Here is a 72089-nt window from a genome sequence, read left to right as displayed (position 1 = left end):
TCGGACACACACAGTAAGTATTACATTTAACTCTGCTGGGAAGTTGAGTTTAATAAGTGTCAAAAGTTGAAAAGCCAACCTAAGCTGGGAGTCCGGGTCATCAAGGAGGGAAACTCTGAGTCTGCTCAGTGAGCAAGTGAGCATCACTATGACGTCATTGCGCTCATGCTGCAGTTTCCTGTCGATTCGGAATCGGGAGGTAGATAAAGTGAACATTCCGGTGGTCGGGTAAGGTTCGGGTTAGTTTGGGCGTGGGAATAAATGGAGATACTCGGGCCGGGTCGGGCTCGGGTCCAATGTGGTTCTGTCGGGTTTGGGTCGGGTATTTTTTCCTGACCTGAGCAGGCCTTTCCCGCTCTGTCAGTTCAGTGCCGTATTTAAACTATTACTTGGAGTTCTGTTTTACAGGGTCTCGGCTGTTTAAGTGTTTCCCAGACCCACTACTCTGATTAATCAGACATTTTGCTGCTAACTGCTGCTGCTACAATTGAAATGTAAAAAAGAGTTTCCAGTGACCTGCAACCAATGGACAAATACATTTCAGAAAGTTAAAGCTCATTCGCCAATCCACAAATGTGTCTTTCTGCTTATATTTATAAACAACTCCTTCTCTCCACTATGAGAACTATACAATCACTCCAGTTATTTGAAAGTTAGTATAAGATGTTCCAGTTCATCAATTTTAAAACTGCAGCAGGTATTTTCCAGAAAACTTCTCTGTTGGAACCTCAGTCCCATTTAGATTGAAAGTGGACAATTAATGTATTCACTTGTTCATTGTGGACAGGTGTCTGACTTAGAATAACTCTCATTAACTTTCAATGAGGTGGCAGTATTTCTGTGCTCCCATTTTACACAGTCTGTCCTGTTCATGCACCATGTTTTTATTCTCCTCTCCCATTCTCCACAGGATACAGATTACAAGCATCATCACTCTAGCTGTTGAAAAGCCTTGGAAGAATCTGGTCACACAGGTATTGAAACATTCATTTTCTGCCATTTGACAAGTTGGTTGCTTTAAACACAGTACAATGTGCAATCATCTTGAAAAGAGATTCTCTTTAATATCCAATACAAACTGAATTACAAACCTGACAGACAAACACAGGAGAACAAGTGACTAGTGAACACAAACCTCATGGTGCTCATTTTCAGATTTATTGCAGTCATCTTACAAAACAAGTGAAAGAATATTCCAGTGAAATGATTTGGAAAGTAGGTGTGACTTTTGTTGGTGCCTTTCTTTGTTCTGTTGGTGAAACTTTCTTGCACCTGACTCCTGTTCATGTCTCTGTTTCCTCTATTGAATGAGGAAGGAGGTATTTGATCAGAAATCAACTGGATTGTGTACCTTTGAGAGGGGATTTCTGCACCATCAGGGCTGGAAACAGGAGTGAGTGAAAGACAATGTGTGGAGTTTGATTTTGTACAGAGGGAGAGCAAATCTAACAGGACTGTGAGATATTGGCCTGGATTCTACAGCCCCAATAGTGGTGAACTCTGAGACTTTCACTGCTATTGAGGGTCTGAACAGCACTGCAACTGCCGGTACATGCACACACTAACACCAGCATCTGGAAGTTGTGGTGGTGAGAAATGTGCTTAGAAGGAGCCTCTGATCATAATCGCACCAGCCCACTCTTTAAAGTGACAGGGACCTGTAGTTCAGCAATTTGGGCTCATTGCCCACAATGTACCCTGATTTTTACCTGGGTTGGATTAGAGCCGGTACCAACAGGCTCAGGGCTGCTCGGGAAGGACTTTTCTGTTGACACAACAGCTCCACTATTCCAGGAAGACACCGGCAGCAGCAGGGTTCAACTCTCAGAAAGGAGTTCAGACATTTTAAATGTTGTATTTTATTTCATAATTGTATGTAAGTTTTTAGCATGGCCTGATCAGAGTTCTTAAATTTACATCTGACTTTTTATTAACAAATTGAAGTGTTTTTAAAAGATCTCGAAATGTATATGACTTTTTATCAAGATTTACTTGGCTTCTTTGTAAAGACTCGAGGAAGATTGAAGTGACTTTTAAAAACTACATCGTATCCTTTAAAATCCTGCTTCCATGCAGATGACATTGGAAGATGACTTCAGAATAACTAAGACTATCTTTCTAACAGGTACTGCAACAGCTTAAGTCCTACTTTCTGCAAAAGCTGGTGAATTACCTTCCGGGAGCGGAGAGGAGCGGAGCGGAGCAGACCTATATGGACCGATATGAGGAGAACGCCGAGAGCGGAGCCTATAAATCCAATCCGAGGATCGAGGCCCAGTCTCTTCCCTTCCAGGAGTGGAGTGGAGCTCTTCCAGTGTGCTGGAGTTTTGAAAGAAAAGAAGCCAACTGTGATGTCAGAGGAGAACTGCAAGGTGATTGGTTGGTGAGTCACTGCTGTTAGTGTATTTAAATATCTTAAAGAAAAGGGCAAAGTTTTTTAGTTGAAAAAAAACCTCTACTGATAAGGTGAGTACTACTAAAGTGTTTTTTTTTATTCAGTGTAGCTTATGAAGGACTTTAGATTGTCGTGGGTAGAACAAGGCCCCTAGTGTCATTAGTATTTTTTAATTAAGGGAGTAACTAATTAATCTAAGGGTAAGTCATGGCAGGAGAGCTCAGCCCCGTGATATGCTCCTCCTGCGCTATGTGGGGATTCAGGAACCCTCCCAGTCTCCATGACGACCATGTGTGCAGGAAGTGTATCCAGCTGCAGCTACTGGCTACTCGCATTATGGAGCAGGAACTGCGGGTGGTTTCACTGTGGAGCGTCCGCGAAGCTGAGGGCGTCATGGATAGCATGTTTAGTGAGGTGGTCGCACCGCAGGTAATGGATGCACAGGCAGAAAAGGGATGGGTGACCACCAGATGGAATAGTAGGAGCAGGCAGGTAGTGCAGGAGTCCCCTGTGGCCATCCCCCTCTCAAACAGATACACCGCTTTGGTTACTGTTGGGGGGAAGTCCTCCCAGGGGAAAAGAGCAACAGCGCGGTCCGTGGCACCACGGAGGGCTCTGCTGCACAGCAGGGGAGGAAAAGGGGTGGAAGAGCTATTGTGATAGGGGATTCTATCATAAGGGGTGCTGATAGGCGTCTCTGTGGCCGCAAACGAGACTCCAGGATGGTATGTTGCCTCCCTAATACAAGGATCAAGGATGTTTCCGAGCAGCTGCCGGAAATTCTGAAAGGGGAGGGTGTGCAGCCAGAGATCGTGGTCCATATTGGTACGAACGACATAGGCAGGAAGAGAGATGAGGTTCTGCAAAGTGAATATAGGGAGTTAGGCAGAAGGTTAAAGAGCAGGAACTCGAGGGTTGTAATCTCAGGATTACTCCCTGTGACACGTGCTAGTGCGGGTAGGAATAGGAGGATTAGGCAAATGAATGCGTTGCTGAAGACTGGCGAAGGCGCGAGGGCTTCAGGTACTTGGATCATTGGGATCTCTTCTGGTGCAGAGGTGACCTGTACAAGAGGGACGGGTTGCATCTGAACTGGAAGGGGACCAATAATCTTGTAGGGAGATTTTATAGTAATACACGGGAGGGTTTAAACTAGTCTTGCAGCGGGGGTGGAACCCAAAGTAGTAGTCTCTCCGATGAGATAGTTGAGGCAAATGGAGAGGTTAAAGCAAGCAAGTCCAGTAGGCAGGCCAGGCAGGGGCAGGACAGGGAACGTGGAAGGTCTGGTAGGCTAAACTGCATTTACTTTAATGCAAGTATCCTTACAGGTAAGGCAGATTTACTCAGAGCATGGATCAGTACATGGGATTGTGATATTGTAGCTATTGCGGAAACGTGGTTGAGGGATGGGCAGGACTGGCCACTCAATGTTCCGGGGTACCGATCCTTCCGGCGTGACAGAGGTGGAGGTAAGAGAGGAGGGGGAGTTGCACTATTGATTAGGGAGGACATCAGTACTTAGAGAGGATATCCCGGGGTGAATGTCCAGTGAGGCCATACTGGTAGAACTTAGAAATAATAAAAGGGTGATCCCTTTGATGGGATTATACTATAGGCCCCCCAATAGTCAGAGGGAAGTGGAGGAGCATATATGTAGGGAAATCACAGATAGGTATAGGAATTATAGGGTTGTAATAGTGGGTGATTTTAACTTCCCTAAGATTGACTGGGACTGCCTTCGTGCAAAGGGATCAGATGGGGAAGAATTTGTTAAGTGAATCCAGGATAGTTTTCTGAAGCAGTACGTGGATGGCCCGACTAGAGAAGGGGCTACACTCGACCTCCTCTTAGGAAATTAGGATGGGCAGGTGGTTGATGTGTCATTGGGGGAGCACTTTGGGACCAGTGACCATAACTCTATTAGCTTCAAGATAGTTATGAAAAAGAATAGGACTGGTCCTCAGGTTGAAGTCCTAAATTGGGGGAAGGCTAATTTCCATGGCATCAGACAGGAACTCTCAAAAGTTGAATGGGAGAGGCTGTTTACAGGTAAAGGGACGTCTGGCAAGTGGGAGGCTTTTAAAATTGAGATAGGAAGAGTTCAGGGCCAGCATGTTCCTGTTAGATGGAAGGGCAAGGCTGGCAAGTTTAGGGAACCTTGGTTGACGAGGGATATTGAGGGTCTGGTCAGGACAAAGAAGGAGGCATACGTCAAGTATAGGCAGCTGGGATCGAGCGAGTCCCTCGAGACCTATAGGGGAAGTAGGAGAACACTTAAGAAGGAAATTAGGAGGGCGAAAAGGGGCCATGAGATTTCCCTGGCAGATAAGATAAAGGAGAATCCTAAAAGATTCTATAAGTATATTAAGAGTAAAAGGGTAGCTAGGGAGAGAGTAGGTCCCCTTAAGGATCAGTGTGGCAATCTATGTGTGAAGCCACGCGAAATGGGCGAGGTCTTAAATGAATATTGCTCGTCTGTATTTACCGTGGAGAAGGTCATGGAAGCTAGTGAGTTCAAAGGAGGGAACAGCGATATCCTGCAGCATATCAACATTACAAAGGAGGAGGTGTTGGAGGTTTTGAAGCGCATTAAGGTGGATAAATCCCCAGGGCCTGATGAGATGTATCCGAGGATGCTATGGGAAGCAAGGGAGGAGATTGCTGGGGCGCTGGCAGAGATTTTTGTATCATCGTTAGCCACGGGTGGGGTACCGGAAGACTGGAGGATAGCTAATTTGTTAATTAATAAATTAAATAACAAATCATGTCGCCTCTTTCTCTTCTAAACTCTGGCGGAGACAAGCCTAGCTTGTCCAATCTTTCCTCGTAAGACAGCCCACCCATTCCATGTATTAGTCTAGTAAACTTTCTCTGTGCTACCTCCAATGCATTTACATCCTTCCGCAAATAAGGAGACCAGTACTGTACTCAGTACTGCAGAAGAGGTCTCACCAATGTCCTGTATAGCTGAAGCATAACCTCCCTACTATTGTATTCAATTCCCATGGTGATAAATGATAACATTCTATTAGCTTTCCTAATTAAGTGCTGGACCTGCACACTAACCTTTTGCAATTCATGCCCTCGGACACCCAGATCCCTCTGCATCTCAGAGCTCTGCAATCTCTCACTATTTAGAAAAGATGCTTTTTTATTCTTCCTGCCATAGTGGACAATTTCCGACTTTCCCACATTATACTCCATTTGCCAGGTCTTTGCCCAATCACTTAACCTATCTATATCCCTTTGTAGCCCCCTTATGTCCTCTTCACAACCTACTTTCCTACCGATCTTTGTGATCAGCAAATTTAGCAACAATACCTTCGGTCCCTTCATCTAAGTCATTTATATAAATTGTAAAAAGTTGAGGCCCCAGCACAGATCCCTGTGGCACACCACTCGTTACTTCTTGCCAACCAGAAAATGACCCATTTATGCTGACTCTCTGTTTCCTGTCAGCTAGCCAATCTTCTATCCATGCCAATATGTTACCCCCGACACCATGAGCTTTTATTTTCTGCAATAACCTTTGATATGGCACCTTATGCTTCTGGAAATCGAAATACAATACATCCACTGGTTCCCCTTTATCCACAGCACATGTAACTCCCTCAAAGAACTCCAATAAATTGGTTAAACATGATTTCCCTTTCAAAAGACCATGTTGACTCTGCCTGATTACCTTAATTTTTTCTAAATGCCCTGCTATAACATCCTCTGTAATAGCTCCAAACATTTTCCCTAAGACAAATGTTAAGCGAACTGGCCTGTCGTTTCCTGCTTTCTGTCTCCCTCCCTTTTTGAATAAATGAGTTTCATTCACTCCTTTCCATTCTAACGGAACCTTCCCGAATCTAGGGAATTTTGGAATATTAAAACCAGCGCATCAACTATGTCACTAGCCAATTCTGGACCTGGCGACTTGTCAACCCGCAGCTCCAACAATTTGTTTAGTACCACTTCCCTGGTGATTGTAATTTTCTTGAGTTCCTCCATCCCTTCAATTTCCTGATATACGGCTAATACTGGGATGTTATTTGTATCCTCAATAGTGAAGACCGATGCAAAGTATCTGTTCAATTCATCTGCCATCTCTTAATTATCCATTATTAATTCCCCAGACACACTTTCTATTGGACCAACAGTCGCTTTGTTAACTCTTTTCTTTTTAAAATATCTATCGAAACTCTTACTAGTTGTCTTGAAATTTCTTGCGAGCTTTCTATCATACTCTAATTTTACCTTCCTTATCAATCTTTTAGTCATTCTTTGCTGTTTTTTTAATATTCTGTCCAATCTTCTGACCTGCCTCCCACCTTTGCACAATTATAGGCTTTTTCTTTAAGTTTGATAGTATCTTTAACTGTTTTCGTGAACCATGGATGGTGAGTCCCACCTTTGGAACTTTTCTTTCTCGTTGAAATGTATCTGTTCTGTGTATTCTGAAATATCCCCGTAAATGTCTGCCACTGCATCTCTATTGACTTATCCCTTAACCTAATTTGCCAGTTCACTTTAGCTAGCTCTGCTTTCATGACCTTATAATTGCCCTTATTAAAATTTAAAATACTAGTCTGGGACCCACTCTCCTCTCCCTCAAACTGAATGTAAAATTCAATCATATTATAATCGCTACTACTTAGGGGCACCTGAACTATGAGGTCATTAATTAATCCTATCTCGTTGCACAATGCCAGGTCTAGTATAGCCTGCTCTCTGGTTGGCTCCAGAATGTATTGTTCCAAGAAAGTATCCCCAAAACATTCTATGTACTCCTCATCTAGGCTACCTCTGCCCATCTGAATTTTCCACTCTGTATGTAGATTAAAATCCCCCATAATTATCACAGTACCTTTCTGACAAGCTGCCATTATTTCTTCCTTCATATCCCATCCGACAGTGTGGTTAATGTTAGGTGGCCTGTACACCACCCCCACAAGTGACTTCTTGCCTTTATGATTTCTCATTTGTACCCAAACTGCTTCTACATCGTGATCTCCTGAACTTAGGTCATCCCTCTCTATTATGCTAATACCATTATTAATTAACAGAGCTACCCCACCACCTTTTCCTCGCTTCCTGTCCTTCCAAAATGCCATGTCACCTCCAATATTCACATCCCAATCTATGTCGCCCTGCAGCCATGTCTCTGGAATGACTATCAGATCGTACTTATTTATTCTATTTGTGCTCTCAGTTCATCTGTTTTGTTTCGAATGCTCCATGCATTCAGATACAGAGCATTTAGTTTTGTCCTTTTATTATTTTTGTCACCTCTAGCCTTATCTGTCGATTTACTTTTAGATTTGTACATTCTGTCCCTTCCTGTCACAGTCTGTTTATCATTTCCCATATTTATACCTTTCTCTCTTGCCTTGTCTCTCCTCCTTGATTCACCATATCTTCCCAAATTTGATCCCTTGCCCCCACTATTCAGTTTACAACCGTCTCTACTTCTCTAGTTATTTGGCTCGCTAGAACACCAGCACCAGCACGGTTCAGGTGTAGACCGTCCCAACGGTACAGCCACCACTTTCCCCAGTACTGGTGCCAATGCCCCACGAACCAGAACCCACAACTGCCACACCAGTCTTTCAGCCGCACATTACTTTCTCTAATCTTATTTGTCCGATGCCAATTTGCACATGGCTCAGGTAATAATCCAGAGATGATTAACTTTGAGGTTCTGCTTCTTAATTTGCTGCCTAGTTCCTCATACTGACTTTGCAGAACCTCTATCCTTGTCCTGCCTATGTCGTTGGTACCGACATGGACCACGACGACTGGATCCTCCCCCTCCCATTGTATGTTTCACTCCAGCCCTGAGCAGATGTCCTGAATCCTGGCACCGGCAGGCAACACAGCCGTCTGGATTCTTGCTCTTTGCTGCAGAGAACAGAGTCAATCCACCTTACTATACTGTCCCCTACTACCACTACATTCCTTTTTTCTCCCTCTTTGAGCCGCAAACACTTACTGCAGACGTGTTTGCCCTGGATCACACTGGCATCCAGGAACTCCCACATGCTGCAGCTGTGACACATCACCTGTCCTGTCATCCTTAACGTGTTTCAATTAACTACTTAAATATTTTATTCAATTATTCATTTTACTGTATATTTTATTAAACTTACCACTAGTTTGTTTACTATTTGAAACGTTAGGACTAAAATGGACCTTAATCACTGAACGGATGTGCATCAAGCAGGTCGGTTCTTCCTAACCAATCAACTACCTGCTTGCCTGTGATGTCACAGCTTACCAGATCCTCACCAAACAGCTCCCTCCACTGCACCGAAGAAAGAACCAAATCCTGTCTGCTCACCCCAGCAGCTCTCTGTTTCCCTGCTCTCACTCTCCATTGTGACGTCACTCCTCGATTTTTTTTTTCCCCTGCTCTGCTCCTCTCTCTCTCCGAGTCTGTGCTTTTGACGCATTTCTTCATTTGTTGTTCCGTTGTGCTCCTCTGTTTCTGGTCCAAAATCTGACTTTGGTGGGACTTGAACCCACAACCTTTGAATATCTTCTTAATCAGTATTTAGAAGTCCAACACACTATTCATTGCGCCACAGAGCCTCACATATTTTTATCTACATCACTAAGGCATTTGATCTTGTCAGCAGAGACGGCCTCTTCAAACTGCGATGGAACATCGGCTGCCCTCCTGACCTCTTCGGCATCATCTCTTCTTTCCACGAGAACATGCACAGTTCCATCAGTTGCAATGGAGCAACATCAGATGCTTTAAAGATCAGCAGTGGGGTAAAGCAGGGTTGCACGCTGGCGCCAACTCTCTTAGGAACAGAGGAACATAGGAGTAAGCCATTCAGCCCGTCGATCCTGCTCTGCCATTCATTTCGATCATGGCTGATCACCTACCTCAAAGCCCCTTTCCCGTGCTATCCCCATATCCCTTGATGTCATGAGTATCAAGATTTCTATCAATTTCTGTCTTGAACATGCTCAATGATTGAGCTGCCACAGCCCTCTGGGGCACAGTATTCCAATGATTCACCACCATCTGAGTGAAGAAATTCCACCCATCTCAGTTTTAAATGGCCTACTCCTTATTCTGAGACGATGTCCTTTGGTTTTAGACTCACCAACCAGGGCAAACATCCTGTCTACATCCACACTGTCACGCCCTGTAAGAATTTTGTCAGTTTCAATCAGATCACCTCTCATTCTTCGAAACTTTAAGGAATACAGGCCCAGTTTCCTCATCAGACAATCCCACCATCCCAGGGATTAGTCTGGTGACATAAAAACAAGAAATGCTGGAACCACTCAGCAGGTCTGGCAGCATCTGTGAAAAGAGAAGCAGAGTTAACGTTTCAGGTCAGTGACCCTTCTTCGGAACTGACATATATTAGAAAAGTCACAGGTTATAAGCAAGTGAGGTGGGGGTGGGGCAAGAGATAACAAAGGAGAAGGTGTAGTTTGGACAAGGCCACATAGCTGACCAAAAGGTCATGCAGCAAAGGCAAACAATATGTTAATGGTGTGTTGAAAGACAAAGCATTAGTACAGATTAGGTGTTAACGGACTGAATATTGAACAGCAGCAAGTACAAACCTGAAAAAAAAACAGTAGGTAAGCAAACTGAACAAACTGAGATGAAATGAAATAAGTGCAAAAAAAAAGATTAGTCTGTTGACCCTCTGTTTCACTCCCTCTTTGGCAAGTATATCCTTCATATGATGAGGAGACTAAACTGTACACAATACTCCAGTGCGGATTCACCAAGGCTCCATACAATTGCAGCAAGACATCTTTACTCCTGTACTCATGACCCCTCGTGTGGGTACAACATACCATTTGCCTTCCTAATTGATTGCTGCACCTGCACAAGAGCTTTTAGTGTCTCAGTAACAAGGACACCCAGGTCCCTTTGGACATCAATACTTCCCAACCTCTCACCATTTAAGAAATACTCTGTCTTTCTGTTTATTCTACCAAAGTGGATAACTTCACACTTATTCACATTATATTCCATGTTCTTGCCCATTCACTGCGCCGCTCCAGGTCCCCTAGAAGCCTCTCTGCATCCTCCTCACAACTCACACTTCACCTAGCTTTGTGTCATCTGCAAACTTGGAAATATTACATTTAATCCCCACATCCAAATCATTTATATAGGTTGTTAACAGCTGTGGCTCCAACACTGATCCTTGCAGTACCCTAATAGTAACAGCCTGCCATCCTGAGGAGGACCCGTTAATCCTGCTCTCTGTTTTCGGTCTGTTAACCAATTCTCAATCCATATCAGTATATTATCCCCAAGCCTATGTGCTCTAATTTTGTTTACTCACCTCCTGTGTGGGACCTTACCAAAGGAAAATACAAATACCACACATCCACTGGTTCTCCTTTATCTGTTCTATAGGTAACATCCTCAAAATACTCAACAGGTTTTTCAAACCTGTTTTCCTTTTCATAAATCTATGTTGACTCTGCCCAATCATATCATCATTTTCGAACTGTCTAGTTATCACATCCTTTATAATTGGCATATTCTTCTCCATGCTGCTATTGTACACTTTCAATGACTCAGATGGGGGTGTTCACCTGCACATCAGAGCTGACGACAAGCTGTTCAACTTGGCAAGACTGTGCGCCAAGACCAAAGTGGGTAAATTCCTAGTCTGTGAGTTGCTATTTGCTAATGATGCTGTGCTGACATCCCATAATGAAGTTCAGTCACAGCAGCTTGTAGATCGGTTCTCCCTGGCCTGCAAAGAGTTTGGACTGACGATCAGCATCAGGAAGATGAAAGTTATGGGCCAGGACGTAGAGACTCCACTTTACATCAACATCGACAACCTCACTTTGGAGGTTGTCAACAGCTTCACATACCTTCAATCAACAATCACCAGCAATCTGTCCCTTGATGCTGAAATCAGCACCAGGATTTCCAATGCTGCAGCTGTCATGTCAAAGTTGAGAAGACAAGTGTGAACCGACAGCAAACTGACCGAAAATACAAAGCTCCACGTGCACCAGGCTTGTGTTCTCAGCACCCTCCTTTATAGTAGAGCAGCATCAACAACTTATACAAGCCAAAAAAAGCGGCTGAACAGCTTCCACCTCCACTGCCTCAGATGGATACTGGGCATCTCCTGGCAGGACAGAGTGCCGAATGCAGAAGTACACCAGCGTGCAGGGATCCACAGCATGTTTGCCCTCTTGAGTCAGAGGTGATTCTGTTGACTGGGCCAAATGGATGACGGTCACATTGCCAAATACATGCTCTATGGTGAGCACGAGATCAACAGGTCAGGGAAAAAAATCAAGTCATTTGGAGAGGTTTGAGTTAATTCAGGAGAGTGGGCATGGATTTATCAATGGGAGTTCATGCTTGACGAATCTAACTGCATTTGTTGATAAACTATCTGAGAATGCTGATGAAGGGAATGCAGTGGATGTTGTTTATATGGATGTTACGAAAGCATTTTATAAAGTACCACATAAAAGGGTGGTTAACAAAATTGAGGTTCATGAATTATGAGGGTCAGTGTCCATTTGGAGAGTAAATTGTTTTAAAGACTGAAAACAGCGAGTCATATGAAATGGTTCTTGGTCAGACCGGAGGATAGTCGACAGTGGTGTTCCCCAAGGGTCAGTGCGAGAACCACTGCTTTTTTTTGCAAAAGGTAAGTGACTTGGATCTTGGAATACAGAGTAGAATCTCAAAATATGCCGATGACACCAAACTTGGAGGAGTGGCAAACAGTGAGGATGATATGAACTGCCTGCAACAGGACAGTGATAGGCTAGCAGAATGGGCAGACAGGTGGCAGATGGAATTTAATAGTGACAAGTGTAAGGTGATGTATTTTGGCATAAGGAATAGGGAGAGGCAGTATCTACTTAATGGCACAGTTCTAAAGAGTGTGCTGGAATAGAGGGACTTGGGGTTCATGTGCATCGATCTTTGAAGGTGGCAAGACAGATTGCGAGAGTGGTTAGCAAAGCATATGGGATCTTGGGCTTTATAAATAGAGGCATTGAGTACAAAAGCAGGGAAGTTATGCTGAACCATTATAAAACTCTGGTTAGGCCCCAATTGGAGTGTTGCTTCTAGTTCTGCTCAGCAGACTTTAGAAAGAATGTGAGGGTCCTTGAGAGGAGGCAGATGCGATTTACCAGAATGGATCCAGGGATGGGAGTTTTTAGTTACAAGGTTAGGTTGGAAAAGCTAGGATTATTCTGCCTATATCAAAGGAGATTGAGTGGAGAATTGATAGAGGTGTATAACACCTCTGGAGAACAGGCCATCCTAGGCTGGGTATTGTGTAATGAGAAAGGATTAGTTAGCAATCTTGTTGTGTGGGGTCCCTTGGGGAAATGCGCCCTTAATATGATAAAATTCTTCATTAAGATGGAGAGTGAGAGAGTTGATTCCGAGACTAGGGTCCTAAATCTAAACAAAGGAAACTATGAAGGTATGAGGCGGGAGTTGGCTATGATAGATTGGGGAACGTTACTTAAAGGGTTGACAGTGGATAGGCAATGGCTAGCATTTAAAGAGCGCATGGATGAATTACAACAATTGTTCATTCCTGTCTGTGCAAAAGTAAAACAGGAAGGGTGGCTCAACTGTGGCTTACAAAAGAAATTAAGGAAAGTATTAGATCCAAGGAGGAGAAATATAAAATGGCCAGAACAAGCAGCAAACCTGAAGATTGTGAGCAGTTTGGAATTTAGCAGAGGAGGACAAAAGGATTGATGAAGAAGGGGGAAATAGAGTAGGAGCGTAAGCCAGCAGAGAACATTAAAACTAACTGTAAAAGCTTCTATAGATATGTGTAGAGAAAAAGATTAGTGAAGACAAATGTGGGTCCCTTACAGTCAGAAACGGGGGAATTTCTAATGGGGAACAAAGAAATGACAGACCAATTAAATACATACTTTGGTTCTGTCTTCACAAAGGAGGATACAAATTACCTCCCAGAAATGTTGGGGAACATAGGGTCCAGTGAGAAGGAGGAACTGTATGAAATCAGTATTAGTAGGGAATGTTTGTGAAATTGATGGGATTGAAGGCCGATAAATCCCCAGTGCCTGATAATCTACATCCCAGAGTACTTAAGGAAGTGGCCCTTGAAATAGCAGATGCATTTCTGGTCTTTTTTCAAAATTCTGTAGACTCTGGAACAGTTCCAATGGATTGGACGGTAGTTAATGTAACTCCACTATTTAAAAAAAGAGGCAGAAAGAAAACAGCGAATTATATACCGGTTAGCCTGACATCAGTCGTGGGGAAAATGCTGGAGTCCATTATAAAAGATGGAATAGCAGAGTGCAATAATAACTCGTCTCCACTCCTAGTATTTCTAAATCCCACACATTCACTATAAAGTGAACAATTATTTCCTGTTGTGTCTCTCTCAGATTTGTAAACTTCACTGCATTGGGGGGTGGTGATATCTACTGGCGGGAAGCAAGAAACACAATCAAGCAGCAGAAACTCCACAGTCTGTCAGGGTTAAAGAAACATTGTAATGTGAGGAGACAGCGAAGTGGTTTGATTGGGTAGATGGAGACATGATTCCACTTGTGGTGGTGTCTGAAGCAAAGGCCAGAAATACAAAATTGTCATTAATAAAAGAAATAAGGAATTCATGAAAAATGTAGTCACGTAGTGATTGGTTAGAATGTGGATAGAATAGAAAGTGAGATTGGATGGACAGAAGCAGTCTGAAAGGATGGCTGAAACAAAAGATGAGTGCCTTGAAACGTTAACTGTGTTTCTCTCAGCACAGATGCTGCCAGAGCTGCTGAACATTTCCAGCACTTTCTGTTTTTATTTCAGCATTTGCAGGATGTTGCTTTGATCTGAAAAAAAAGGAATGATTGGCTGGGCGGTTTCAGTGAAATTCCACAGCCGCTAAAGGAATTAAACCAGTCAGTGGCTCGTTGGTCTAGGGGTATGATTCTTGCTTCGGGAGTATGGGTGATTAACATGCGCGAGATCCAGTGTTCAAATCCTGGACGAGCCCTTGTTTGCTGGCATTTTTAGATTAAGTTTATCCATTGGTTTCAGCCTTGCAGAAGGTGGAATTGACTTCCAAACGGAGCTGGCTTGAGGACCAGACAACTGGATTCAAAGAGTTTGTCGACAAAATTGTAATTAACTAAATGTACAGATAGCCAAGTGGGAACATGAAGTTGTTGCAGCAATTGAGACCTGACTCCAAAAACAACATGACTGGATTGGAATGGAATTCTTCAGTGTTTCTGTTGTTTGGCTTGCATTGACTCATCGATTTTCTTGTTTTTCACGTTGTCGATGCCTTTGAATAATTGTGGATCCTTCTTCAGAGTGTCTTCTTTCACCAGGTAGTTCTGACCTCTGATGATGTTGATCGTAATCAGCTTCAATTCGCTGATAGTTTTGGAAGTGAGCAGATTTCCTTTGCTTGAGTCTACAATATGGAACTCAGTCTGACATGTGGGCCCATGGGAGGATTTGAATGCCACCCCTGCGTTGGAGTTGCATCCATCCAATAAAAGACCGAGTAGAAGTGACAGTTCTGTCAGTCGAACGTGAGACTTTTAATGGCAGGGTTGTGAGTTTGAGTGCCATTGTGTTTTTCCCTTTTGTCAGGCTTCATGAGCAGAGAGTACAGGGAGTGTTTGAAATGAGCAAGTCTCGCTTTGATTCAGGACTCTTACCTCTCAGCAGCATCTCACTATGAAAGATTGAATTTGATCTCATTTCATTCTCAGCTCGGAGTCTGTGCAGCTCAGTGGCACTTCTGGCTGTCTCTTGCTTCACAATCCATCAGTACTGAGAAAGCAATGGGGGAATATTACTCACATGTTGTGTTCTTGAATTTTTTGGAAAACTTGAATGTATGTATTTTCCTCCAAAACAAGGACACCAAGCCACTGTTAATGTAGGGCTGAAATAGCTCAGTTGGGAGAGCGTTAGACTGAAGATTCAAAGGTCCCTGGTTTCAGCAATTTCACTTCCTTATGCGTCCCTTGCCTTGGTTCTGATTTTCCAGTTGCACAATTTACTTAGAAATTATTTACCAAGCACCAGTGGATTGGATTTGAGAAACAACACAGTGTATTTCCAGCACAGAAGGTGGTCGTTTGGCCTATCACGTCCATGCCGGCTCTCCCCGGAGCAATCTCGTCAGTTCCACTCGCCAGCTCGATCCCTTTCCTCCTGCAAGTTTCTTTCCTTCAAGTATCCATCCAATTTCCTTTTCAAATCATTGATTGTCTCTGCTTCCACCACACTCGTGGGCCAAGTCATTACCACCCACAACATAAAAAAGTTCCACCTCATCAAGGATGGAAAGTACTTGCATCTTCTATATTTGCTTATTCTCTATTTCAATGAGAATAGAATGGCAGTCAACATGAAAGGAAACCCAAAAATCTTCGAGCAGCATGTAAATGATAAGTGGATAGTAAGAGGTTGAGTAGGGCCTATTGGGGACAAAAAGGATAATATAAGCTTAGAGGTGCAGGGCAATGTTAATCTACTTAATGAGTACTTTATATCAGTGATCACTAAGGAAGTGGAATTTGACAAAATATCAGTAGAAGTGAAGAGAGTAGAGGCAATGGAGAGAGTACAAATTAGGAGAGGGAGGTACTAAAAAGGCTGGCTGTGCTTAGGGAAGATAAATCACCTGGTCCGGATGGCTCACATCCCAGGTTGCGAAAGGAAATGCGGATGCAGATAACGGAAGGGCTTGCTATAATCTTCCAATCTTCCCTGGATACGGGGGAGGTGCCAGAGGATTAAACAGTGGCAAATGCGACACCCTTATTCAAGAAAGAGTGTAAGTACAGTCTGGGTAACTACAGGCTAGTTAGATTAACAGCAGTGGTGGGTAAGGTTTTAGAAAGAATAATCATGGTAAATAATCAACAGTCACTTGGAGAGGTTTGAGTTAATTAAGGGGAGTGAGCATGGATTTATACATGGGAGTTCATGCTTGACTAATCTAACTGCATTTTGTGATGAACTAACAGAGCAGGTTGATGAAGTGAATGCAGTGGATGTTGTTTATATTGATTTTAAGGAAGCGTTTGACAAGGTACCACATAAAAGGGCGGTTAACAAAATTGAGGTTCGTGGTATAGGAGGGTCAGTGTCCAATTGGATATAAAATTAGTTTGAGGACAGAAAACAGCGAGTCTTATTAAATGGTTCTTTGTCAGACTGGAGGATAGTCGACAGTGGTGTTCCCCAAGGGTCAGTGCTAGAACCACTGCTTTTTTTGCTAAAGCTAAGTGACTTGGATCTTGGAATACGGAGTAGAATCTCAAAATATGCCGATGACACCAAACTTGGAGGAGCGGCAAACCGTGAGGATGATATGAACTGCCTGCAACAGGACAGTGATAGGCTCGCAGAATGGGCAGTCAGGTGGCAGATGGAATTTAATAGTGACAAGTGTGAGGTGATGAAAAGGAATAGGGAGAGGCAATATATACTTAATGGCACAGTTCTAAAGAGTGTGCTGGAATAGAGGAACTTGGAGTTCATGTGCATCAATCTTTGAAGGTGGCAAGACATATTGCGAGAGTGGTTAGCAAAGCATATGGGATCTTGGGCTTTATAAATAGAGGCATTGAGTACAAAAGCAGGGAAGTTATGCTGAACCATTATAAAACTCTGGTTAGGCCCCAATTGGAGTGTTGCTTCCAGTTCTGCTCAGCAGACTTTAGAAAGAATGTGAGGGTCCTTGAGAGGACGCAGAGGTGATTTACCAGAATGGATCCAGGGATGGGGGATTTTAGTTACAAGGTTAGGTTGGAAAAGCTAGGATTATTCTGCCTATATCAAAGGAGATTGAGCGGAGAATTGATAGAGGTGTATAACACCTCGAGAGAACAGGCCATCCAGGACTGGGTATTGTGCAACGAGAAAGGATTAGTTAACATTCTTGTTGTGTGGGGTCCCTTGGGGAAGTGCGCCCATAATATGATAAAATTCTTCATTAAGATGGAGAGTGAGAGAGTTGATTCCGAAACTCGGGTCCTGAATCTAAACAAAGAAAACTATGAAGATATGAGGCGGGAGTTGGCGATGATAGATTGGGGAACGTTACTTAAAGGGTTGACAGTGGATAGGCAATGGCTAGCATTTAAAGAGCGCATGGATGAATTACAACAATTGTTCATTCCTGTCTGTGCAAAAGTAAAACAGGAAGGGTGGCTCAACTGTGGCTTACAAAAGAAATTAAGGAAAGTATTAGATCCAAGGAGGAGAAATATAAAATGGCCAGAACAAGCAGCAAACCTGAAGATTGTGAGCAGTTTGGAATTTAACAGAGGAGGACAAAAGGATTGATTAAGAAGGGGGAAATAGAGTATGAGAGTAAGCTAGCAGAGAACATAAAAAACTGACTGTAAAAGCTTCTATAGATATGTGTAGAGAAAAAGATTAGTGAAGACAAATGTGGGCCCCTTGCAGTCAGAAATGGGGGAATTTATAATGGGGTACAAAGAAATGGCAGACCAATTAAATACATACTTTGGATCTGTCTTCACAAAGGAGGATACAAATTATCTCCCAGAAATGTTGGGGAACATAGGGTCTAGTGAGAAGGAGGAACTGTATGAAATCAGTATTAGTAGGGAATGTTTGTGAAATTGATGGGATTGAAGGCCGATAAATCCCCAGGGCCTGATAATCTACATCCCAGAGTACTTAAGGAAGTGGCCCTTGAAATAGCATATGCATTTCTGGTCTTTTTTCAAAATTCTATCGACTCTGGAACAGTTCCAATGGATTGGACGGTAGTTAATGTAACTCCACTATTTAAAAAAGGAGGCAGAAAGAAAACAGCGAATTATATACCGGTTAGCCTGACATCAGTCGTGGGGAAAATGCTGGAGTCCATTATAAAAGATGTAATAGCAGAGTGCAATAATAACTCGTCTCCACTCCTAGTATTTCTAAATCCCACACATTCACTATCATGTGAACAATTATTTCCTGTTGTGTCTCTCTCAGATTTGTAAACTTCACTGTATTGGAGTGAGGTGACATCTACTGGCGGGAAGCAAGAACTGCAATCAAGCAGCAGAAACTCCACAGTCTGTCACTGTTAAAGAAACATTGCAATGTGAGGACACAGCGAAGTGGTTTGATTGGGTAGATGGAGACATGATTCCACTTGTGGTGGTGTCTGAAGCAAAGGCCAGAAATACAAAATTGTCATTAATAAAAGAAATGAGGAATTCATGAAAAATGTAGCAACGCAGTGAATGGTTAGAATGTGGATAGAATAGAAAGTGAGATTGGATGGACAGAAGCAGTCTGAAAGGATGGCTGAAACAAAAGGTGAGTGCCCTGAAACGTTAACTGTGTTTCTCTCAGCACAGATGCTGCCAGAGCGGCTGAACATTTTCTGAGCCCAACCCACGTGAAACTGCTTGCGCACACGATGGGTATGCAGGAACATCCCGAAGGACTGGGACTAGCAAGGACAAATGGGATGGGAAGCATCAAATAACTTTTTAAAAATGGGTGTAAGAATTGCTTGCATTAATGTGCGTACCATTAAATCTACTACGCGATGTGTTTCAACCTTGGATTACCTTGCCAAGGTCAAAGCTGACCTACTGTTTCTGCAGGAGTGTGGAATACCACACCTCAGCACCTACAGGCAGTGGTCGCGGTGGTGGTCCCACGGGCCATCGATCTGGTCGGGGGGTAATGACTGCCGTTCCTCCGGCCTGGGTATTCTTCTGCGGGGAGGTATTTTCACCATCTCCGAAGTTAAAGAGGTGGTGGGCGGTCGCCTCCTCGTAGCAGACGTGATGCACAACAACGCTCCGCTCCGGTTGATCAACGTGTATGCCCCGGTACAACGCAGCGAGCGGTTGACCGTCTTCCAGCAGCTCCCACTGCTGCTGGCGACGTCCAGGCCGGTCATCCTCGGCGGTGACTTCAACTGCATCATCGATGCGGCTGGACGATCCGGCAGTGACGACAACAAACTGGACGCTACGTCCAGATTCCTAATAGAAACAGTTAAAGATGCCAAACTGCACGACGTCTTCAGCAAACCTGCAGACGGAGCGCAGCGCAGATACACATGGTCAAGATCGGACGGATCTGCCCGTTCCAGGATTGACTTCCTGTTTGTGTCCCTTGCTGTCATGGTCGGATCCACCGACGTCAAGCCTGTGTTCTTCTCCGACCACTGCCTCTTACTGGCCGACTGTCACTTACAGGACGACCAGTGGGTTGGCAGAGGGACGTGGAAGCTCAATGCTACACTGCTGACCCCAGAGAACTTTGAGGAACTCAAAAGGGATTACAAAGGTTGGAGGACCGTGAAACCCCTCTTTGAGTCTCCAGTTCACTGGTGGGAAGCGATCAAGGAAAACATCAAGACGTTCTTCATGCACAAAGGTGTTCAGAGGGCGAGAGAGAGACAGAGGGAAATGTCCCGACTCCAGAAAATTATGCAAAATCTACTCCGGTTGCAGTCAGTGGGGGTCGAGGTCAAGGAGGACCTCCAAGAGGTGAAGAGCCAGCAGGCCTCGCTCTTTGCCAAGGAGGCCTCCAAGATCATCTTCCGGTCCAGAGTCCGCTCCATCGAGCAGGATGAGACGTGCTCGCGTTACTTCTTCCAAAAGGTACACAGAGAGAGCTCTGTTATCAGCAGCCTGAAGGAAGAAGATGGCTCGCTAACGTCTTCGCAGTCCGACATACTAAGGATCAGCAAATACTTTTATGCTGGGCTGTATGACGCGAAGCCCACAGACAGCAGAGCCTCCCAGTCCTTCCTGTCATCTATCACAGAGGTCTTAGATGACAGCAGGAGGGAGGGACTGGACAAGCCGCCAACTCTGGACGAGCTGACAAAGGCCGTTGAGTCCCTCGAGACGAGTAAAACTCCTGGGAGTGACGGCTTACCGGTCGAGTTGTACTCGGCCCTGTGGGACTGGGTCGGCCCGGACCTGCTGGAAGGAAACGAGAGTATGCTCCTGGCCGGCAGCATGTCAGAATCCATGAGGAAAGGCATCATCACCCTCATTTACAAGCAGAAGGGGGAGAGGGCAGAAATCAGAAATTGGCGGCCCATCTCACTGCTTAATGTTGACTACAAGATTCTGTCCAAAGTCATAGCCAGTCGATTCAAATCTGCTCTGGAGTTGGTGATTCACCCCTATCAGACCTGTACTGTACCCGGCAGGAAGATCTCTGATAGTCTCGCGCTACTCAGGGATACGATCGCCTACGTATGGGACAGGAGGGTGGACACCTGCCTCATCAGCCTGGACCAGGAGAAGGCTTTTGACAGGATATCGCACACCTACATGATGGACGTGCTTTCCAAAATGGGATTTGGGGAGGGAATCTGCAATTGGATCCAACTGCTCCACACAAACATCAGTAGCGCAATCTCAATCAACGGGTGGGAATCGGAAAGTTTCCCGATCAAATCTGGAGTCAGACAGGGCTGTCCTCTCTCCCCGGTCTTGTTTGTTTGCGGTATTGAACCCTTTGCTGAATCGATTAGGAAGGATGCGAGCATAAGTGGGGTGACAATCCCAGGCAGCGGAGGCACTCAGGTTAAAACCTCCCTGGACATGGATGATGTCGCCGTCTTCTGCTCAGATCCGCTGTCTGTGCGCAGACAGATGAGCATCTGCGACCAGTTCGAACTGGCCTCGGGAGCCAAAGTTAGCCACGGCAAAAGCGAGGCCATGTTCTTTGGCAACTGGGCTGACCGATCCTTTGTCCCCTTGACCGTCAGGTCAGATTACCTGAAGGTGCTGGGGATATGGTTTGGAAGGGCCGGGGCGTGCACCAAAACATGGGAGGAGCGAGTAGCCAAGGTACGACAAAAGTTGGGCATGTGGGGGCAGCGATCTCTCTCCATTGTGGGTAAGAACCTGGTCATCAGGTGCGAGGCGCTCACGTTGTTGCTCTCCGTGGCGCAGGTCTGTCCCATACCCCACTCCTGCACCGTGGCAGTCACCCGAGCCATTTTCCGCTTCATCTGGGGATCTAAAATGGACCGGTCTGGAGGGACACGATGTTCAAATCTCTGGACAAGGGCGGGAAAAATGTACCCAACGTGGCCTTCATCCTGATGATCACCTTCATGTGCGGCTGCATTAAGCTGTGTGTAGATCTCCAGTACGCAAACTCCAAGTGTCACTACGTGCTGACGTTCTATCTGTCCCCGGTGTTGCGAAGGATGGGCCTGGGCACATTGCCGCGGAACGCTCCATGCAGTTGGGCCGTGCCGTACCACCTATCCTTCGTGGAGCAGTTTCTGCGGGAAAACACCTTTGACCACCGGTCCATCAGGCAGTGGTCTGCATGGAATGTCCTCAAGGCCCTACGGGAAAAGGAGACGGTGGATCCTGTCGGATGGTTCCCCGAGCAGACCGTCAAAGTCATTTGGCGGAATGCCTCATCACCAGAACTTTCAAACAAGCACCAAGACGTAGCTTGGCTGGTGGTGAGAAGGGCCCTCCCCGTCAGATCCTTCATACACACCCGAAGTCTCGCCCTCTCCGCACAATGCCCCCGCGGTGGCTGTGGTGGGGAAGAGACGGTCGCCCACCTCCTCCTGGAATGTGTCTTTGCAAAGCAGGTGTGGAAAGAGATGCAGTGGTTTTTGTCGAGGTTCATCCCAAGCAGCTCTGTAACACAGGAGTCAATGCTCTACGGGCTGTTCCCAGGGACGCACACCGAGACAAACATCAACTGCTGCTGGAGGACTATCAATTCGGTGAAAGACGCCCTTTGGTCTGCCGGAAACTTGCTGGTCTTCCAGCGCAAAGAGTTGTCCACCACCGAATGTTGCAGACTGGCACATTCCAAGGTCCAGGACTACGTGCTGAGGGACGCACTAAAGCTTGGGGCAACCGCAGCAAAGGCTCAATGGGGAAAGACCACAGTGTAAGGTCCCCCCACCAAGCTGAACTGAGGGGCTGGATCCATGGGAAACCCCTCGAACTGTATCGTTAATATTTTCATTTGCTGTAAATGTAAAACTTTAATTGGCACGACAATTGTGAAATGGAAGGGTTGTGAAGAAACTCATGATAGTATTGAAGGAAACTGATCTCCATTGCAATGGTTGTATTTTTTGGTGCTGTTTGAAACTGTTTGGCAATGTAATTTTTGCAGATTTTTATGAATTAAGTATATTTTGGAAATTAAAAAAAATTTCCAGCACTTTCTGTTTTTATTTCAGCATTTGCAGGATGTTGCTTGATCTGAAAAAAAATGGATGATTGGCTGGGGGGTTCCAGTGAAATTCCACAGCAGCTAATAAAGCCTCATCTGTCAGTGGTTCGTTGGTCTCGGGGTATGATTCTTGCGTTGGGTATGTGGTTTATTAACATGTGAGAGATCCTGGGTTCAAATCCCGGACGAGCTCTGGTCTTCTGGCATTTTTAGATTCAGGTTATCTATTGGTTTCAGCCTTGCAGAAGGTGGAATGGACTTCCATCCGGAGCTGACTTGAGGACCAGACAACTAGATTCGAAGAGCTTGTCGACAAAATTGTAATGAACTAAATGTGCAGATAGCCAAGTGGGAAAATAAAGTTGTTGAATTAATTGAGACCTGACTCCAAAAACAACAGGACTGGGTTCTGGACTGGAATGGAATGGAATGTTTCTGTTGTTTGGCTTGCATTGACTCATCGATTTTCTTGTTTTTCACTTTGTCGATGCCTTTGAATAATTGTGGATCCTTCTTCAGAGTGTCTTCTTTCACCAGGTAGTTCTGACCTCTGATGATATTGATTGCAATCAGCTTCAATTCGCTGATAGTTTTGGAAGTGAGCAGATTTCCTTTGCTTGAGTCCACAACGTGGAACTCAGTCTGACATGTGGACCCATGGGAGGATTTCAATGCCACCCCTGCGTTGGAGTTGCATCCATCCAATAAGAGACCGAGTAGAAGTGACAGTTCTGTCAGTCGAATATGAGACTTTTAATGGCAGGGTTGTGAGTTTGAGTGCCATTCTGTTTTTCCCTTTTTTAAGGCTTCATGAGCAGAGAGTACAGGGAATGTTTGAAATGAGCAAGTCTCGCTTTGATTCAGGACTCTTACCTCTCAGCAGCATCTCACTATGAAAGATTGAATTTGATCTCATTTCCTTCTCAGCTCAGGGTCAGTGTGGATCACCTCGACTTCTCGCTGTCTCCCACTTGACAATCCATCAGTACTGAGAAAGCAATGGGGTATATTACTCACATGTTGTGTTCTTTAATTTTTTGGAAAACTTGAATGTATGTATTTTCTTCCAAAACAAGGACACCAAGAAACTGTTAACGTAGGGCTGAAATAGCTCAGTTGGGAGAGCGTTAGACTGAAGATTTAATGGTGCCTGGTTCAATCTTGGATTTCAACAATTTCGCTTCCCTTGCCTTGGTTCTGATTTTCCAGTTGCACAATTTACTTTGAGATTATTTACCAAGCACCAGTGGAATGAATTTGAGAAACAACACAGAGTCATTTACAGCACATAAGGTGGTCGTTTGGCCTATCACGTCCATGCTGGCTCTCCCCGGAGCAATCTAGTCAGTTCCACTCGCCAGCTCGATCCCTTTCCTCCTGCAAGTTTCTTTCCTTCAAGTATCCATCCAATTTCCTTTTCAAAGCATTGATTGTCTCTGCTTCCACCACACTCGTGGGCCAAGTCATTACCACCCACAACATAAAAAAGTTCCACCTCATCAAGGATGGGAAATACTTACATCTTCTATATTTGCTTATTCTCTATTTCTATGAGAATAGACTGGCAGTCAACATGAAAGGAAACCCAAAAATCTTCGAGCAGCATGTAAATGATAAGTGGGTAGTAAGAGGTTGAGTAGGGCCTATTAGGGACAAAAAGGATAATATAAGCTGAGAGGTGCAGGGCAATGTTAATCTACTTAATGAGTACTTTGCATCAGTGATCACTGAGGAAGTGGAATTTGACAAAATATCAGTCGAAGTGAAGAGAGTAGAGGCAATGGAGAGAGTACAAATTAGGAGAGGGAGGTACTAAAAAGGCTGGCTGTGCTTAGGGAAGATAAATCACCTGGTCCGGATGGGTCACATCCCAGGTTGCGAAAGGAAATGCGGATGCAGATAACGGAAGGGCTTGCTATAATCTTCCAATCTTCCCTGGATACGGGGGAGGTGCCAGAGGATTAAACAGTGGCAAATGCGACACCCTTATTCAAGAAAGGGTGTAAGGACAGTCTGGGTAACTACAGGCTAGTTAGATTAACAGCAGTGGTGGGTAAGGTTTTAGAAAGAATAATCATGGTAAATAGTCAACAGTCACTTGGAGAGGTTTGAGTTAATTAAGGAGAGTGAGCATGGATTTATAAATGGGAGTTCATGCTTGACTAATCTAACTGCATTTTTTGATGAACTAACAGAGCAGGTTGATGAAGGGAATGCAGTGGATGTTGTTTATATTGATTTTAAGGAAGCGTTTGACAAGGTACCACACAAAAGGGCGGTTAACAAAATTGAGGTTCGTGGTATTGGAGGGTCAGTGTCCAATTGGATAGAAAATTGGTTTAAGGACAGAAAACAGCGAGTCTTATTAAATGGTTCTTTGTCAGACTGGAGGATAATCGACAGTGGTGTTCCCCAAGGGTCAGTCCTAGAACCACTGCTTTTTTTGCTAAAGGTAAGTGACTTGGATCTTGGAATACAGAGTAGAATCTCAAAGTCTGCCGATGACACCAAACTTGGAGGAGTGGCGAACAGTGAGGATGATATGAACTGCCTGCAACAGGACAGTGATAGGCTAGCAGAATGGGCAGCCAGGTGGCAGATGGAATTTAATAGTGACAAGTGTGAGGTGATGTAAAGGAATAGGGAGAGGCAATATATACTTAATGGCACAGTTCTAAAGAGTGTGCTGGAATAGAGGAACTTGGGGTTCATGAGCATCAATCTTTGAAGGTGGCAAGACATATTGCGAGAGTGGTTCGCAAAGCATATGGGATCTTGGGCTTTATAAATAGAGGCATTGAGTACAAAAGCAGGGAAGTTATGCTGAACCATTATAAAACATTTTGCTTTTATCATTATAAAACTCTGGTTAGGCCCCAATTGGAGTGTTGCTTCCAGTTCTGCTCAGCAGACTTTTGAAAGAATGTGAGGGTCCTTGAGAGGACGCAGAGGTGATTTACCAGAATGGATCCAGGGATGGGGGATTTTAGTTACAAGGTTAGGTTGGAAAAGCTAGGGCTGTTCTGCTGGTATCAAAGGAGAGTGAGGGGAGAATTGATAGATGTGTTTTTGGCTATGACAGTTTTCAATAAGTTGGCAAGGAAACATTGTTCCCGTTAACTATTGGTACAAGGACTAGGGGACACAGATTAAAGGTTTTGGACAGGAGATACAGGGGGAATGTGCGCAAGAACTTTTTTACACAGTGATTGGTGATGATCTGCAACTCGCTGCCCACGAGGGCAGTGGAAATGGAGACAATCGAGGATTACAAAAGGAATTTGAATGGGCACTTGAAGGAAATAATTTTACAGGGCTATGGGGATCGAGCAGACAAGTAATAACTCGTCTCCACTCCTAGTATTTCTAAATCCCACACATTCACTGTCATGTGAACAATTCTTTCCTGTTGTGTCTTTCTCAGATTTGTAAACTTCACTGTATTGGAGTGAAGTGACATCTACTGGCAAGAAACAAGAACTGCCGTGATGAGATCAGCCATGATTGTATTGAATGGCAGAGCAGGCTCGAGGGGCTGACTTGCCGACTCAGGCTCCTCGTTCTTATGTTCATAGAATCATACAGCACAGAAGGAGGCCATTCGGCCCCATTGTGCCTCTGCTGACTCTCTGACAAAAAGATGCAATTAGTCCAACCCCCTGCCTATTTCCCCATAATCCTAGAGAATTTCACTTTGAAATATTTGTCCAATTCCTTTATGAAAGTTATAATTGAATCTGTTTCCACCACCCTGTCAGACAATTCATTCCAAATCCGAATCAGTTACTGGGTAAAAAGATCTCTCCTCACCTCCCCTTGACATTTTTGGCCAATTATTTTAAATCTGTGTCCTCTGGTTACTGACCCCCAGGACAGTGGAAACAGTTTCTCCCTCTCTACCCTATGAAAATCCTTCATGATTCTGAACACCTCTATTAAATCTTCCCTTAACCTTCTCTACTCTGAGGAGAACAATCCCAGCTTCACCAGCCTGTCCAGAAAACTGAAACCCCTCATCTCTGGTATCATTCTAGTAAATCTCCTCTGAACTGTCTCAGAAGCTTTGATGTCCTTTCTAAAGCCTGGTGCCCAGAACTGGACACATTACTTGAGCTGAGATCGAGCCAGCGACGCCCACATCCCACGAACGAATAAAAAAACGCTCCCTAACCAGTCCCCAATTCTTAAGCATTTATCGACGCTCCCTGCACAGTCCCCAAATCTTATTCATTTAGAAACGCTCCCTGCCCAGTCCCCAAATCTTATTCATTTAGAAACGCTCCCTGCCCAGTCCCCAATTCTTATTCATTTATCGACACTCCCTGCCCAGTCCCCAATTCTTATTCATTTAGAGACGCTCCCTGACTAGTACCCAAATTTTATTCTTTTAGAGACGCTCCCTGCCCAGTCTCCAATTCTTATCCATCTCCAGACGCTCCCTGCCCAGTCCCCAATTCTTATCCATCTCCAGACGCTCCCTGCCCGTCCCCAATTCTTGTCCATTTATAGACGCCGTTTCGGGAAGCCTCACCGGGAAAAGCTTCACCACCGCCATCTGCAGGGATACAGATGGGATTGTTCCATCTTATTGTGGCCCTGAGGCCCTGCTCCAACTGTGTGAGCCCACAAAGTCTTCTCGCACTTTGTGAATATCCCGCTCCAACTCCGAACCCGCAGCTCCAGCTGCTGACAGAGCTGTCTCTACTGCGCCTGCGCGCCCCGCTCCTGTCACAGATAGGGCGGATTCTAGGACGCTGAGCATTCTGGGTACCACACCTGTCATTAATGCTATTCTTTCAGCTGATCGGTTTTATTGCGCACATTTCATGACCTGGAATCGTCGTGAGTGTTTTCTTTTGCACCTGTCAGTGCCTGGGAGGATTGAGTCAGCTTCACTTTGCAGCCATGAGTTTCTGGTGTGAGAAAGTGGTGTTTAACTCAGTATATTTCAGTTTTTGGTCTGTGACTGTGGGTATTATTCAGTACCTGTTTGTTTCTGCTATTGCTATGTGAGTTTCACCACATATCTTTCAACAACTTGTATGTGAGCATCAGCTTTTGTCTATATCTATCAGTTTCTGAGAAGTGAGAAAGGGTTTGATTCTATCCCTATCAGTTTCTGTTACATGCATGTGTCTTTAATCTGCACCTCCTCTGAGTGTGTCTTCTTCTCTGTACTTGTAGGTGAATATGTGTTTTGCTTTGTATCTCTCAGTCTTTGAAGTGTGAGCCTGGGTTTGTACCTAATTTCCTTTGTACCTTGTATTTGGGATATGAAAGAAAGATTTTTACACGTTACCTGCCAACTGCTGCTAAGTGACTGTGGGTTTCACACAGAATCTGTCAATTTCTTGTCTGGTAATGCGAAGTTTACAAAGTACCTGTCAGTTTCTAGTCTAGGACTGAGTTGGTTTTACTCTGTCCCCAGCATTCGCTGGTATGTTAGTGTGGGGTTTACATTGTACCTGTCAGTTTCTTGTATGTGAGTGTTGATTTCACTCTGAAAAGAATCATAGATCATAGAATAGTTACAGAACAAAAGGAAGCCATTCAGCTCATTGTGCTTGTGCTGCTTCTCTGCACGAGCAACTCAGCTCATGCCACAGACTCATGTATTCCATGAAAACATGCAATTGTTTTCACTTCAGATAACTTTCTTATACCATTTTGAAGCCATTGTTGAATCAGCCTCCATCAAACTCTCAAACAGTGCATATCAGATCTTAACCACTCGCTGTGCAAAAGAAGTTTTTCCTCATGTTGCCTTTGGTTCTTTTGCCATTCACCTTAAATCAGTGTCCTCTGGTTACAGAGCCGTGAATAATATTCCCCATTGCTTTCTCAGCACTGATGGATTGTGAAGCAGGAGACAGCCAGAAGTCCCACTGAGCCGCACTGACCCCGAGCTGGGAATGAAATGAGATGAAGTTCAATCTTTCACAGCGAGATGCTGCAGAGAGATAAGAGTCCCGAATCAAAGTGAGACTTTCTCATACTTTTGCTGAATTTCATTTGAAACACTCCTTGTACTCTCTGCTAATGAAGCCTTAAAAAAGGGAAAAACAAAATGGCACTCAAACTCACCACCCTGAAATTAAAAGTTTAATGTTTGACTGACTGAACTGTCACTTCTACTCGGTCTCTTATTGGATGGATGCAACTGTATTCTTCAACGCAGGGGTGGCATTCAAATCCTCCCATGGGTCCACATGTCAGACTGAGTTCCATGTTGTAGACTCAAGCCAAGGAAATCTGCTCAGTTCCAAAACTATCAGTGAGCTGAAGCTCATTACGATCATCATCATCAGAGGTCAGAACTACCTGGTGAAAGAAGACACTCTGAAGAAGGATCCACAATTATTCAAAGGCATCGACAAAGTAAAAAATGAGAAAATCGATGAGTCAATGCAAGCCAAACAACAGAAACACTGAAGAATTCCATTCCATTCCAGTCCAGAACCCAGCCCTGTTGTTTTTGGAGTCAGGTCACAATTACTGCAACAACTTTATGTTCCCACTTGGTTATCTGCACATTTAGTTCATCAAGCTGTTTGAATCCAGCTCTCTGGTCCTCACGCAGGCTCCATATGGAAATCAATTCTGCCTTCTGCAAGACCTTAAATTAAAAATACCAAAGTAGAAGGGCTTGTGCAGGATTTGAACCCAAGATCTCTCACACATTAATTAATCACTCACCCTAAGCAAGAATCATACCCCTAGATCAACATGCCACTGATATCAGAACTTCCTTTTAGCTCCGGTGGAATTTCACTGGCAGCCAAAGCCGATCATCCATTTTTTTTTTTCAGAGCAAAGCAACATCTTGCAAATTCTGAAATAAAAACAGAAAGTGTTGGAAATGTTCAGAAACTCTGGCAGCATCTGTGGAGAGAGAAACAGAGTTAACCTTTCAGGGCGTTTACCTTTTGTTTGAGCCATCCTTTCACACTGCTTCTGTCCACCCAATCTCACTTTCTATTTTATCTAGATTCCACCCACTCACTACCTAAATACATTTATCATGAATTCCTCATATCTTTTAATAATGACAATTTTATATTTCTGGCCTTTGCTTTGGACACCACCACAAGTGGAATCATGTCTCCATCAACCCAATCAAACCCATTCACTATTTCCTCACATTGCAATGTTTCTTTCACCCTGACAGACGATGGAGTTTCTGCTGCTTGATTGCAGTTCTTGCTTCCTGCCAGTAGATGTCACCTCACTCCAGTGCAGTGAAGGTTACAAATCTGAGAGCACACAACAAGAAGTAATTGTTCACGTGACAGTGAACAGGTCCCTCAATTCCTGCACACTCTTTAGAACTGTGCCATTAATTATATATTGCCTCTCCCTATTCCTTCTGCTAAAATGCATCACCTCACACTAGTCACTATTAAATTCCATCTGCACCTGTCTGCCCATTCTGCTAGCCCATCACTGTCTTGTTGCAGGTGGTTCATTTCATCCTCACTGTTTGCCACTTCTCCAAGTTTGGTGTTATCGGCATATTTTGAGATTCTACTCTATATTCCAAGATCCAAGTCATTTATCTGTAGCAAATAAAAAGCAGTGGTTCCAGCAGTGACCCTTGGGGAACAGCACTGTCGACAACCTTCCAGTCTGAGAATGAACCATTTATTACGACTTGCTGTTTTCTGTCCTTAAGCCAATTTCCTATCCAATTGGACACTGACCCTCCTATTCCATGAACCTCAATGTTGTTAATCACCCTTTTATGTGTCGTTTCTTAAAATCCACATAAACAACATCCACTGCATGCCCTTCATAAACCTTCTCTGTTAATTCATCAAAACATGCAGTTGGATTAGTCAAGCATGAACTCCCATGTATAAATCCATGCTCACTCTCCTCAATTAACTCAAACCTCTACAAGTGACTGTTCATTTTTTCCCTGATTGTACTTTCTGAAACCTTACCCACCACTGCTGTTAATCTAACTGGCCTGTAGTTAGCCGGACTGTCCTTACACCCTTTCTTGAATAAGGGTGTCACATTTGCAACTGTTCAATCCTCTGACACCTCCCCCGTATCCAGGGAAGATTGGAAGATTATAGAAAGCCTTTCTGCTATCTGCATCCACATTTCCTTTCGCAATCTGGGATGAAAGCCATCCGGACCAGGTAATTTATCTTCCTGAAGCATAACCAGACTTTTCAGTACCTCCCTCTCTCAATTTGTACCCTCTCCATTGCCTCTACACTCTCCACTTCTACTGATATTTTGTCAAATTCCACTTCTTTAGTGATCATTGATACAAGGTACTCATTAACTAGATTAACATTGCCCTGCAGCTCTAAGTATATATTACCCTCTTGGTCCCTAATGGAGCCCACTTCACCGCTTACTACCTGCTTATTATTTATATACTGCTCGAAGATTTTTGGGTTCCCTTTCATGTTGACTGCCATTCTATTCTCGTCGAGATAGAGAATAAGCTAAATATAGAAGATATAAATATTTCCCATCCTTGGGTGAGGTGGAATTTTTTTATGCTGTGAGTGGTAATGTCCTGACCCACGAGTGTGGTGGAAGGAGAGACAATCAATGATTTGAAAAGGAAATTGGATGGATACCTGAAGCAAAGGAACTTGCAGGAGGAAAGGGATCGACCAGGTGAGTGGAACTGAGTAGCTGGCACCGATAATTGCTGCAGTCACTGCGATCCCCCTTAATTTTGTCCAAGGTGACAATGTTTGCTTCACGCGTGTTTTGAGCCCTTGTTGAGCTGGACTACGGTGGGCTCACTGTCCAGTTCCTCCATGACAGGGAAGTCTGGAATGGCACTGAGAGCTACTTCAATAACAATGTTCTCCGTTATGTAGAGTTCAAGGTAATGCTCCACTCACCTTTCCATCTGCTTGTTCGGTTCAGTGATGATCACCCCTGTCTTTGTCTTCAAAAGGTGCTGATTTAGTTACTACTGGGCCCATTGCTTTCTTCATACCTTCATACATCCCTCTAGCATCCCCGGATTCAGCAGCAGAGTTTTAACCAGTATTGATTGGTGCAGTGCCGAGCAGTCTGCAGAGACTTGTTTCTGGCATCTCTGAGAGCATTTAGATGTTGTTTGCTGGAGACTTGTGTGTAGTTCATGAGAGCTCTCCTCTTAGTTGCAGTAACTGACTCCATTTCAGTCCAATAAGCCTCAAACCAGTCAGCATTCCTCCCATCTCTTTTCCCATACACAGTGAGTGCAGAGTTATAGATGGTGGCGTGCAGATGATTCCACTTTGACACTGCACTGAGGCCTTGAGCATTGTTGTCTGAAAGAGCCTGATCGAGGATGTTGAGTTACTCCTGGGTCCTTTCTGGATCAGTGGTTCGGCAAGTGTTGATCAGAGGATGAACTTTCTTCATGGATGGATGAAGCTTCCTTGGCTGAAGCCTGACCTTGTTACACACCAGGGAGTGGTCAGTGTCACAGTCAGCGCTGTGATAGCTGCGAGTGATGAGGACACTGCTGAGGGTGGTATGTCTGGTGATGATAAGGTCTAGCTGGTGCCAATGGCATGATCTCGGATGTCTCCAGGACACCTTGTAGCACAGCTTGACCTGGAAGTAGCTGTTCATCACACAGAATCCATGGTGACAGCATAGCTACAGCAACCTCTGTCCATTTTCGTTCATCTTGCCAATCCCCTGGTGCTCTATGAACATTGGCAAAGCTGTGTAGTCAGTACCCAAGCTTGTGTTGAAGTCTCCGAGAAGGTACAGTCCCTCAGTGCTGGGAATTCTACTGATGGCATTGTCAAGTGTCACATAGAATTGATCCTTGACATCTGGGGTGGAGGTGAATGTCGGGACAGAGATGCACATGAGATTAACTGGGCCCACACTTGTTGACAAGTGAAGAGTAAGAAGTCTCTCTGAGCCTACTGTGGGTGGTTCACTCATCTGAAGTGGCGTGTATTTTACTGTGAAACCCACTCCATGCTCACGAGTTGCCTCTTGGGCTTTCCCCATGCCAGAAGAAGGTGTAGTGTTTCTCTTTGAGGGATCCACTTTGAACGAGTCTAGTTTCTTGCAGCACAGCAATGTCCACATTGAGCCTTGTGAGTTCCTTGTCCATCACAGCTGTCTTGTGTGTGTCATCAACCTGCAGAAGGTTGTCGGTAAGGCCAGGACACATGGTCCTTACATTCCAGCTTGTGATGCGAAGGACTGGTGTCTTCTTTGTTGAGTTTGTTTTTCTTGGTGCATAGATTATCAATCCGTCTGTTCAGAGATGTCTCTCTGAGCTTCAAGCACCCATTGAAGTAAGCAGGTCGTGGCAGGACAGCACCTAACTGACTGGGGGCTGCCCAGCTTGGAGTGAATGGTAGCTATCCAATGAGACACTAAGAGCTCTCCCACTGTCCGAAGTAACCCCTGGTGCTCATACTCTACACCAATTGAATGAGAGCTTATAATCAGTAACTGTTTATTCCCGGGTTGTGCTAATGTTTAACCATGAAGCTGGAGTGTCCTCTCCAGGGCACAGGCCTGGGCAAATAGTATGGAGACCCTGAGCATCAGAAACCCCTGTCAGCATTGCTGGTATTGTCCAGAGGAAAGGAAAATACCAGTACTGTTTGTTACCAGATCTGCTGCAGGAGTTGCTGGAAAACTGCCTGAAAAGTCACAGGTATCCGCCTCCAGGACTCCACTCCGGATTTCCTGTCCAGGTTTGCTCCCTCAGCCTTCTTATTTATTTATTGAGAGATACAGTACTGAAACAGGCCCTTCCAGCCCACCGAGTCTGTGCCGACCATCAACCACCCATTTATACTGATCCTGCATTCATCCCATATTCCTACCACATCCCCTCAATTCCCCTACCACCTGCATACACGAGGGGCAATTTACAATGGCCAACTTCCCTTTCAATCTGCAAGTCTTTGGCTGTGGGAGAAAACAGGAGCACCCGGCAGAAACCCACGCAGTCACAGGGAGAACTTACAAACTCTGCACAGGCAGTACCCGGAATCGAACACGGGTCACTGGAGGTGTGAGGTTGCGGTGCTAACCACTGCGCCACTGTGTCTTCTCGAGGTAATGATGGAGAAGTGAGACTTTTTGCCCATATCTGGGGCTCTGTTTCTTGGCATCAGGATGGAACCACAAGCCAGTGGGCCTGCATGACATGCACAAGGATATCACACACTGCCCCATCCCTGTGACAGCTCACAAGAGACCCTGATGATAATGCACCCCACAGGAACATCACAAACAGCCCCCTCCCTAGGACATCTCAGGGTCAGACACTGCACACACTGCAACAACAGTGACATTACTGTATTAGTCCCTCCATTCTGAAAAACAAGCATTCACCCTACTTTATGCTTTCTGCCCTTATCCACGCTGCCACTGCCCCTTTAATCCCATCTGCTCCAATTTTGTTAACAAGTCTATTTTATGGTACTTTTTCAAACACATTTTTGAAGTCCAGACACACACCATCAACCTCACTACCCTTGTCACCTCTCTCTGAAACTTCATCAAAGAAATTAATTCATTAAGTCAGACACTATCATCTGTTAACCAATCTGTACTGGCTGTCATTTATTAGCCTATGTTCTACCAAGAGACAGTTAATTTTCTCCTGGATAATTGTCTCTAAAAGTTTCCCCACCACCGACATTATACTAACTGGTCTGTAGTTCCTGGGTTTATCTCTCTTTTTAAACAGGGCTGTAAAATTAGCAATCCTTGCAGACTTATCTTTTAATTCTGGAAAGTCTATTGTGGACAATCTCTTTGGGTATGACTTTAACCAATTAAGGCAACAGGATACTTGATGAATAAGTCCAGAACTTTTATTGAGAGTAAAATAGTACTCAATAATTGAAAGTAAAATTATACTTAACAAACTTGGGGAATATAACTTTACAGCTCTAGCAGGTGTGCGGACTGGTCGAGCTTGGTCTCAGAGTGTCACGGTCCTCTTTGTCCAGCCTAGATCCCTCATCAGGTGGAGAACTTGGTTGATGATCTGAGCCTTTACCCCTGAGCTCTTCTAGTGTTCCTGCACATTGAAAGCTTTCAAGATCCCTACGTTTAACCCCTTGATTGCCATCACACCACCTTGTAAAATAATAATTGGTCCGAGCATTTGCTAGGTACATTCAATTAGTTCTTAATAATGTCTTCCACTAACTGTCACCTGTCCTCAGAATCTCAGACATGAGTACAATGGAGTGGTTTCACAATGTCTCCCAAACTGATCTGAAACAAGTTTCCTATTCATTAAATCTAGACTTTTGAAGGTCACGATGGAACATACCATGGGTTTTATCAGGGGTCCGAGAAAGGTCTATTGTTTGAATACATTTAGCTGAAACTGCCCTTTCCCACAAAGACACAGAGACTCACAGTAATTAGATTGAACTAACTTTAAATGAAAACCCATTCTCTCTAAAATGATTATTCATTCATTAATTATAACTCAATCAAGGTTCATTACTTTTAGAATTAGAATTACAATTTGAACATTACAGCGCAGTACAGGCCCTTCGGCCCTCGATGTTGCACCGACCTGTGAAACCTTCTGACCTACACTATTCCATTTTCATCCATATGTCTATCCAATGACCACTTAAATGCCCTTAAAGTTGGCGAGTCTGCTACTGTTGCAGGCAGGGCGTTCCACGCCCCTACTACTCTCTGAGTAAAGAAACTACCTCTGACATCTGTCCTATATCTATCACCCCTCAACTTAAAGCTATGTCCCCTCGTGTTTGCCATCACCATCCGAGGAAAAAGACTCTCACTATCCACCCGATCTAACCCTCTGATTATCTTATATGTCTCTATTAAGTCACCTCTCCTCCTCCTTCTCTCCAACGAAAACAACCTCAAGTCCCTCAGCCTTTCCTCGTAAGACCTTCCCTCCATACCAGGCAACATCCTAGTAAATCTCCTCTGCACCCTTTCCATAGCTTCCACATCCTTCTGATAATGCGGTGATCAGAACTGCATGCAATACTCCAGGTGCGGTCTCACCAGAGTTTTGTACAGCTGCAGCATGACCTCGTGGCTCCGAAACTCGATCCCCCTACTAATAAAAGGTAACACACCATATGCCTTCTTAACAGCCCTATTAACCTGGGTAGCAACCTTCAGGGATTTATGCACCTGGACACCAAGATCTCTCTGTTCATCTACACTACCAAGAATCTTCCCATTCGCCCAGTGCTCTGCATTCCTGTTACTCCTTCCAAAGTGAATCACCTCGCACTTTTCCGCATTAAACTCCATTTTCCATCTCTCAGCCCAGCTCTGCAGCCTATCTATGTCCCTCTGTACCCTACAACATCCTTCGGCACTATCCACAACTCCACCGACCTTAGTGTCATCCGCAAATTTACTGACCCACCCTTCTACACCCTCTTCCAGGTCATTTATAAAAATGACAAACAGCAGTGGCACCAAATCAGATCCTTGCGGTGCACCACTAGTAACTAAACTCCAGGATGAACATTTGCCATCAACCACCACCCTCTGTCTTCTTTCAGCTAGCCAATTTCTGATCCAAAGTTCTAAATCACCTTCAACCCCATACTTCTGTATTTTCTGCAATAGCCTGCCATGGGGAACCTTATCAAACGCCTTACTGAAATCCATATACACCACATCCACTGCTTTACCCTCATCCACCTGTTTGGTCACCTTCTCGAAAAACTCAATAAGGTTTGTGAGGCACGACCTACCCGTCACAAAACCGTGCTGACTATCGCTAATGAACTTATTCTTTTCAAGATGATTATAAATCCTGTCTCTTATAACCTTTTCCAACATTTTACCCACAACCGAAGTAAGGCTCACAGGTCTATAATTACCAGGGCTGTCTCTACTCCCCTTCTTGAACAAGGGGACAACATTTGCTATCCTCCAGTCTTCCGGCACTATTCCTTTCGACAATGACGACATAAAGATCAAGGACAAAGGCTCTGCAATCTCCTCCCTAGCTTCCCAGAGAATCCTAGGATAAATCCCATCTGGCCGAGGGGACTTATCTATTTTCACACTTTCCAAAATTGATAACACCTCCTCCTTGTGAACCTCAACCCCATCGAGCCTAGTAGCCTGAATCTCAGTATTCTCCTCGACAACATTTTCTTTCTCTACTGTAAATACTGACGCAAAATATTCATTTAATACTTCCCCTACCTCCTCTGATTCCACACACAACTTCCCACTACTATCCTTGATTGGCCCTAATCTAACTCCAGTCAATCTTTTATTCCTGATATACCTATCGAAAGCCTTAGGGTTTTCCCTGATCCGATCCACCAATGACTTCTCGTGTCCTCTCCTTGCTCTTCTTAGCTCTCCCTTTAGATCCTTCCTGGCTAGCTTGTAACTCTCAAGCGCCCTAACTGAGCCTTCACGTCTCATCCTAACATAAGCCTTTTTCTTCCTCTTGACAAGCGCTTCAACTTCTTTAGTAAACCACGGCTCTCTCGCTCAACCACTTCCTCCCTGCCTGACAGGTACATACTTAGCAAGGACACGCAATAGCTGCTCCTTGAATAAGCTCCACATTTCGATTCTGCCCATCCCCTGCAGTTTCTTTCCCCATCCTACGCATCCTAAATCTTGCCTAATCGCATCATAATTTCCTTTCCCCCAGCTATAATTTTTGCCCTGCGGCATATACCTGTCCCTGCCCATCGCTAAGGTAAACCTAACCGAATTGTGATCACTATCACCAAAGTGCTCACCTACATCTAAATCTAACACCTGGCCAGGTTCATTACCCAGTACCAAATCCAATGTGGCATCGCCCCTGGCTTTACAATCATCTGTTTTATGATGGGTAGCTACTCATTAATTATACAGGATATGAACGTTAGCACTGAACACAAAATGGTTCCTTTGGTCATGTGATCATTATAAAATGGCTTTCTTAACGTTGTTAGTAATTACAATGGATACATTATAAAAATGGTCAAGTTAAACTGAGATCGAACTACCCAAGCTTACCTGCATCCTCCAGTCCTCTGGCAACATTCCCATATTCAAGAAGGATTGAAAGATTGTGGCTCGAGTCTCTGCTATTTCCACCCTTACTTCCCTCAGCCACCCAGGATGCAGCCCATCCAGACCGGGTGACTTTTCTACTGTGAGTGCTGCCAACCTTGTAATTGTCTCCTCTTTATCTATTTTCATCCCCTCCAAATTCTCCACAACCTCCTCCTTTACTGTGACATTTGCACAATCTGCTTGTTTTGTGACAGATGAAATGTACTTAATTAGTACCTCAGCCACACCCTCTGCCTCCACAGGATCTCCTAATTGACCCACCCTTTCATTGACTGTCTATATGGTGGTAAAAAACTTCAGAGTTCCCAGTTATGTGACCTGCTAATCTATTCTCATGCACTCTCTTGCTGATATCATTTCCTTTTTCAGCTCTCCTCTGTACTTTCTGTATTCTGCTTGTTTCTCTACTGCAAATGAATCCTCACATGATTTCGATATTAATGGTTTTTGAACTATTTTGTTGAAGGATTTAGTTTTGTAAATTTCTCCCTTGCTCCCCTCATGGTCAGGCAGAAAGTTTACCTGCTGTGTTTTCAAACAGCAACAGCTTTATTTGAAAAGCCATTGGGACAGGATTCCGGGTTTTAATCCAGTCACAAATCTGGTTCTGATGTCTTGTGGCTCCAGCTGTCACATGACCGGTCAGAGGATGACCTCATCATTGACCCAGTCATGGAGCTGTGGGTTGATGTTTAAATTGTTTCAAAATAATTTTCCAGAAGGATAATCAAAATGAATCAATATATAAAAGGTAGATTTTGTGAATTTGTGCTCCCAGTGGAAATTCCTGCAGAGTCTGCTGGTTTTCATGTCCCCAATTCCCCACAGGAAGCTCAGTGCTCGGAATCTGTATTCATTACATTAACATTATACAGAATCATTTCATGGGAGACCCCAGTGTGAATTGGAAACAAGTGGGTCAGTTTTAACGTTCAAAGTAACACAGAAGTAAAATACTGCAGATGCTGGAAATCTGAAATAAAAACAGAAAATGCTGGAAATACTCAGCAGGTCTGGCAGCATCTGTGGAGAGAGAAACAGAGTTAACGTTTCAGATCTGTGACCTTTCATCAGAACTGAGCTGAAATTGTCTGAGGGACTGAGATTGTGGAATCAATTTCAGGGTCAAAGACATTGTACTCTGTAAGGATAGGCAGATGGAGATTATTAAGTACAGTGCAAAAATATAGATGCTTTTACATTATTTGAATCAGCATTGATTTAAAGTTTGTACTCACGAATCCTATCTTTTGATTAAAATGACATTGATAACAATGGAAAAAGCAAAACATACATTTCACGACCACAGGACTTTGTAAAGCCTTTTGCAGCCAATGAAGGACTTTCCAAGTGTAGTCATGGTACAGTACAATACAATACCCTACAATAAGGATATTTCACATTCGAGTCACACAAGTCCCAGGCAATGACCATCTCAAACAAGAGAGAATCTAACCATCTCCCCTTGACATTCAATGGCATTACGATTGCTGAATCCCCCCACTATCAACATCCTGGGGGTTACCATTGACCAGAAACTGAATTGCAATAAGCATATAAATATCATGGCGACAAGAGCAGATCAGACACTAGGAACCCTGCGGCGAGTAACTCACCTCCTGACTCCCCAAAGCCTTCCACTATCTACAAGGCACAAGTCAGGAGTGTGATGGAATATTCTCCACTTGCCTGGTTAGGTGCAGCTCCAACAACAGTCAAGAAGCTCGACGCCATCCTGGACAAAGCAGCCCACTTGATTGGCACCTCATTCACAAAATTCACTCTCTCCATAACTGACACACAGTGGTAGCAATGTGTACCATCCACAAGATGCACTGCAGCAACGCAGCAAGCCTCCTTAGACAGCACCTTCCAAACCCGTGACTTCTACCACCTTGAAGGACAAGGGCAGCAGATGCATGGGAACACCACCACCTGCAGGTTCCCCTCTTTGCCATACACCATCCTGGAATTGGAACTGTATCACCGTTCCTTCACTGTGGCTGGGTCAAAATCCTGGAACTCCCTTCCTAACAGCACCACATCGACTGCAGTGGTTCAAGAAGGCAGCTCACCACCACCTTCTCGAGGGAATTAGGGATGGGAAATAAATGCAATCAAATCAATAAAAAGACAATATCCTGTAATCCCCAAAAGTGGAAAATACATATGAAAATGAAAATATAATAAAACACAGTCAGCATGGATTTCACAAAGAAAGAGTTGATTAACCTTAACTTTGAAGAATCAACAGCAAGAGTAATACAGCAGATGTAGAAGAGTTTAAGTTAATAAAGCCTCATCCTTTTAAGTGCTTGAACCAACAAATTGTGGGTTAACAAACAAGCACACTAACTGACAGAGCTGGGTGTTGTTCTTCCTAGATTCCCCGAAAGCAGGGTGTCAATAAGTTAAATCTTCAGGTTGCTGCAACCAGAATAGCCATTGTCCACTATCAGCTTTACTGTTACAAATAAAGGGTGGAATATTCATTGTGAATCTATAGAAACAGTCTGGTCCTGCACACTGCAGACACATCCACGTCATCACTAACCAGCTCTCCTATAATTGATGCAGTTATTTGATTTTTCCCCATTAGGGACATGGAATTATTTCTGAAAGATTTTAAATTCCAAGAAGTTTTGTTAATATTCAGCCCTTGAGAAGAAATCATTCCCTGGCCACAGTGTAGAAAGCATTAAATATAAAACAGTAGACTACCAGGTAACACAGAGAAAGCTGATCAGCGAATCTATAATTACTTACTTTTCTTGCTTTTGCTCTTGCTATTCGGTTTTTCATCCTTTTCAGTTACTGACTGTGGATATTATTGTGATTAAATGTGAAAAGATGCACTGTGTCTCAGCCCCGGTATATTGGCTCTTTCTCTGTACAGTGCTGTACACACTCAGATACTGACAGTGTCTCTCCCTCCCTCAACTTTCCAGCCCTGACGGTGCAGAAAGCGCTGCTCAAAGTTACACATTCTGACTGTTTGCAGTTGATTAGTGAGAGATTATTAACGTATCCTTCTGCAGCGCTGCCTCGGTTGATAACAGCAGATCTAAGCCACATTTCAGATCCGGAAACAGATGCATCAATTATTCACTCTTTCCCAGAGTGAGTGAGGCCGGGACAAGCAGCAACATTCCAGCCCCACACTCTGCAAATACCCAGCACCAGCGGAAAGCAGTGAAAACAGATTCAATCAGTGGGTTAATGTCCATTACAGGGATGCAAGATTCCACGGTCCAGGACAAACATCCCCATACACCGAGAACAAGCTCAGGAAAACCCGGGGGAGTTAATATCCCAATCACTGAGCATTCCAGTAACATTGAACAAGTTCCTGAACTGAGTGAACCTTTCAAAGTACAGATGTGATGACGAGGTCAGAAAGGTCTGAACAGTTGAGGTGACTGAGTGGTTTCAGCTTCTCTGTTCAGGTTGCAGCTTTCACTGGAGGCATGTGTTTAAATCCCACTTCTGACAACTAGATTTTCAGTTACTTTGCAGAGCTTCCTTGAAGGTTTGGGGTCGAGTAAATACTGAGGAACTGTTTCTAACTGCTGAATGGTCAATAACCAAAGGTTACAGATTTAAGGTGACTGACAAAACCAGAAGGAACATGAGGAAAAATTCCTTTCTGCAACGTGTGGTTAGGAATTCAGTTATGTGGATAGATTGGAGAAGCTGGGGTTGTTCTCCTTAAAGAGGAGATTTGATAGAGGTGTTCACAATCATGAGGGGCCGTGACAGACCCGATAGAGAGAAACTGTTGGTAGAAGGATTGAGACTCAGGTAAAGGCTGTGGCTCAGTTGGTCACACTCACCTCGAAATCACAAGCTTTTGGGTTCAGATTTCACAGCTGACACTCCAGTGCAGCACTGAGGGTGTTGAAGGTGCTGCCTTTCAGGTGTGATGTTAAACCAAGACCCGGTCTGCATGTTTGGGTGAATGTAAAAGATCCCATGCTGCAATTTCAAACAAGTGAAGAGCAATTCTCCCTGGTGTTGTGATCAATATTTGCCCCTCAATCAGATCAGTTGGTCATTATCACATTGCTGTTTGTGGGTATTAGCTGCTGCATTTCTGACATTACAACAGTGATTACACTTCAAAAGTATTTCATTGTTTACAAAGTGCTTTGATATTTCCAGTGGTCAGGAAAGGTGCTATATAAATGCAAGTCTTTTCTTTCTTTTTCACAACACATTGCTGTGTAAAAAATGGTTCTTCATGTCACCTCTGGTTCTTCTGCCAGTCACCTGATATCTGTGTCCTCTGCTTACTGACCCTTTTACCACTGGAAACAGTTTCTCCTTATTTAAACTGTTGAAGAACTTCATGATTTTGAACAAATGTGTCAAATCTCTTCTGAACTTTCTCTGCTGCAAGGAGAACAACCCCAGCTTATCCAATCTCTCCACATAACTGAAGTCACTCACCCTGCTACCATTGTGGTAAATCTCTTTTTTATTCTTTCCTGGGATGTGGGCACTGCTGAGAGAATGTGATTCCTGTCAACGGAGCGGCCCGCTGATATCATCGGAGAGCGCCAAGCTGCGCATAGCCACAGCGACATCTTGCCATGATTAAGTGGCACATGCGCAGGATGATGTCATGGCTCAGCGCCAACGTCATCGCATACTCACGCCTGGTCCATCTTCGCACATGCACGCTGCAGCGTCATCAGGTATCCAGCCTCTCACTCAGCTGGAGGAAGCAGCTGAATGGGAGACTTTAAGGCTGGAGCTCTCCCCCCTCGGCAACTCGCTCCAGGCCTCGATGCTTCCTCCCCTCAGCCGCTCGCTCTGCACCGCACTGCTCCCCTGGCCGATTGTTCCCCGCTCGCGTCACCCAGCTCTCCTGCCACTCGCTCCCAGCCCCCCAACCCCTGCTCCAGCAATTAGCTCAAGGCCGTACCACTTCCTTCCTCTCGGCCATTCACTACTCGCTCCTACGTCACACTTTACAGCCCGCCTTGCTTCTTCGGGCGGCGCGTGGAGACTGGACAATCGTGGGAGCAAGAGGCCGAGAGAAGGGAAGCAGCACAACCTAGAGCTTGCGGCTGGAGCGGAGGGGGTGGGGTGGGGAACGAGCGACCAGAGAATGGGGTGGCGCGATCAGAGGACAATCGGCCAGGGAAGTGGGGGAGAGCAGTGAGGTCTGGAGTGAGCGGCTGTGGAGGGTGGAAGCGGCCAGTGCGAAGGAGGGGGAAAAAGCGAGTTGTGCCACCTAGTGGCTGCGTTGTCAGCAAACGCAGCCTTTATTGTCCATCCTTAATTGCCCTTGAGAAGGTGGTGGTGAGCTGCCTTTTTTGAGCCACTGCAGTCCATGTGTTGTACGTAAACCCACAGTGATGTTCGGAACGGAGTTCCAGAATGTTGATCCGGTAACAGTGATGGAACGGAGATATAGTTCCCAGTCAGGATGGTGTGTAACTTGGAGGGGAGCTTGCAGATGGTGGTGTTCCCATTCATCCAATGTCCTTCTAGGTGGTCGAGATCGGGGGTTTGGAAGGTGCTTTCGAAGGAGGTTTGGTGAGTTGCTGCAGTGCATCTTGTCGATGGTACACACTGCTGCCACTGTTCACTGGTGGTGCAGGAAGTGAATATTTAAAGTAGTGGATGGAGTGCTGATCAAGTGATCTGCTTTGTCCTGGAAGGTGTTGAGTTTCTTTGGTGTTGTTGGAGCTGCACTCATCCAGGCAAGTGGTGAGTATTGCATCACACTCCTGACTTGTGCCTTGCAGATGGTGGACAGGAGGTGAGTTACTTCCAGCAGAATTACCATCCTCTGACTGATCCAATATAGTTTCTTCTCAATGGTAATCCCCAGGGTGTTGATAGTGAAGGATTCAGAAATGGTAATGTCATTGACTGTCAAGGGGAGATGGTTAGATTCTCTCTTGTTGGAGATGGTCATTGCCTGGCATTTTTGTGGCGTGAATGTTACTTGCCACTTATCAGCCCAAGCCCAATGTTGTCCAGGTCTCTCTACATATGGACACGGACTGCTTCAGTATCTGAGGAGTTACTAATGTGACTGAACATTTTGCAATCATCAGCAAACATCCCCACTTCTGACCTTATGATGGAGGGAAGGTCATTGATGAAGCAGCTGAAGTTGATTGGGGCCTAGGACGTGACCCTGAGCAACTCCTGAGCGATGTTCTGGGACTGAGATGATTGGCCATCCACAACCATCACCATATTCCTTTGCGCTAGGTATGACTCCAACTAGTGGAGAGTTTCCCCCTGATTGCCATTGTCTTCAATTTTCCAAGGGCTCCTTGATGCCCTTGGCAGGAGCAGTCACTGTTACCTCATATCACCTCCTGAATTCAGCTCTTTTGTCCAGATTTGAGCCAAGGCCATAATGAGGTCAGGAAACGAGTGGCCTTGGCAGAAACCAAAATGAGCATCGGTGAGTAGGTTATTGCTGTGTAAGTGCTGCTTGATAGCACTGTCAACGACACCTTCCATCACGTTACTGATGATCAAGAGGAGGCTGACGGGGCAGTAATTGACCGGGTTGGATTTGTCCTGCTTTTTGTGTACAGGACATACCTGGGCAATTTTCCACATTGCCGGGTAAATGCCAGTGTTGTAACTGTACTGGAACAGCTTGGCTAGCGGTGCGGCTAGTTCTGGAGCACAAATCTTCAGCACTACAGCCGGAATGTTGTCAGTATCCAGTGCCTTCAGCCATTTCTTGATATCATGTGGAGTGAATTGGATGAGCTGAAGATTGTCACCTGTGATGCTGGGGACCTCAGGAGGAGGCCGGGATGGATCATCTACTTGGCACTTCTGGCTGAAGAAGTTTGCAAATGATTCAACCTTGTATTATGCACTGATATGGTGTTCTCCCCTATCATTAAGGATGGGGGCATTTGTGGAGCCTTGTCCTCCTTACCTTCCAGGACCAGAGAGCAGTTGAACCTCTTCCAGCGCGCCGGAGTTTTGAAAAAAAAGGCAAACAGTGATGTCAGAGGAGAGCTGCATGCTGATTGGTTGGTGAGTAGCAGCTCTTAAAAAAGGGGAAAGTTTTTTTTTGTTGGAAAAAAAAACGCTGGTGTTAAGGTGAGTCCTACTAAAGTTTTTTTTTAAGGACTTTGGGTTGAAGTGGGTGGAAGAAGGCCTCTAGTATAATTAGTATTTTTTAATTAAGGGAGTAACTCATTAACCTAAGGGTAAGTCATGGCAGGAGAGCTCAGCCCCGTGACATGCTTCTCCTGCGCTATGTGGGAAATCAGGAACGCTTCCAGTGTCCCTGATGACCACGTGTGCGGGAAGTGTATCTATCTGCAGCTACTGGCTACCCGCATTAGGGAGCTGGAGCTGCGGGTTTGATTCACTGTGGAGCATCCGCGATGCTGAGGAAGTCGTGGACAGCACGTTTAGTGAGGTGGTCGCACCACAGGTAATGGCTGCACAGGCAGAAAAGAGATGGGTGACCACCAGATGGAGTAGTAGGTGCAGGCAGGGGTTCCCTGTGGCCATCCCCCTCTCAAACAGATATATCGCTCTGGATACTGTTGGGGGGATGACCACCCAGGGGAAAGCAGCAACAGCCGAGTTTGTGGCACCACAGAGGGCTCTGCAGCACTGCAGGGGAGGAAAAGGTTTGGAAGAGCTTTAGTGATAGGGGATTCATTATAAGCTGTGCAGATAGGCATTTCTGCGGCCAAAAACGAGACTCCAGGATGGTATCTTGTCTCCCTGGTGCTCGGGTCAAGGATGTCTCGGAGTGGCTGCAGGACATTCTGAAAAGGGACGGTGAGCAGCTCGAGGTCGTGGTCCATATTGGTACTAACGACATAGGCAGGAAGAGAGTTGAGGTCCTGCAAAGTGAATATAGGGAGTTAGGCAGAAGGTTAAAAAGCAGGACCTCTAGGGTTGTAATCTCAGGATTACTTTCTGTGCCACGTGCTTGTGATGGTAGGCATAGGAGGATTAGGCAAATGAATGCGTGGCTGAAGAGCTGGTGTAGCCGGGAGGGCTTCAGGGACTTGGATCTTCTGGTGCAGAGGTGACCTGTACAAGAGGGACGGGTTGCATCTAAACTGGAGGGGGACCAATATCCTTGCAGGGAGGTTTGATAGTACTACTCGGGAGGGTTTAAACTAGTCTGGCAGGGGGTGGGACCCAAAGTAGTGGTCTCTCTGATGAGATATTTGAGGCAAATATAGAGGTCAAAGCAAGCAAGTCCAGTAGGCAGGCCGGGCAGATGCAGGACGGGGAGCGTGGAAGGTCTGGTAGACTAAACTGCATTTACTTTAATGCAAGATGCCTTACAGGTAAGGCAGATAAACTCATGGATCGGTACATGGGATTGTGATATTATAGCTATTACAGAAACGTGGTTGAGGGATGAGCAGGACTGGCAGCTCAATGTTCCGGGGTACCGATCCTTCCAGCGTGACAGAGATGAAGGTAAGAGAGGAGGTTGCACTATTGATTTGGGAGGACATCACGGCAGTACTTAGAAAGGATATCCCGGGGGGAATGACAAGCGAGGCCATATGGGTAGAACTTAGAAATAAGAAAGGGGTGATCACTTTGATGGGATTATACTATAGACCCCCCAATAGTCAGGGGGAATTGAAGGAGCATATTTGTAGGGAAATCACAGATCGGTGTAGGAATTATAGGGTTGTAATAGTAGGTGATTTTAACTTCCCTAATATTGACTGGGATTGCTTTAGTACTAAGGGGTCAGATGGGGAAAAATTTGTTGTGTGTCCAGGATAGTTTTCTGAAGCAGTACGTGGATGGCCCTGCTAGAGAAGGGGCTACACTTGACCGCCTCTTAGGAAATGAGGATGGGCAGGTGGTTGATGTGTCAGTGGGGGAGCACTTTGGGACCAGTGACCATAACTCTATTAGCTTCAAGATAGTTATGGAACAGGATAGGACTGGTCCTCAGGTTGAATTCCTAAATTGGGGGAAGGCTAATTTTGATGGCATCAGACAGGAACTCTCAAAAGTTGAATGGGAGAGACTGTTTACAGGTAAAGGGACGTCTGGCAAGTGGAAGGCTTTTAAAAGTGAGATCGGAAGAATTCAGGGCCGGCATTTTCCTGTCAGATGGAAGGGCAAGGCTGGCAAGTTTAGGGAACCTTGGTTGACTAGGGGTGTTGAGGGCCTGGTCAGGATAAAGAAGGAGGCATATGTCAGGTATAGGCAGCTGGGATCGAGCGAGACCCTCGAGGAGTATAGGGGATGTAGGACTACACTTAAGAAGGAAATTAGGAGGGCGAAAAGGGGCCATGAGATCTCCCTGGCAGATAAGATAAAGGAGAATCCTAAAAGATTCGATCAGTATATTAAGAGTAAAAGGGTAGCCAGGGAGACAGTAGGTCCCCTTAAGGATCAGTGTGGTAATCTATGTGTGGAGCCACGCGAAATGGGCGAGGTCTTAAATGTATATTCCTCGTCCATATTTACCGTGGAGAAGGTCATGGAAGCCAGTGAGTTCAAGGGAGGGAACAGCAATATCCTGAAGCATATCAACATTACAAAGGAAGTGGTGTTGGAGGTATTGAAGCGCATTAAGGTGGATAAATCCCCAGGGTCTGACCAGGTGTATCCTAGGATGCTATGGGAAGCAAGGGAGGAGATTGCTGGGGCCCTGGCAGAGACTTTTGTATCATCGTTAGCCACAGGTGAGGTACCGGAAGACTGGAGGATAGCTAATGCTGTGCCTTTATTTAAGAAGGGCAGCAGGGATAAGCCAGAGAACTACAGGCCGGTGAGCCTTACATCAGTGGTGGGAAAGTTCTTGGAAGGGATTCTGAGAGACAGGATTTATATGCATTTGGAAAGGCAAGGTCAGATTAGTGATAGTCAGCATGGCTTTGTGCGTGGGAAATCATGACTCATGATTTTGATTGAGTTTTCCGAGGAGGTGACCAAGAGGATTGACAAGGGCAGGCCAATGAATGCTGTCGACATGGACTTTAGCAAGGCCTTTGACAAGGTCCTGCATGGTAGGCTGGTCCAGAAAGTTCAAACACATGGGATCCAGGGTGAGCTAGCCAATTGGATACAAAATTGGCTTGGTGATAGGAGGCAGAGGGTGGTAGTGGAGGGTTGTTTTTCAGATTGGAGGCCAGTGACCAGTGGTGTGTCGCAGGGATCGGTGCTGGGCCCTCTGTTGCTTGTCGTATATGTTAATGGCTTGGATGTGAATGTAAGGGGCATGATTAGTAAGTTTGCAGATGACACCAAAATTGGTGGTATAGTGGACAGTGAAGAAGGTTGTCTAAGTTTGCAACAGGATATAGATCAACTGGAAAAGTGGGCAAGGGATTGGCAAATGGAATTTAACGCGGACAAGTGTGAAGTGATGCATTTTGGGAAGTTAAACCAGGGCAGGACAAATAAAGTGAATGGCAGGGCCTTGGGGAGTGTTGTTGAGCAGAGAGACCTTGGGGTGCAAGTACATAGTTCCCTGAAAGTGGCAACACAGGTAGACAGGGTGGTGAAGAAGGCGGATGGCATGCTTGACTTCATCGGCTGAGGCATTGAGTACAAGAGTTGGGACGTCATGTTACAGTTGTACATAACGTTGGTGAGGCCGCATTTGGAGTTCTGTGTGCTGTTCTGGTGGCTGCACTACAGGAAAGATGTGATTAAGCTAGAGAGGGTGCAGAAAAGATTCACAAGGATGCTGCCTGGTTTGGAGGGCCTGAGTTATGAAGAGAGATTGGATAGGCTGGGTCTGTTTTCCCTGGAGTGAAGGAGGCTGAGAGGGGACATGATAGAGGTATATAAAATTATGAGAGGCATAGATATTGTAGATAGCCAGAGTCTGTTTCCCATGTAGGGGTGACTAAAACTAGAGGGCATAGATTTAAGGTAAGAGGGAGGAGGTTTAAAGGGGATCAAAGGGGTAAATTTTTCACAGAAAGAATCGTGGGTATCTGGAATGAGCTGCCTGGTGGAGGCATGAACAGCAGTGACATTTATGAGGCATCTGGACAGGTACTTGAATGAGCAAGGCATGGAGGGATATGGAATTAATGCAGGCAGGTAGGATTAGTACAGATGGGCATTATGGTCGGCATGGACGCGGTGGGCCGAAGGGCCTGGTTCTATGCTGTACGACTCTATGACTCTCTGTGACTCCTGTTAATTGTTTAATTATCCACCACCATTCAGGACTGGATGTGGCAGGACTGCAGAGCTTTGATCTGATCTGTTGGTTGTGAGATCGCTTAGCTCTGTCTATTGCATGCTGCTTCCACTGTTTGACATGCAAGTAATCCTGTGTTGTAGCTTCACCAGGTTGACACCTCATTTTTAGGTCTGCTTGGTGCTGCTCCTGACATGCCCTCCTGCACACTTCATTGAACCACTATTGCTCCCTTGGCTTGATGGTAATGGTAGAGTGAGGGATATGCCAGGCCAGGAGGTAACATATTGTGTTTAAATACAATTCTGCTGATGCTGATGGCCCACAGTGTCTCATGGATGCCCAGTTTTGAGTTGCCAGATCTGTTCAGTTCTTCCCTCAGAAATAATTGGGAAAAAATTCCTAAGGAATGCATGAATTAAATAAAAAGGAGAGAGAAATAAATATTGACAAAATAGATGGCAGCATTTCGAAGGTGAAAAGAAAGTTTTATTATTGATGAGTGAGAGGAATATATCACACTTTGGGGCTTCTGTAAGTAGATTTACTGATAATCTGGGGAATTGATAGGAAACTGCTTCATGTTTGGTGGAACAAATTCTCACCCTTGGGGTGGAGCCAACAGCTGCATCCGTCCAATAACAGACAGAGTAGTAGTACTGTATCAGGCCTTGTTAGCTCAGTTGGGAGAGCATGAGACTGTTAATCACAGGGTCTTCGATTTGAGACCCTTGTTGTCTGGTTGTTCTTCCCTTTTTCAGACTTCATCGGCAGAGAGTTCAAGGAGTGTTTGAAATTAAATTCAACAACATCACTAGATTTCAACCCTGCCGCCCCCCACCACCCCCCCCCCCCCAACCTCCCAGTGTAGTTGACAGGTCCCTCAACCTCTGCCCTCCCCATTCCGTTCCCTCCCAGAACTGCGACTCACTTTCCACCCCACCTGCCTCCACATCCAAAGGATCATCCTCCACAATTTCCGCCACCTCCAGCGTGATGGAACCACCTACCTCATCTTCCCCTCCCCTGTCAACATTCCGAAGGGATCGGTCCCTCCACGACACCCTGGTCCACTCCTCCGTTATCCCTGACACCTCGTCCACTTCCCAAGGCACCTTCTCATGCAATCGCAGGAGATATAATACCTGCCCTTTTCCCTCCTCTCTGCTCATTATCTAAAGCCCAAACACTCCTTTCAGGTGAAGCAGCGATTTACTTGTACTTCTTTCAATTATGTATACTGTATTCACTGCTCACAATGTGGTCTCCTCTAAACTGGGGAGACCAAACGCAGATTAGATGGAACACCTCGGCTCAGTCCGAAAGCATGACCCCAAGCTTCTGGTTCCTTGCCATTTCAACACTACCCCCTGCTCTCATGTCAACATTTCTGTCTTGGGCCTGTTCCAGTGTTCCAGTGAACATCTCCATGGAAAGATCAATCTTACATGCCAGCTCAAATGTTGGATTTTGTATGTTTAGTATCTTTTCTCATCCAAAGATAACACTATCAATCATTCACCACTCTGTCTTCTCCTGAACTTCGAGTTCAAATTTGTTTGTGAAGTTGAGTGACACATTAAGACAGCACAGTCTTTGTCTTTGTGAAGGAAGTGATTTCGGAATGGCTGTTTGAAACTGCCCCTCCTTGCACAGAAATTCAGTGCAAATGCTCAAATCACCCACAATTTCTTTGTGAGAAATTTGTTCACAATTGCATTCAACATGGAAACCGCCTCAACATTAATCTCACTGAAGGAAAGTGTGACCGTGTTGTTTGTTTCAGAGTGTTGGTGCCGTTATGTGTCGCTCCTAACCAAGACTGGGACACAACGCAACGTTGATCCAAGGTTGGCATATATTATCATTCAGGAGCAAGAAAAATCAAAAGGAACCTAACAAGAAAACCCAGTCTCCAGATGTGAGAATCTGTAGATCCGCTTTGGGAAAGTGAATCAGAGCAGAATGAAGGGTGAACTGTCCGACTGCCCAGAAGAGATGAAGACACAGCTCAGTCAGCACGTTCCCCTGGTTTATGATGCTGGAACATTCCTCACACAGAAATTATTCAACCCGATGACAAACGTGCTTACAGCCGATAATTTATTAAGATAATTTTTTTTTGAGCTACAACACAAACAGCTACTCGACAATGTGGAAAATTACCCAGGTGTGTCCTGTCCATAAAAAAAAGCAGGACAAATCCAATCTGACCAATTACCGCCCCATCAGTCTACTATCAATCATCAGCAAAGTGATGGAAGATGTCATCAACAGTGCTATCAATCACCACGCATTTAGCAATAATCTGCTCATCGATGCTCAGTTTAGATTCCGCCAGGGCCTCTCGGATCCAGGCAAACATTTGGAAGCTGGAGTATAATGTGGGAAAATGTGAGGTTATTCACTTTGGTAGTAAGAACAGATAAATTAAATATTATTTAAATTGCGAGAGACTGCAGAATGCTGCGGTATAGAAGGATCTGGGTGTCTTCGTACATGAATCACAAAAAGTTAGCATGCTGGTAGAGCAAATAATTAGGAAGGCAAATGGAATGTCACCCTTTATTACAAAGGGGAATGGAGTATAAAAGGAGCGAAGTCTTGCTCCAAATGTACAGGGTGTTGGTGAAACCACACCTGGAGTACTGTGTACAGTTTTGGTCTCCTTATTGAAGGAGGGATATACTTGCATTGGAGGCAATTCAGAGAAAGAGGTGGGCAACTGTCTCTTCCCCACCACAGCCACCTCGAGGGCATTGTGCGGAGGGGGTTAGACTTCGGGCGTGCAGGAAGGATCTGATGGGGAGGGCTCTTCTCACCACCAGCCAAGTTTCATTTTGGTGCTAGTTTGAAAGTTCTGGTGATGAGGCATTCCGCCAAATGACTTTGGAAGTTTGCTCGGGGAACCATCCGACTGGATCCACCATCTCCTTTTCCTGTAGGGCCTTGAAGATATTCCGTGCAGACCACTACCTGAAGGATTGGTGGTCAAAGATGTTTTTCCACAGAAACTTTCCCATGAAGGATAGGTGGTACGGCACGGTCCAACTGGATGGAGCATTCCGCGGCAATGTGAGCAGGCCCATCCTTCACAACGCTGGGGACAGATAGAACCTCAGCACGTAGTGACACTTGGAGATTGTGCACTGGGAATCTGCGCACAGCTTGATGCAGCCGCACACGAAGGTAGTCATCAGGATGAGGGCGACGTTGGGTACATTTTTCCCGCCCTTATCCAGGGGTTTGAACAGCGTGTTCCTCCAGACCTGGTCCATTTTGGAACCCCATATGAAGCGGAAAATGGCTCGGGTGATCGCCACAGCGCAGGAGTGGCGTATGGGCCAGACCTGCACCACGTACAGCAACGTGAGCGCCTCGCACCTGATCACCAGGTTCTTACCCACAATGGAGAGAGATCGCTGCTCCCACATGCTCAGCTTATGGTGTATCCTGGCTACTCGCTACTTCCAGGTGTTGGTGCACGTCCCAGCCCTTCCAAACCATATCCCCAGCACCGTCAGGTAGGCTGACCTGATGGTGAAGGGGACAAAGGATCGGTCAGCCCAGTTCCCAAAGAACATGGACTCGCAGTTGCCGTGGTTAACTTTGGCTACCGAGGCGAGTTCGAACTGGTCGCAGATGCTGATCAGTCTGTGAACGGACAGCAGATCCGAGCAAAAGACGGCGACGCCATCCAGGTACAGGGAAGTTTTAACCTGAGTGACTCCACTGCCTCGGATTGTAACCCCCCCCCCCTTATGCTTGCATCCTTCCTAATAGACTCAGCAAAGGGTTCAATACAGCAAACAAACAAGACAGAGGAGAGAGGACTGCCCTGTCTGTCTTTGCAAAGCAGGTGTAGAAAAAGATGCAGTGGTTTTTATCGGGGTTCATCCCAAGCAGCTGTGTAACACAGGAGTCTGTGCTCCACAGGCTGTTCTCAGGGATGCACACCGAGATAAACATCAACTGCTGCTGGAGGACTATTAATTCGGTGAAAGACGCCCTTTGGTCTGCCCGAAACTTGCTGGTCGTCCAGCGCATAGAGTTGTCCACGACCGAATGTTGCAGACTGGCACATTCCAAGGTCCAAGACTTCGTGCTGAGGGACGCACTACAGCTTGGGGCAGCCGCTGCAAAGGTTCACTGGGGAAGACCACTGTGTAAGGTACCCCCACCAAGGTGAAGTGAGGGACTGGATCCATGGAAATCCCCTCGGGCTGTATCCAGAAAATATTTCTCCGCCTCCAGGCTCACTTCTTTGACCAGGAGTCCTCCTCCCGACCAGCAGACCCATTCTCCCACCTCCAGCATTCTCCCTCTACTTGGACCCCCCCCCCCGCCCCCCCGCTGGCCACTTACCCGCTCTTGATCTCTTCATTGAAAACTGCCGGCTAGACATTTGTCATCTCAATTTCTTTGCCCCCCTCACTCACTCTAACCTGTCCCCCTCTGATCTTGAGGCACTCCGTTCTCTCAGGTCTAACCCCGACATGGTCATCAAACCTGCAGGCAAGGGTGGTGCTGTTGTTGTATGGCGTACCGACCTCTACCTTGCAGAGGCTCAGTGCCAACTCACAGACACTTCTTCCTACCTCCCTCTGGACCATGACCCCACCACCGAACATCAAGACACCGTCCAAAGGACTGTCACTGACCTCATCTCCTCTGGAGATCTTCCCTCTACAGCTTCCAACCTCATAGTCCCGCAACCCCGGACAGCCCGCTTCTACCTCCTTCCCACAATCCACAAACGGGTACGTCCCGGCAGACCCATTGTGTCAGCCTGCTCCTGCCCCACTGAACTTATTTCTTCCTATCTTGACTCTATCTTTTCTCCGCTGGTCCAGTCTCTTCCCAACTACATCCGTGACTCTTCTGACGCCTTACGTTATTTTGACAATTTCCAGTTTCCTGGTCCCAACCGCCTCCTCTTCACTATGGACGTCCAATCGCGCTGCACCTCCATCCCCCGCCAGGATGGCTTGAGGGCTCTCCGCTTCTTCCTGGAACAGAGGCCCAACCAGTCCCCATCCACCAACACCCTCCTCCGCCTGGCTGAACTTGTTCTCACATTGAACAACTTCTCCTTCAACTCCACGCACTTCCTTCAAGTAAAAGGTGTCGCTATGGGTACCCGCATGGGTCCTAGTTATGCCTGTCTTTTTGTGGGATATGTCGAGCATTCTTTGTTCCAGCCCTACTCAGGCCCCCTCCCCCAACTCTTTTTCCGGTACATTGATGACTGTATCGGTGCCATTTCCTGCTCCCGCCCCGAACTGGAAAATTTTATCAACTTTGCTTCCAATTTCCACTCTTCTCTCACCCATACGTGGTCCAGCTCTGACACTTCCCTTCCCTTCCTCGACTTCTCTGTCTCCATCTCTGGGGATAGGTTGTCTCCCAATATCCAATATAAGCCCACCGGCTCCCACAGCTACCTCGACTACACTTCTTCACACCCTACCTCCTGTCAGGACTCCATTCCATTCTCCCAGTTTCTCCGTCTTCGACGCATCTGCTCTGATGATGCTACCTTCCATGACGGTGCTTCTGGTTTGACCTCCTTTTTCCTCAACCGAGGAATCCCCCCCACTGTTGTTGACAGGGCCCTCAACCGTGTCCGGCCCATTTCCCGTACTTCTGCCCTCAACCCTTCCCCTCCCTCCCAGAACCGTGACAGGGTTCCCCTTGTCCTCACTTTCCACCCCATCAGCCTCCATATCCAAAGGATCATCCTCTGCCATTTTCGCCACCTCCAGCGTGATGCCACTACCAGTCGCATCTTCCCCTCCCTTCCCCTGTCAGCATTCCGAAGGGATCGTTCCCTCCGCGACAACCTGGTCCACTCCTCCATTACCCCCACCACCTCGTCCCCATCCCATGGCACCTTCCCCTGCAATCGCAGGAGGTGTAATACCTGCCCATTTACCTCCTCTCTCCTCACTATCCCAGGCCCCAAATACTCCTTTCAGGTGAAGCAGCGATTTACTTGTACTTCTTTCGATGTAGTATACTGTATTCGCTGCTCACAATGTGGTCTCCTCTATATTGGGGAGACCAAGCGCAGACTGGGTGACCGTTTTGCGGAACACCTCCACTCGGTCTGCAAGCAGGACCCTGAGCTTCCGGTTTCTTGCCATTTCAACACTCCCCCCTGCTCTCATGCTCACATCTCTGTCCTGGGATTGCTGCAGTGTTCCAGTGAACATCAACGCAAGCTCGAGGAACAGCATCTCATCTATCGATTAGGCACACTACAACCTGCCGGACTGAACATTAAGTTCAATAATTTCAGAGCATGACAGCCCCCCATTTTACTTTCATTTTTCGTTGTTTTTTCTTTTTTCTTCTTTTTTGCTTTTTTACATTTTTTACAACCTTTTATATTGCTGACCGTTTGGTCAGCGATGTGGCCTTGTCCAACCTGCACCTTCTCCTTTGTTATCTCTTGCCCCACCCCCACCTCACTTGCTTATAACCTGTGACATTTTTAATATTTGTCAGTTTCGAAGTAGGGTCAGTGACCCGAAACGTTAACTCTGCTTCTCTTTCCACAGATGCTGCCAGACTTGCTGAGTGGTTCCAGTATTTCTTGTTTTTATTCCAGAAAATATTTGTTTGCTGCAAAAAGTACATGGCAGGTAAAATGAAATGGAAGGGTTGTGAGGCAATTCACTCCTGTACTGAAGGAAACTGATCTCCTTTGCAATCTTTGTATTGTTGACTTGGTGCTGTTTTTGAACTGTTTTGTAATGTATCTTTTTATAGTTTTTTTAACGAATAAACTATATGTTGGAAATTTTAAAAAAAGTTCAGAGAAGTTTCACTGGATTTATTCCTGTGATGAAGGGGTTGTCTTGTGAGGAGGATTGAGCAGGTTGGACCTATACTGATTGGAGTTTAGAAACATGAGAGGTGATCGTATTGAGACATATAAGATTCTGAAGGGTCTTGACAGGGTAGATGCTGAGAGGATGTTTCCCCTCGTGGTGGAATCTAGAACTAGGGGACACAGTTTCAGAATTAGGGATTTTCCATTTAAGAAGGAAATGAGGAGGAATTTCTTCTCTCAGACAGTCGTTCATCTTTGGATTTTTATCTACAAGGAAGTCAAGGGTTATGGGGGGCAGGCAAGAAAGTGGGGTTGATGCCATGATCAGATCAGCCATGATCCTATTGAATGCCGGAGAAGGCTCGAGGGGTCAAATGGCCTCCTGCTGCTACTATTTCTGTTCTTGTGATCTCATTGCAGCTTGTTCCAAATAGAGACAAAAGAGTGGAATTCCAGAGGAGAGGTGAGAGTAATTACCCTTGAGTGAGTGTGGCATCAAGGATCCCTAGCACAATTGAAATCAATGGGAATCAGGGGAAAATTGTCCACTTGTTGGAGTCATACCTAGCACAAAGCAAGATGATTATGGTTGGTGGAGGCCGATCATCTCAATCCAGGACATTGCCTCAGGAGTTTCTCAGGGTAGTGTCCTAGGCTCAACCATCCTCAGCTGTTTTATTAATGAGTTTCCCCTCAACATAAGTCAGAAGTGGGAATGTTAGGTGATGATTCACAACTCCTCAGATACTGAAGCAGTCCATGTCTGCAAGCAGCGAGACCTGAACAACATTCAGGCTTGAGCTGATAAGTGACAAGCGACTTGGTTGCCACAAAAGTGCCACGCAGTGAACATCTCCAATGAGAGAGAATCAAACCATCTACCTTTTAATACTCAGCAGCATTATCATCACTGAATCCCTCACCAACAACATCTTGGGGGTTACCATTGATTATAAACTAAACTGGACCAGTCACATCTATGCTGCAGCTTTTAGCGTAGGTCAGAAATTGGGAATTCTGCAGCAAGTATCTCACCTCCTGACATGCCAAAGCCTGTCCATTGTCTACAAGGCACAAGTCAGGAGTGTGATGGAATACTCTCCACTTTTCTGGATAGCTGCAGCTCCAAAAACATATAAAAAGCTCAATACCACCCAGGACAAAGCAGTCCTCTTCATCGGTACCTCACCCACCACCTTAAACATTCACTCCCTCCACCACCAGAGCACAGTGGCAGCAGTGTGTACCACTTACAAGATGCACTGCAGTAACTCGCTAAGTAACGTTCGACAGCACCATCCAAACCCGTGATCACTACCTCGAAGGACAAGGGCAGCAGATGCATGGGAACACCACCACCTGCAGGTTCACCTCCAAGTCACTCACCATCATGACTTGGAACTATATCACCATTTCTTCACTGTTGTTGGGTCAAAATCCTGGAACTCCCTCTGCAATAGCACTGTGGGTGTTCCCACACCACATTGACTGCAGCAGTTCAAGAAGGCAGCTCCCCACCACATTCTCAAGGGCAATTAGGGATGGACAATAAATGCCAGCCTTGCCAGCGATACTCACACCCAAGAATAAATAAAAAACAAATCATTCTCCACAGATTCCCCACAATTCAGGCTTGGACATTTACTTCAGGAGCACAGAGCTTTATATAACTACAACGTGAGTTCCAATCTTCAGATTCCATTCACCTTTCACATTATTTTCTACCAGTCCGTTAGTGTTTAGTGATTCAGCACGTGAGTCTCTGCTTCTCCAGTTTCTAACATCTCACCACTTATAAAAAACACTCTGATCTGTCTTTCGTAGGTCCTAGATGACCCACATTTTAAACTCCATCTGCCAAAACATTGCTCACTCACTTAATCTATCAAGAAGATTTGAAAATAAATTTCTTGCCAAAGGATAATGTTCTGCTTCTGCTCCCTCGCTGTTTGCTTTTCCCGTTAGTCTTTCATTTGGTGTAAATCCAGAGAAAGTAAAGATGGAAGGAAGGAGGGAGGGAAAAATCTTCCTCCTTTTCGTGATCCCTATTTGATCTTCATTCCAGTCCAATTTGGGTGAAGAATTCCGATTGTCTGTCTCAATTTTAATAAAGTATAAACAATTCTAGAATCACCAGCGAGATATTGACAAGAACATGTTTCCAGGCCAACGTTCCACAAAAGCTCCCCCACAACAATGTTCTAGACACTTCATAAACTAACGACAAAATTGGGATCCGAACCCACACATGCAAAGCAAGATGCATTAGTACGCCACGGTCTTAACTTCTCGACCACCTTGTCAGCTGTTTGGACAGTACAGATCCTGGCTGTGCAGCCAGATGTGCAATGAAGGAAATGCAGCTTCTGTAAGTAAATGAAATTTCCATCACATCAGGTCATGGCCTGTTGGGAATGGAGCGGTGTGAAACATTTCCAGACCATGTCCAACACGTTTCAACTCAGTGTGAAAACCCACCACGGAAAGACTGGAACATACAATCATTTCATCACATCATGATTAACATCACTCAGACACCTGAACCATGAGGTCACTGACGAAGTCATGATGACCGAATTTCTCATGAAATGACAACTGAACTAACTGACTGGAAGAATTGCTTTAATTCCACAAGATCAGAGAGGCACAGCCTCAGACCGACTTGGCAGATGAATATTGATTGAATAATTTCTGTGTGAGGAATGTTCCAGCATCATAAACCAGGGGAACGTGCTGACTGAGCTGTGTCTTCATCTCTTCTGGGCAGTCAGACAGTTCACCCTTCATTCTGCTCTGATTCACTTTCCCAAAGCGGATCTACAGATTCTCAAATCTGGCGACTGGGTTTTCTTATTTTGTTCCATTTGATTTTTCTTGCTCCTGAATGATAATATATTCTAAACCTCGGATCAACCCTCCCCTTTGCGTCGTGTTATCGTCTTGGTTAAAAGAGACACAAAATGACACAAACACTCTGAAACATACAACACGGTCACACTTTCCTTCAGTGAGATTAATGTTGAGCTGTTTTCCAGGTTAAATGCAACTGCAAACACATTGCTCTCAAAGAAATTGTAGGGGATTGAGTTGCCGTTGTAATATTAGCACTGGACATCTGTACGAGCAGGAACAGCCATTTCAAACTCACATCCTTCACAAAGGCAACCACTGAGTTGTTTTCTTTTGTGAATGAAATTCATAAGAAAAGTTAAAGTTCTCAAGAAAATGGATGTAAATGATTGATAGCTAAACTTTTGAAGCCATGATATGAATTCAAGATTTTCTGATTATTAGACAAACACTCGAACCAATTAAGCTGCTGAGCCAGATCACAAGTGCTGTGACAAGTAAGGGCAGAGGAGGGCACTCTTTATTCTCATCCCACTTCTCCACAGGTCACAACATCTATGTGAACTTTTCCCACTACTGATACAGTCAATCATATACTCTATTTTTCCCAGAATAGAAGACACTGACCAGGTTTCTTTAATGAACAACAAAATTATCCATTTATTGTCGAACAAGTTTTAACTAGTCATGAAGTAAAGCATAAACACACAGGTGGAAATTTTAAAAGTTCCTTTTTCACCTTGAACAACTTTTAAAGTCCTTTTTTTTATCTTCGAGCCACACGCACACACACACACCGGATAGCTGAAAAAATAAAAAGGGATTTTTTTTTTAATTCAGCACTCTGTTACAGACAAAAAAAACCTCTTGGGCTGTTTATTTGCTCATTTTTGAAGAAATCATCAGATGAGATATGTTGCTCCAAAACTGGAATACAGTCTAACTTCCGAGTATACGTAGAAAGGTCACGAGAGTATTTTAGAACAGTTCTTTTCAGAAGGCATTGAGAATTAATTTTAGCAGGCCTTCTTCAAAGACATGCGACAAGATGAATTAACTCAGTGGACTTCTCAGGGTCTTTTAAAGATTTTCTGGAAAACAAACTGGGTTGTGGTCTTCTCTCCTTCCTTGACGATTCTTCAGGCTAACTTTATCAGCTGCTCACTCCAGCAGGTAAAACACACTGACTGCTACAACCAAAGGTTCTGAGTTTTCTGCTGTCTGAGGTTTGCGCTGCTGCTGCCAAGGTTGTCCAATCAAGGGGCATGACTGACTTCACGAACCATATTTCTCCCGGTTACCAGGGTTTCTGTTCTATATTTAACTTGAATCATGTGACAACCAGTAAACATAGTTGCCAAATTGGTTCTTTTGGTGCTCTCTTGAAAAAGAACTGGTCCTACATTTATTCAGTTTGATTATGACTTCTTCAAAAAATATTTTAACAGAAGAAACAGAATCCCTTCCATAACATCATGTATTTTCCCTGAGCTACAGGTTATTGCAAGTCTCCCTGGCTGTGTTTATTTTAGGTGATTTTGTACACAGGTTCTTTTGGAATCCATGTGTTTGCAGATCTTTGTGAGTGAGAGATGTGGTAATATGCTTAAAAGATTTCCCTGTAAATTATTCGTATCTCCATCTTTCCCCGAACTTTGTACAAACACATTAATATGGGAATCACACACATCAGGCCGTCAAACCTGTCTGCTAAACATTGAAAGGTGGCAGTGTTTATTGTGACGGGGTTCCATTTATGAAGACACATATTGATGATTCACACATGTAAAATTTGTATATTATGTTCAGGACATAATGACATAAATAAACACTTCCTTGCACTTGCCACGCTTGAACATTTTCTCTGCTGATGCCCCCTGAATATATTAGGGAACATGGTGACGAGGTTGAGATTAAAGTCTGTAAATATAGGCAGCAAACAGCAGCAGGGACTGCAGTGAACAGGATTTACGTGACATATTTGTGCTTATATTGGTGGGTGAAATAAGATACTAAACACACAAAATCCTACATTTGAGCTCGCGTAAACAATTGCTCTGTCTATGGAGATAGCATCAAAGAATGCTCAGGAATTTTGTCCTATGCCAGTGATCGTAACACACTTCAGGGGAACTTAAAACAAAATGGTAAAATGGGCTTTCACATAACAGATGCAATTTTACACAGAGAAGTGTGAAGTGATACAATTTGGAAGGAAGAATGCCAGATAAATGAAACGTTACAATTCTAAACTGGGTGCAGGAGCAGAGAGACAATGTACACCAATGTTAGAAGGATTGAAAAGGTAGCTAAGAGCAAACAGGACACTTGGCTTTATTAATAGAGGCATAGAGTAAAAGCATATAAGTTATGCTAAACCTTTATAAAATACCGGGAATGAAGGGCCTCCACCTGTACCTCTACAGAAAGCTTCCATTCCAGGTTTACACACACTCGTCAGGATCACGCTCCACAGATTCTGCCCTCCAGGCTCAGACACCCACTTCAGGATCACTCTCCACAGATCCCGCCATTCCAGGTTCGGACACCCACTTCAGGATCACTCTCCATTGATCCCAGCACTATGGGCTCGGAGACCCTCTTCGAGATCCTAAATCTCCAGACACGGACATCCTTTGAGGACCACTCTCCACAGATTCTGCCCTCCAGGCTCAGACATCCTCTTCAGAATCACTCTCCATACATCCCACCGCTCCACGCACGGATATCTCAATCAGGATCCGATCAAAGAATGTTGCTTGTCACTTATCAGCTCAAGCCTGAATGTTGTTCAGGTCTTGCTGCTTGCAGGCACAGACAGCTTCAGTATCTGAGGAGTTGTGAATCATCAGCGAACATTCCCACTTCTCACTTATGTTGAAGAGATAGCCATCAATGAAACAGCTGAGGATGGTTGGGCCTTGGACACTGCCCTGAGAAACTAGGTATCCAGTCATGAAAGGTGGAGGACAATTAAATAACGAACCAGATGAGGAGGCTCCAAAAACATCCCTATCCTCAATGTTGGTGGAGCCGAGCACGTCAGTGCAAAAGATGAAGCTGAAGCATTTGAAACCATTTCAGTCAGAAATTGCTCAGTGGATGATTCATCTCGGCCTCTTGAGGTCCCCAGCATCACAGCTTCCAGTTTTCAGCCAATTTGCTTCACTCCACATAATGGCAAGAAATAGCTGAAGGCACTCGATACAGCAAAGACTATGGGCCCTAACAACATTCCGGCTCTCGTGTAAATCTGAGTTCTTTTTGGCTTCAGTCTGGTTCAGTAAATATACTGAGTCGGATGTGTAGGTAAAATCAATTACTTTATTTGCCCATTTAGCCGGCTGGCGTACTCTAATGCAACAACACTGACTCCACCCAGAGTCTGTCTGGTCCACTAGAGTAAGTGAAGTTTTTTGATACAGGTACTACTGTTTATACATTAAGATTCATGCTACACCCCCTTGTTTAACCAATCAGTGCGATCCAATTCGACGTCACCCACGTGGTGACATGCAGTACATCTGTTACTGAGATTCCAATACACTCCATTTTCAATACATACTTGTTAGGAATAAAATATTGTTTTGTACCAGCAAGATAAAACAAAGCGGACAAGCAAGCTAATTAGCAAGAGCATAGGAATCATCAATAATCATTCTAGTCTCACTCCCTACATGGATCATGAGTCTGTCTCTACCTTGTGACAAGTAATTGCGGCGCATCCTGCTATCTCTGTTAGGTGTACATTCCTGAGTGTTTCATGCAGTCTGCAGCTGCATCAAGTAGTGGCAGTTCACGAAGATAAGAGGGGCCGAGCACTCCTTATCACTCACACAGGGATGGAGATCATTTGATTCACAGGAGTCCATTTGTTCCAAACCACAGGGAGTCACACAATCAGGCCATAAAGAACAGATGTCTTTGCAATTACCAGTGTCGGCTAGTCTTTACAGTCTCACACGCTCTGCCTTTACTTTTAACTATTTCATTGTGGTTTCTGCCACTTAAAATCAAAGCTCAGCAAAGCTACTATTCCTAACTTGGCTATATTTCCCATTAAGCATAGTGCCATGCCTTTCTGCTCACTTCCACACTAGTACTGAAGACTTGTGCTCCAGAACTAGCTGCGCCCTCAGCCAAGCTGTTCCAGTAGAGCTACAACACGGGCATCTACTGGACAATGTGGAAAGTTGCCCAAGCGTGCCCTCTCCACAAAAAAAATGCAGGACAAATCCAATCTGACCAATTGCCGCCCCATCAGTCTACTATCAATCATCAGCAAAGTGATGGAAGATGTCACCAACAGTGCTATCAAGCACCACACACTTCGCAATAATCTGATCATCAATGCTCAATTTAGGTTCTGCCAGGGTCTCTCAACTCCAGGAAATAATTTGGCAGATAGAGTATAATGTGGGAAAATGTGAGGTTATCCAATTTGGTAGGAAGAATAGAAAAGGAAAATATTATTTAAATTGTGAGAGATTACAGAATGCTGCGGTGTAGAAGGATCTGGGTGTCCTCGTACATGAATCACAAAAAGTTACCATGCAGGTACAGCAAATAATTAGGAAGGCAAATGGAATGTTACCCTTTATTGCAAGGGGGATGGAGTATAAAAGTAGAGAAGTCTTGCTACAAATGTACATGGTGCTGGTGAAACCACACCTCGAGTACTGTGTACAGTTTTGGTCTCCTTATTTAAGGAGGGATATACTTGCATTGGAGGAAGTTCAGAGAAGGTTCATTGGATTAATTCCTGTGATGAAGGTGTTGTCTCATGAGGAAAGTTGAGCAGGTTGGACCGATACTCATTGGAGTTGAGAAAAATGAAAGGAGAACGTATTGAGACATATAAGATTCTGAGGGGGCTTGACAGGGTAGATGCTGAGAGGATGTTTCCTCTCGTGGTGGAATCTAGAACTGGGAGACACAGTTTCAGATTTAGGTCTTTTACATTTAAGAAGGTATTTCTTCTCTCAGAGGGTCATTAATCTTTGGAATTCTTTACCGCAGAGAGCAGTGGAGGCTGGGTCATTGAATGTCTTCAAGATTTTTATCTACAAGAGAGCCAAGGGTTATGTGGGCAGGCAAGAAAGTGGGGTTGAGGTCATGATCAGGTCAGCCATGATCCTATTGAATGGCGGAGCAAGCTCGAGGGGCCTAATGGCCTACTCCTGCTAAGAGTTCTTCCGATCTTCTGTTCTTATGATCTCATTGCAGCTTGGTCCAAACAGAGACGAAAGACTGGAATTCCAGAGGAGAGGTGAGAGTGATTGCCCTTGAGTGCGTGTGGCATCAAGGATGCCTCGCAAAATTGAAGTCAATGGGAATCAGGGGGAAAACCCTCCACTTGTTGAAGTCATACCTAGCACAAAACAAGATGTTGTGGTTAGTGGAGGCCAATCATCTCAGCCCAGGACATTGCCTCAGGAGTTTCTCAGGGTAGTGTCGTAGACCCAAACTTCCCAGCTGTTTCATTGACGACTTTCTCTTCAACATAAGTCAGAAGTGGGAATGTTAGATGATGATTCACAACTTTTCAGATACTGAAGCAGTCTGTGCCTGCAAGCAGCAAGACCTGAGCAACATTCAGGCTTGAGCTGATAAGTGACAAGCAACCTTCTGGCCACACAAGTGCCAAGCAGTGAACATCTCCAATGAGAGAGAAAAGAAATCTACCTTTTGATATTCAGAAGCATTATCATCGTTAAATCCCCCACCATCAACATCTTGACCAGAAATGTAACTGGACCAGTCACATCTATGCTGTGGCTAGAAGCGCAGGTCAGAGATTACGAATTCTGCAGCAAGTATCTCACCTCCTGACACCCCAAATCCTGTCCAACATCTACAAGGCACAAGTCAGGAGTGTGATGGAATACATCCCACTCAACAACACTCAAGAAGCTCAACACCATCCAGGACAAAGCAGCGCACTTGATCGGCACCTCACCCGCCACCTAAAACATTCAATCCCTCCACAACCAGTAAACAGTGGCTGCAGTGTGTACCATCTCCACATGCACTGCAGCAACTCGCCAAGTATCCTTCAACAGCACCTTCCAAACTCGTGACCACTACCACCTCGAAGGACAAGGGCAGCAGATGCATGGGAACTCACTACCTGCAGGTTCCCCTCCAAGTCACTCACCATCCTGACTTGGAACGATATCGCCATTTCTTCACTGTTGTTGGGTCACAATCCTGGAACTCCCTCCGCAACAGCACTGTGGGTGTTCCTGCACCATAAAGACTGCATCAGTTCAAGAAGGCAGCTCTCCACCAACTTCTCAACGGCAATATAAATGGGTAATAAATGCTAGCCTTATCAGCGATACTCACACCCAAGAATGAATAAAAACCAAATCACTCTCCACAGATTCCCCACAATCTGGGCTTGGACATTTACTTCAGGAGCACAGAGCTTTATATCACTGCAACATGAGTTCCAATCTTCAGATTCTGTTCACTTTTCACATTATTTTCTACCAGTCCACTAGCTTTTATTAATTCAGTATTCGGGTCTCTGCTCCTCCGCCGTTTCTAACATCTCACCTCTTACAAAAAAACACTTTGATCTATCGTAGGTAGTAGATGACCCCTCATTTTAAACTCCATCTGCCAAAGCATTGCTCACTCACTTAATCTATCAAGAAGATTTGAAAATAAATTTCTTGCCAAAGGATAATTTTCGGCATCTGCTTCCTCGCCATTTGCTTTTCCCATTTGTCTTTCACTTGGCGCAATACAGAGAAAGTAAAGATGGAAGGAAGGAGGGGAGGAAAAATCCTGCTCCGTTTCGTGATCCCTATTTGATCTTCATTCCAGTGCAGTTTGAGTGAAGAATTCCAATTGTCTGTCTCAATTTTAAATAAGTATAACAAATTCTGGAATCACTGTCTGGACATTGACAAGAACAGGTTTCGAGGCTGACTTCACACATGAACTCCCCCAACATAAACAATACACTAAACAGTTCAGAAACTAGCGACAAGGATGGGATTCGATCCCACGTGTGCAGAGCACAATGGATTAGCAGAGCACAATGGATTAGCAGTCCATCACCTTAACCTCTCGGCCAACTTGTCAGCTATAGAGGCATAGCTGTCACTTCAGCACAGTTTCGGGCTATGCAGCCAGCTGTGCAATGATGGAAATATATCTTCTGTCAGTAAATGAAGTTGGGAATGGAGCGGTGTGAAACATTTCCAGACCATGTCCAACACGTTTCTACTCAGTGTGAAAACCCACCACGGAAAGACTGGAACATACAATCATTTCATCACATCATGATTAACATCACTCAGACACCTGAACCATCAGGTCACTGACGAAGTCATGATGACCGAATTTCTCATGAAATGACAACTGAACTAACTGACTGGAAGAATTGCTTTAACTCCACATTATCAGCGAGGCACAGCCTCAGGCCGACTTGTCAGGTGGTGTAAACAGATATCACTGCTTCTGATCTTCACCAGAACAGAGAGTGAGATGTTACATTGATCATCAAACAGACTGTGAGAGAATACAACAGAAGAAAACACATGGAGAGACACTGTGGAATAACAAATAGATTTGATTGGAATGTTGAAATTTTGATTGGAATGGATAAAACACCAGAAACAGCAGATTAAATTGGGATTCTCATCTTTATATTGATCTGGGACAGAAAAGAGAAACTGATGGAAAGAAGAGAAGAAGGAAGAAAAGAAAGGATGGAACTGTTCAATTTTTTCAGTTTTTTCACTCGCCCATCAAAGCTGATAAAAAAAATTGCAAATAACAGAGAATTTCACCAAAAATGGAGATTAAATGTTGCTGAAACCTTGGATCGAAGGATGCCCCAACAGATCACCTGTTTAACTGTCTCCTCACTGGGGGATTTCAATCAGTGAGCAATATTGTTCTCTACTTTTTTTGTTCATTGGTCCCAGAACTGTCACTTGGAATTAATATCTGTGTTCCTACTCCTGAATAATAAAATTGTGAGTTTCTCGATATTTTCTCGACACAGTTCGTGCTGAAAGAACTAAGAACTCTTTTCTAATTTACACAATATCCTTGGTGCTGCTCTCTCTTCTCCCAAACTTCATCTCATGTGACTGTTCCATCATCACTCTGACAGTGGGAGGGGTTGATCCCACTATCTTCAGCATTAACCCTTTACATCCTTATACCACACTGTCTGTCCAAAAAAAATGGGTGGAGGGAACTTCCTTCATTTATCAAAACACCAACAGCAGCACAGTGGCGCAATGGTTAGCACCGCAGCCTCACAGCTCCAGCGACCAGGATTCAGTTATGGGTACTGCCTGTGTGGAGTTTGCAAGTTATCCCTGTGTCTGTGTGGGTTTCCGCCGGGTGCTCTGGTTTCTTTCCACCTCCAAAAGACTTGCAGGTTGATAGATAAATTGGCCATTGTAAATTGTCCCTCGTGTAGGTACGTGGTAGGAGAATGGTGGGGATGTGGTAGAGAATATGGGATTAATGTAGGATTAGTATAAATGGGTGGTTGCTGGTTGGCACAGACTCGGTGGGCCGAAGGGCCTGTTTCAGTGCTGTATCTCTAAATAAGAAAAGTAAAATAAAAGCTACCAGTCGTAAATCAACTCAAACCCATTATAGAGATAGAGGGAGACTGTCAGAGAACTTCCTGCATCCAGTCCTGAATCTGTCACACTCAGCAGCTTCTCACCCAGACCCCACTCTCATCAATACTGAACATTGTTACCGAGACCCTTCAAATACTGTTTATAAAAGGTAGAAAAATTCAAACTTCATCACAGCTAGATTGAATAGAACAAAGTTTAATATCTTCTCGTCGTCACTCGGTAACCACATGAGACAGTCCTTAAATCAGTAGCATAAATTATCAGCTGTAAGAATGTTTGTCATTGGGTTGAATCAATTCTGTGTGAGGAATGTTCCAGCATCATAAACCAGGGGAACGTGTTGACTGAGCCGTGTTTTCATCTCTTCTGGGCAGTTGGACTGTTCACCCTTCATTCTGCTCTGATTCACTTTCCCAAAGCGGATCTCCAGATTCTCAAATCTGGAGACTGGGTTTTCTCATTTGGTTCCTGTTGATTTTTCTTCCTCCTGAATGATAATATATTCCAAACACGGATGAACCTTTCCCTGTGTCCCGGTCTCGGTTAAAAGCGACAAATAACGGCACCAACATTCTGAAACATACAACACGGTCACATTCTGCTTCAGTGAGATTAATGCTGAGGCAGTTTCCGTGTCGAATGCGATTGTGAACAAATTTCTCTCAAGGAAATTGTGAGTGATCAAGTATTTGCAATGAATTTCTGTGCAAGAAGGGACAGTTTCAAACAGCCATTCCCAAATCAATTCCTTCACAAAGACAAAGACTGTGCTGTCTTAACGTGTGACTCAACGTCACAAACAAATTTGAACTCGAAGTTCAGGAGAAGACAGAGATGTGAATGATCGACAGTGTAATCTTTAAATCATAACTTTCCGTTTCTTCGTTGAAGTGAGGCTCAACCCTAAGCCACTAGAGATCGCGGAAAGCTACAAACTTGGATCCAGAAATCAGAAAAGTAGTGAAACAGTTGGTGAGTACATTGTGACACTGAAGAATTTATCACCACATTGCAACATTGGCACATTCTTAGACCGTACATTATGAGACAGATTTGTGCTTATATTAGTGGATGAGGAAAGATACCAAACACACAAAATCCCAATTTGAGCTAGTGTGTAAGATTGCTCTTTCCACGGAGATAGCATCAAAGAATGTTCGTGAATTTCGTCCTATGCCAGTGACAGTAACACACTTCAGAGGAACTTAAACACACTGGTAAAATGGGCTTTCACACAACAGATAACATTTTACACGGAGAATTGTGAAGTGATACAGTTTGGGAGGAAGAATGAGACAATGTACACCAATCTTTTTTGATCAAGGTTTGAAAAGGTTGCGAAGAGCAAACAGGACACTTGGCTTTATTAATAGAGGCAAAGAGTAAAAGCAAATAAGTTATGCTCAACCTTTATAAAACAGTGGGGCTGAATGGCCTACTCCTGTACCTCCACGTAAAGCTTCCACTCCAGGCTCGGACACCCTCTTCAGGATCACTCTCCATACATCCCGCCACTCCACGCACGGATATCTCCCTCAGGATCAGATCACAGCTCCACAGTCCTGCCACATCCAGTCGTGAATGGTGGTGGATAATCAAATAACTAACAAGATGAGGAGGCTCCAAAAACATTCACATCCTCAATGATGGTGGTGCTGAGCACGTCAGTGCAAAAGATGAAGCTGAAGCATTTGCAACCATCTTCAGTCAGAAATATTAAGTGGATTTGATCTGTGCTAATTTCAGCTCCTCATGCTCGCTGGTGCCTTGGTTCTCTGGTGCTAATTTCAGAGTAAATCATGCAGCTTGACAATTGGAGCCAAAGAAAAAGACACAGGAGAGGTTGAAAGTGCCAAAACCTGGGATTGAACCAAGAACTGTTTAACTGTTAGTACAACACGAACTCAACAAAGCTATTTCAACAACACACTAAAGCCACCATTCTGTCACTGCTTTGGAAGACAATATATACATTAAAGTGTTTGTAAAAAGTTACAGAACACAACATGTGAGTAATATTCCCCATTGTTTTCTCAGTACTTTTGGACTGTGAAGTGGGAGACAACCAGAAGTCCCACTGTGCCACACTGACCCTGAGCTGTGAGTGAAATGAGATAAAGTTCAATCTTTAGCAGAGAGATTCTGGAGAGAGGTCAGAGTCCTAAATCAAGGAAAGACTTTCTGACACAATAAAAGCAAAATACTGCAGATGCTGGAAATCTGAAATAAAAACAAAAAGTGCTGGAAATACTCAATAGCTCTGGCAGCATCTGTGGTGAGAGAAACAGAGTTAATGTTTCTGGTCTGTGACCTTTCATCAGAACTGACACAGGTTAGAAAAGAATTCGGTTTTAAACAAGTGAAGGGGAGGGGCATGTGGGAGAGAACAAAGGGGAAGGTGTTTGATAGGGCAGAGGGCAGGAGAGATTAAATAACAAAGCTGTCCTGGGACAAATGCAAAGAGTGTGCTAATGCTTGTGGTTGCCTGACACCAGTCATGCTCTGATGTTATTGAACACAATGTTCAATCCACAAGGCTGTAGAGTGCCGAATCAAAAGGTCAGGTGCTGCTCCTCGAGCTTGGGTTGATTTTCACTGGAACACTGGAACAGGCCAAAGACAGAAATGTTGACATGAGAGCAGGGGGGAGTGTTGAAATGGCAAGCAACCAGAAGCTCAGGATCATGCTTTCGGCCTGAGCAGAGGTGTTCCATCTAATCTGCGTTTGGTCTCCCCAGTTTAGAGGAGACCGCATTGTGAGCAGTGAATACAGTATACATAATTGAAAGAAGTACAAGTAAATCGCTGCTTCACCTAAAAGGAGTGTTTGGGGCTTTAGATAATGAGCAGAGAGGAGGGAAAAGGGCAGGTATTATATCTCCTGCGATTGCATGGGAATGTGCCTTGGGAAGGGGACGAGGTATTGGGGGTAATGGAGGAGTGGACCAGGGTGTCGCGGAGGGAACAATCCCTTCGGAATGCTGACAGGGGAGTGGAGGATGCGTTTAGTGGTGGCATCACGCTGGTGGTGGCGGAAATGGTGGAGGATGATCCTTTGGATGTGGAGGCAGGTGGGGTGGAAAATGAGGACAAGGGGAACCCTGTCGCAGTTCTGGGAGGGAGGGAAAGGTGGAAGGCAGAGGTTGAGAGTTCTGTCAATTACACTGGGAGGGGGCGGGGTGGGAGTAGTTGAAATCTGGTGATGTTGTTGAATTTAATTTCAAACAATCCTTGAACTCTCTGCTGATAAAGACTGAAAAAGGGAAGAACAACCACACAACAAGGCTCTCAAATCCAAGACCCTGAGATTAAAAGTCTCATGCTGTACCAACTGAGTTAACAAGGCCTGATACAGTACTTCTACTCTGTCTGTTATTGGGCGGATGCAGCTGTTGGCTCCACCCCAAAGGCGGGAATTTGTTCCACCAACTATGAAGCAGCTTCCTATCAATTCCCCAGATTATCAGTAAATCCACTTCCAGAAGCCCCAAAGTGTGATATATTCCTCTCACTCATCGATAATAAAACTGAAATCTTTTTACCTTCCAAATGCTGCCATCCATTTTGTCAGTATTTATTTCTCTCTCCTTTTTATTTAGTTCATGCATTTCTTCAGAATTTTTTTTTCAATTATATCTGAGGGAAGAAATGAACAGATCTGGCAGCTCAAAACTGGGCATCCATGAGGCACTGTGGGCCATCAGCAGCAGCAGAATTGTATTTAAACACAATATGTTACCTCATGACCTGGCATATCCCTCACTCTACCATTACCATCAAGCCAAGGGAGCAATAGTGCTTCAATGAATTGTGCAGGAGGGCATGTCAGGAACAGCACCAAGCAGACCTAAAAATGAGTGAAGCTACAACACAGGATTACTTGCATGTCATATAGCGGAAGCAGCATGCAATAGATAAAGCTGAGTGATCTCACAACCAACAGATCAGATCAAAGCTCTGCAGTCCTGCCACATCCAGTCCTGAATGGTGGTGGATAATTAAACAATTAACAGGAGGACGAGGCTCCACAAATATCCCCATCCATAATGATAGGGGAGACCAGTATATCAGTGCAAAATACAAGGTTGAATCATTTGTAACCATCTTCAGCCAGAAGTGCCAAGTAGATGATCCATCTCGGCCTCCTCCTGAGGTCCCCAGCATCACAGGTGCCAATCTTCAGCTAAATCCACTTCACTCCACATGATATCAAGAAATGGCTGAAGGCTCTGGATACTGACAACATCCTGGCTGCAGTGCTGAAGACTTGTGCTCCAGAACTAGCCACACCGCCCGCCAAGCTGCAACACTGGCATCTACCCAGAAATGTGGAAAATTGCCCAGGTATGTTCTGTATACAAAAGGCAGGACAAATCCAACCCGGTCAATTCCTGCCCGATCAGCCTCCTCTTGATCATCAGTAAAGTGATGGAAGGTGTCGCTGACAGTGCTATCAAGCAGCACTTACACAGCCATAACCTACTCACCAATGCTCATTTTGGGTTCCGCCAGGGCCACTTAGTTCCTGACCTCATTATGGCCTTGGCCCAAATATGGACAGAAGAGCTGAATTCAGGAGGTGAGGTGAGGTGACAGTGACTGCTCTTGCCAAGGGCATGAAGGAGCCCTTGCAAAATTGAAGTCAATGGCAATCAAGGAGAAAAATCTCCACTGGTTGGAGTCATACCTTGCGCAAAGGAGTATGGTGCTGGTTGTTGGTGACCAATCATCTCAGTACCAGACATAGCTCAGGAGTTCCTCAGTGTAGTGTCCTAGGCCCCAACCGTCTTCAGTTGCTTCATCAATAAACTTCCTTCCATCATAAGGTCAGAAGTGGAAATGTTCACTGATGATTGCAAAATGTTCAGTTGCATTAGTAACTCCTCAGATACTGAAGCAGTCCGTGTCCACATGTAGAGAGACCTGGGCAAGATTGGGCTTGGACTGATAAGTGGCAAGTAACATGCACGCCACAAAAATGCCAGGCAATGACC

This window comes from Heterodontus francisci, unplaced genomic scaffold (assembly GCF_036365525.1).
Source record: "Heterodontus francisci isolate sHetFra1 unplaced genomic scaffold, sHetFra1.hap1 HAP1_SCAFFOLD_59, whole genome shotgun sequence".
Taxonomy (NCBI): domain Eukaryota; kingdom Metazoa; phylum Chordata; class Chondrichthyes; order Heterodontiformes; family Heterodontidae; genus Heterodontus; species Heterodontus francisci.
The sequence above is the reverse complement of the archived record's forward strand: the minus strand, read 5'-3'. Positions refer to the sequence as shown.